At 40.1% G+C, this 72089-nt stretch overlaps 1 protein-coding gene across 1 annotated transcript; it reads right to left on the reverse strand.

The window, feature by feature from the left end:
* Nucleotides 1-21775: 21775 nt before the first annotated feature.
* Nucleotides 21776-33914, reverse strand: ZDBF2 (zinc finger DBF-type containing 2). Its single transcript, XM_088842117.1, is given in 4 exon segments — nucleotides 21776-26588; nucleotides 26706-28853; nucleotides 32634-32761; nucleotides 33855-33914. Coding segments are annotated over 4 exon segments (7149 nt in total).
* Nucleotides 33915-72089: the final 38175 nt, after the last annotated feature.

Below are 72089 nucleotides of genomic sequence, written 5' to 3' on the forward strand. Positions count from 1 at the left end.
CCTAACACCACCAGAAACAGAACACTTAATATGCCCAAAAGATTATAATTGTGTCAACTGTAAAATAGATACAGAAACTATCTTATTTAATTCTGAATCATAGTCTAGCCACTTTCTATCTCTTCTAAAACAGAGGAAATAACATTCCAACTCCAATTAGCTTAGCAATGAAGATAGTGAATTAAACCAGAACAGTGAACAAGACAGAAAAGACAGATTCAGGAACCTCTCATTTAAATTGAAAATGAGATGTTCAGCTGAAGACAAGGAAGGAAAATTCATGCAAAGACAACATTGGAGTTATGATAGGTCTAATGTGCTACCATAATGACAAATTTTAACCCATGATTAATTTAACTATTCACATGAGTCAACCTGCCAGTTATGTCAAAATAAGTTGCCCAAACAATAAATTCTGAAAACAGTTCCAGCAGATGTGAGAACAAGTGAGAAATGGGGTGGAGAGAATGGGAAGGGTGGGGAGATTAGTCAAGAGAAAATGGGGCTTGAATGTAAACTGCTTTACATTCTACTCACCTGCCAATTCACTGCTTTGCTTCAGCCCAATGAACTCTTCAATTCAAATTACCTCATAAAGAAATAAGTAGTCTAACTTCCTGGAAGACATTGGTTGTTCAGATTTGGGAAATTATTCATGAAATCAAAACTAGCAATCACCTACCTAGATAGAGTGATTTGAGGGACAAGTCCATTTGCCTCTAAATTTTTACACTTTTAGCTTGACATAGGACCTGAAATTCTCACTATTACAACCTTCCATTAAATGAGATCATTCTCTGGAAGGTCCCTGGGAAAATGCAAGTATTTGTACTTAATGTCTGGTGCATGCTTAGTTGCTCATCTCTGACTCTGAGCTGTAGCCCCCCAGGCCAGGCTCCTATGTCCATGGGATTTTTCAGGCAAGAATCTTGGACTGGGTTTCCATTTCCTTCTCCAGGAAATCTTCCTGATCCAGGGATCGAATTAACATCTCCTGTGTCTCCTGAATTGGAGGCAGATTTTTTGCCTGTTGAGTCATTCTTTACAGGAAACCCTTGTGTCTGGTACCTACAGCCAAGCCATCTTGTTACCTTCCCGCCTAGATAACTTTTATCGATCATGACTGGAGTTTTCCAAAATTGCCTGGGCTAATTCTGTGACTAGGCCTGTGGATTCTAAACCAAGAGAATGTGTGTATTGTTATATATATGGCCCTTTAAGAGATACTGACATATACTGTAAATACTGCATATACTAATATTCAACTTACCATCAGGACTTAACCTCATTGTAAGTCAAGGAGGATCTCTACTTGAAATTTGCTGAGAATAAACTTCCAGTGTTCTCACCAAAATGCACACAAACAATGAGAACTATGAGAAATGATGCATATGTCAATTAGCTTGATTATGGTAATCATTTCACAATGTATACATGTTTTAAAACATTGTGCTATATGTACCTTTTTATATGTCAATTATATTTCAGTAAATCTAGGGGATTTACTGAAATATAAACTGATTGGAATAGACATTTCTCCAAAGAGAAACGACTAATAAGCACTTAAAAAATGCTCTACATCACAAATCATACAGAAATCATGTAGGGAAAAGTAAATCAAACTGAGATACCACTATACACCCATTAGGATGGCTATTTTAAAAAAAGAAGAAAAATAAAATAACAGGTGTTAGTGATAATAAGGAAAAATTGGCCCTTTTCTGGCTAAAATGATGAGATTGCTGAGGAAAATGTTATGGGAATCCCCTAAAAATTAAAATTAGAGCTCTCATATGATCCAGCAGTTCCACCTCTGGGTATATACCCAAAAGAACTGAAAGCAAGTACTCAAACAGATATTTGTACATCCATTTTCAAGCAGCATAATTAACAATAGCAAAAGGTGGAAGCAACCCAAGTATCCATCTACGATGCTGTATATACATTCAATAGAATATTACTTAGCCTTTAAAAAAAGGGAAATTCTGACACATGCTACAAGATGGATGAACCTTGAAGACACTATGGTGAGTGAAATAAGCCAGTCACAAAAGGATACTGTATGACTCCAGTGGTATGAGGTTCCTAGAACAGTGAAATCCACAGAGACAGAAAATAGAACTGTGGTTGCTAGCGGACTGGGGATAGAAGAGAACTGGAAGTTATTGTTTAATGGGTATCACATTTCAGTTGAGGAAGTTGAATATTTTCTGCAGATGGATTGTGGTGGTACCTGCACAACCATGTGAATTTACTTAATGCTCCTGAACTGTACACTTAAAATTGGTTCAAGTGGTAAATTTTATGTTATATGTGTTTTACCACACACACACACACAAAAGTCAGCTACAACAAAACACAACCCACAACTGAAGCTGTACTCTCACTCAGAACTTCCCCAGAGTAAAGCAGGGCACTGGCCTAGTGCCCAGTTAACTGTAAATTTTGAATTACTTTCAGAGCTTGGCCAAAATACAAGCTATATATAAGGCCATATCAAGATTCTAATGCATCATGTCTGGGGTAGAGTCTGAGCATTTTTTAATATTCCCCTGGTGGTTCTAATATGTAGCTGTGTTTAAAGGCTGCCATTCGACAATTTCACCATAGAAGATTTAGAGGTAAGAAAACAGTTATCTATCTTTTGTTCGTAATTGACTCAACTCTAAATGGACTGGTTTTATATAATGAAACATGGTGACCTTTCTTTTACAATATACTATATTGACATATAGCAAGAAATTGAATAAAGTCTGAAAACTTGACTTAGAGACTTATTACTTAAAAAAAGAATAGATGGAATATTTTAAAATTAAGTTTTTAGGGACTTCACTGGAGGTCCAGTGGTTAAGACTTTGCCTTCCAGTGTAAGGGCATGGATTCCATCCTTGGCCAGGGAGCTAAGATCGCACATGCCTTGCAACCAAAAAATAAGTCCAAAACATAAAACAGAAGCAATATTGTGACAAATTCAATAAAGACTTTAAAAATTGTTCACATCAAAAAAAATATTTTAAAAATAATTAAGTTTTTAGACACATTCCCCAATTTCTTCTGTTAACTTTCGGTTGAAATTTCTTAGATGTCCACAGAATACTTTCTAAGCTGGTAGGAAAATGTCACCTCACATGTTGTTTTGGTAGATGCTGGAATTGTAAAAAAAATATGTATCTGATTATTTGCTCACGGGTATATCACAGTTTATATTTTAAAAGTCAGCTTCCACCTGAAATAATCACTGTCTTTTCAGTGAAAGCACAGCACAGTAATTGTATCCCATTTGCATCTACAGATTCATTCATTATTAACAACTGTATGATTTTATATATGTCAATCAGCATTTTTCTGAAGACAGGAAATTTTTTTTATTACATACTATGTCAACAGTCGAAAGAAACAGGCGATTCTTGATTAAGTACTGACACATGGTATCATGAAAGCATTGAACAGAAACTCAAAGACCTGATATCTAGAACATGTGCCACTCAGATCTAGTGTTTAGAACCAAGTACTCACTGCCCCAGCTGAATGAAAGAAAGTACTCTCAGTCAAAAGGTTATGCTTCTTCCCAGGGTCAATCTACATACAATGACCCATGGACCCAGACCTCTTGCCTCAAGCCACATATCTCTGAAGGCCCATCCCCAGTTTAGAGTTTCCTGGCTAAATACATCACAATTCAACCTATCTTGCCCCAGTCCTGCTTTCCTTACTACCAAGAGCAAGCTCTAATAAATCATTGGCAACAGAATCATCTCAGAGTCTGTTTCCATGGAAATCAGACTTGCATCACCTATTCTCTCAACTAGCTCTGTAACCATAGTAAAATCACTTAATCACACTTCCCTCTGTAACTGAAGAATGCTTATTGAGCTTGGAACCACTGGAAATTTCCAGTGTCACACTAAACAATGTTCTGCACTGGCAGAGGAGACCTGCTCTCGGGACTCACCTGCTGTGACCAAGCTTATACATTTTCCAGTCTAACCCTTTGCATCCCACCCACCCCCCTTTAAATGGCAAGAAGGGGAAATTCTGTGTCACTATCAGGCACTGCCTTTAAGGTCCATCAATTTCAAAGGAGCCTCTGACCTTCCACTTGATAGAAAATGTCCTAGGATAGGAGTAGCTTGGGATGATCATGGTTTACCTGGGTTTACACTAACAGACTCATGTGCCAGAAATGTCAAGTCCCAGGCAAATCTGGTCACCATAACATGGCTCCATATACCCCTCGGTCCTTGGATTTGCACAATTGATCATCATCCTGGTGACTCTGGCTGCCTGACTGTACACAAGACAGAGGGTAAATAAGTCCCAAATCACATGTCTAGGTCAGTTCTCTTGCTTATCACAACTGTGCTTGTTAGTTATCCAACTGTGTGTCTAATTTTGTCTCCTCAAATAAGACTGCAAGTGCCACATGGGCCCATGTGCCTTGTTCATGGCTGCACCCTTAGTGCTTAGCAGAGCGCCTGGCACACAAGCAGTGACTAATAAATATTTGTTGGATAAATGAGTGAAGTGGGATGGAAGGAGATGTGGAACGCCTGGGATCCACTCAGAGGGTGGAGACTGAGACTAAAAGAGTATAAGTGCAAGTTACTCAGAGTGAAAGTAGATAAATAGGGAGTGGAAGACTAAGTGGGCATTTGAGCTTGTAGCATGCTTCCACTTTCCTGTATCATATCACTATATTACTGAAGGACTGTCAAACTTATGACTTACTCCAACACACAGATTTGACACACATTCATAATTTTCTATCAGATCAAATACATTGTGCCTGGAACATAGTCAGCCCTCCATTTAAAAAAACATAATAAATAAGTGTTGTCTGAATGAATGAGCTGTATCACTATTTTTAGGGTTACTATTTCAAACAAGTTCCCTGACAAGGAACACTTTATCTAGAAGAAATCCTAGCAGATATTTGGTCAAACCTTCTGATTTCTCTCTCAAGGCAACTGCATATCACATCTTAGTTCCCTTAAAGTATCATTATCTATAGATTTCTAGTTTTTTCTTAATGGCTACTACTAAAAGACAGCAAGCCCTTTTGTAGCACTTGAAGACACCCTGAAATTCTCCTTTTCTATATCTTCATGACCATAATAAAAATGTTTGTAGTATAACTCCTGCCCACATAACTGCTTTTTGATCTTGTTGATGCTTTACCCTGAAACAGACCTGAGTCGAAACATATGCTAAAAAAATACAGAAACTTCCTTATTCTGTGAAATTACTAACCAGGAAATGGTATCCATTTTGAACAACTCACAGAAACAGAATTCATATTGAAAATGACATCTTTTAGATTCTGGTGTAACGATAATTTTGGAACACGAAAATGGATTTTGCCCACATGTGATACCAGAATCGATTTCTGTCCCTATTCTTTGCTCTTATAAGTGACTTTTATCTTTGGATGACTTAGAGCTCTACAGAAACTGAACAGCTTCATTTGTCAAGCTGAAAGGTTATTTTTATCTCATCAACCTATTTAATACCATATATTTATAATTACATTGATGAGTTCACTGCTGTAGCTTATAATAAAAACCATATGAACCAAGTGATATAAATAAATAAGCAAACAAGCCAGACAATAAACAGTTGTTAGATTAAACAAGTCAAAGCTTCTTTGTTTCATGCCTATCTTCACTGCTAAATTATGAAGTTTGCAGCTCCCTACCTCCACTATCAAGGCTTCTTAGCTGAGATAATGGGGTACTTAAAGTTCCTAGCAGCATTGCGCTCAGAACACAAGATGATCTAAGGCAGCTGTTCTCACAGCATGATCCATGGACCACTGGGGATCAGGGATACTCTTCCAGGAAAGTGAAAGTCGCTCAGTCATGTCCAACTCTTTGCAATCCTATGGACTGTAGCCTGCCAGGCTCCTCTGTCCATGGAATTCTCCAGGCCAGAATACTGAGGTAGCCGTTCCCTTCTCCAGGGAATCTTTCCAAATCAAGGACTGAACCCAGGTCTCCCACATTGCAGGCGGATTCTTTACCATCTGAGCCACCAGGGAAGCCCACCCTTTCAGGGGGTCATAAGATAAAAATTTAATTTTATGATATTACTAAGATATCAATTGAGGGGCTTGCCTCACCAAGTTAACATTTCTATTGATAGCACAAAACAATAGTGATTGAAAATGCTGGAACATAAGTACATAATAAAATAGTGGTGTTGTGCCAATGGTTATTATAGTCTTTACCAAAACGTGCTTTTTGAGGGGAAAAACAGGTTCATTTAAGAATGCCCTTGATGAATCAGTAAAAATTATTAGTTATAGTCTATCTGGGTGGTTAGGTACATGTGTTTTAAATATTCCATAAAATGAAATGGTAAGTACACAAAAATCTCCTGAGTATTACATCTGAAACTTATGTAATATTGTAAACCAACTATAACTCAATAAAAAATAAATTAAATAAAATTAAAAAGAACTATTGTGCACTAAACTAAAATAGTCTCCAGGAAGAGAATTTGCACAGCTGATTTGTGAACTAGACTTTTTCCTGTAACCTCATTTTTCTTGAAAAAACAAAAAAGAGGAAGGTATGCTTATTCAGATTTGTATATTTGGCAGACACTTTATTGAAAATAAACAAAATGAACCTTTAACTTCAAGGAAAACAACTGACAGTATTGTTACCAATGATAAAATGCAAGCTTTTACACTTGAAAATTAGAATTTTAGAAAACCGTATCAAACACTGTGAACTTAACAGTTTGCCAATACTTTAAGAACTTTTGGATACAATTAGCAGTAATATAAATAATTTTTTGATATTGTATAATATGTGTAAACATTTGGAAGATCTGCATATCTCAGTGAAATGGCATTTTCCCAAGTGATCAATGCATAGTAAGTTACAAAATCATGCAAGGGTTAAAGATTCATTCAAAATGCAAAACAGACCAATGGACCTTAAAGTAACAAAGCATAAAATGATCACTGGTATGATTTTAGATTTCACATTGCAACTATCCTTTCAGAAACTACCACTTGTCAAGTTTCAATGTAATTTCAAAGACAATGTCCACAATTACCTGATAAGACTTTTAAAATACTTCTTGCTTATTCCACTTGACATCTATTTAAGGCCATTTTTTTTTTCATAGTTCAACCAAAGCCACAGATTGAGTGCAGAAGGAGATATGTTATTTGACCATAGAAAGGAATGAAGTACTGATGATTGCTTCAAAAAGGATGAACCTTGAAAACATTATGCCAAACAAAAGAAGCCAGATCAGAGGCCACACATTGCAAGATTCCATTTATATGAAAGGTTCAGAACAAGCAAATCTATTAGATGCATAATAGATGAGTGACTGCTAAGGAAGGGGATAAAGGAAATTGGGGGGTTGCTGCTAACAAGTATGGGTTTCTTTTGGGGATGGTGAAAATGTTCTGAAATTAGAGAGTGGTAAAGGTTGTACAACTTTGTGATTATACTAAAAAATCGCTCAATTATATATTTCTAAAAGGGAAATTTTATGGCATGTGAATTAAATCTCAACTAAAAATTACATTAAAAAAGAAATTATGAACCTGGTGCATTAGTTTCCTAGGGCTTCTGTAACAACCACAGAATTGTAACTTAAAGCATCAGAAATTTATTCTCACAATTCTAGGGGCCCAAAGTCTGAAATTAAGGTGTCAGTAGGGCTGTGGTCCCTCTGGGATCTCTGGGGAGAATTCACCTTTGTCTCTTCTAGCCTTGATGGCTGCTGGTATGCCTTGGTCGTATAACTCCAAACTCTGCCTCTGTCTTCATATCACTTTTCCGTGTGGAGGGGGGGTGATCTTCCTCTTTCCTAATAAGGACACTTGTGAGTTATTGTCAATCTACCACACCTGGGTTTATATATAAATAACTGGTGTACTATGGCAGCTGTAGATGTGTGCCACATTGATTTGTCTGTCAGCTCAAGCTCAGCTCAGGTTAGCTGACAGCCTCCAACTACAACAGCTTCAGGGTTTGCCACACTCTACCTGGCAACCCCAAGCCAATGACCACGCATGGCAGGTGTGCAAAGGACTGGTCATCTCCCAACATGGGACCCCTCTATCCACAGTCCTTATGCCAGAGCCCTCCATTGAGCTAAGTGAGGATTAGCTCTTTCCTACTTAATTCATCTCCCTTCTCCCTCTTCTGCCTGTTCCTATTTCTGTTTATATCTCACAGAGTCACTCCCTTCACTTGCACTACCAACTTGGACTTGACATCTTCTTCCCAGAGGTGTCAAACTTAGTCAGTTAATCCTGACAGTGGTCCAAAACAGTGAATAGCAAAAGGGACTTTCAGGATTAGGTTACTCACTGCCCAGCTGCAAACGAGGACCCTATGCCCCAGTGGCATGGATAGTTCCCAGCAAAAGGTGGTGCCTATTCACTAAACTTTTACCAGTGGTGACCCAGGAGAGTGTTCTGATGCAGGAGACTTCTCTGGCCAGTGCATTAATTCAGGCATTTGCGGGTGAACCATACACGCAAGGACGACAGAACTGCCTGGTTATTATTGTAGGTTATAAAGGGCCAATGAGGAACTGAAGCCACGTATTTTAAAACTAAGCATGTGAGACAAGAGACAGCTTCCAAAGAGAAGTTTCTCCCACAGTTAGAGAACAGACACAGCTGTGGAGCCAATTTAGGATAGCCAATCTTCAAAGACATTGAATACTCAGCCAAGGCAAGTCTGTTTTACTAAGAACAGGGCTCTGGCTAGAAAATACAGGACTTTAAAATATGGAATAAGAATTAATTCTCCCATAAGACTTTGGCTTTGTAGACTAAGCCCTCACAGACTACCTATCCCTCCCTATAAAGACTTAGCATTTCCTCCATGAGGCTCCCTTCTGAGTGAGCACTTCCCCTATGAGAAAGACACTACAGAGATGTCTCCCTCTGCATGTCAACCAACACGCCATCTCAGAAGCTGTTTCCACCTCCTCAGAGTGTGCTTGATCAATTCCCGTACAAGCAAGAGTTTACTGACTTAAGAGACACTGTCTCAGAACACGAGATTTAGCACCCAAGCAAGGACCCAAAGAGATGATAGAAACTCACTGGTAGGGTGACCTTAAACACCTGGAGAAAGCAATGATCCATGCTGAGTAAATTTAAATGCATGAGTTGCCCTGGAAAGCAGTGGAAAAAGTAATTTAAAGCCTCAGGGAAGTGAACATGCTGGAATTCATATATATGTTGGACCAGAAGACAACCAGAGAATAATATTCCACAGGAGAACTGGGAGGACACACTCTTCACAAAGGCCATCAGAAATCCAGTAGGGAGCACTTAGAACTCATTTACTCACTTAATCTTCACAAAGACCTGCAAAGGTGTGCTATTATCTCTACTTAATATGAGAAATATGAGCCTGAGAAAGATTTAATTACTTGCCCCTACCTAACCCTAACCCTATGTAGATGGGAGAAGGCAATGGCACCCCACTCCAGTGTTCTTGCCTGGAGAATCCCAGGGACGGGGGAGCCTGGTAGGCTGCCGTCTATGGGGTCGCACAGAGTCGGACACGACTGAAGCGACTTAGCAGCAGCAGCAGCTATGTAGGTATTCCTGAGCCAGGATTTTAAGTAAACCTTCTGACCCTACACAGGCGCCCCCTGACCTATTTCTGCTCTCTGAGTGCTGGGGCGCTTACAGAGGTAACAGTGCTCCCGGACTTATAGTCAAGTGCTTGCTTGCCTTTGGATTCTGACCTTTCCTAGATTCCTCTGACCCTCTGTTTCTCTTCAATATTGTGACTTAGCTTTTTCTGTCTTGAATCTGAGCCCCGTGTCTGTGATTCACTGTTAGACATCTCTTGGTGGGGTGCATAAAGGTAGAGTTTTTAATGTATGTAAAAAAAATGATTTGGTTTGGACTTGCATAATAATGTAGAAATTAAGCCATAAGACCTAAGAAAAAGAAATACAAAAACAGGAAATGCAGTAGGAAGAGGAAATGCAACAGTGTCACTAAGAAGCTCAGTGCGGTCCATCTCTGCAGGTTAGGACTAACCATAGGAGAGCCAGTCAGAGCAGCTCAGAGATAGCAGTGGTGATAATGGGTCCCTGAAGTGGTAAAGACCAGGCAGATAACTGCCCATCAAGAGCAGAAGATTGAAAAGATAAGCCTGAGATCAAGCTTATGCAAGACAAGAAAGCATGTGTGAGCTGCATGGGGAAGTAGTCCAGACTCCGATTTGCCTTTCTTGGTTGCACCAATGTTCCTCCTTTAGCTTACACCTCATGGTGATATGGAGGGTCCCACATGAACAGCTGAACAAGAGGAGAAAACCTGAGCTAGGTTCACAGATGGATTGGCTCTGAATATTGGTGAAAGCTGAACATAAATGGAAGCCGCATTCCATCCCATCCAGGGGTGAATTTGAAAGACAGTGGAGAGAAAAAAATTCTTTACAATGACAGGAGCCTCACCTGGCACACCTGATCACTCACTTGTGTGGAAGAAGAAATGGTCCAAGGTGAGAATATATACAAAATCATAAGCAGTAAAGAATGGCCTGACAGGGACTTCCCTGGTAGTCCAATGGCTAAGACTCTAAGCTCCCAGTGCAGAGGGCTTAGGTTCCATCCTAGTCAGGGAAATAGATTTCACATGCCAAAACTAAGAGTTTGTATGTCACAATGAAAGTCTGGCACAGCCAAATAAATAATTTTAAAAAAAGAATGGCCTGATAGGCTGGTCAAGGAGTTAAGAGGAAAATTCTGAGTGACTGGAGAAAAGAGTTCTGGAGAAGAGGCAAGTGGATGGACAGATGGTGATGGGTACAAGTGTAAAAAAATTTATATCAAATGTTAACATCCACCAGAAAGCATGGAGGCAATAAACAACAGCGTAGATAAAATGGTGACATTAGATAGCTTTCATCATTAATCACTTGTGAACTGGAAAGATAGACATACAAATAGAGTAACCACCATGTCAGGGATAGAGGCTGCACATGGTCCCAAGAGCAAGAACTTTTACTTACCAAGGCCAAATTGAGGTACTGCTATCTCTGAATGTCTAAACTGGAATTCTCCAGGCCAGAATACTGGAGTAGGTAGCCTTTCCCTTCTCCAGGGGATCTTCCCAACCCAGGGATCGAACCCACGTCTCCCACATTGCAGGCAGATTCTTTACCAGCTGAGCCACAAGGGAAGCCCAAGAATACTGGCATGGGTAGCCTATCCTTTCGCCAGTGGATCTTCTCAATCCAGGAATTAAACCGAGGTCTCCAGCATTGCAGGCAGATTCTTTACCAACTGAGCTATCAGGGAAGCCCAAAAAGTCCAGAGTTTTTAATTTATTTTTTCAACAATTATTTATTGAATGCCTACTCTGTGTTAGATATAGGCACTGAAAATACAGTACTAAAGAAACCAGAAAAAAATCCTTCTCTCCATGAAACTTACACTCTTATGGGGTTAGAGAGACAGTATAATAGTATAATAGACAAACTGCCAGAAATAAGCCTATCTGTACTATATTGCTCTTTTTTCCTCAATAGAATTGCCTTTCACAATATGATAGCACAAAAGTTAGCCTCAGCTTTTTATTATGGAACAATTTAAGAAAAAGCCATATGTTAAATCTCTGCTGCACTTTTTGTTAGAGCAACTAATTATAAAACAAGTTTGTCTACATTAGGAAAAGCACTTATTAAAAATACATGTAGGCTGTGTTCCAACAGTTTTATTTCTAGGAATTTATCTCAAGAAAATAATCATGAATATTCAAAAGCTTTATCCACAGGAATAGTAGTTGTAGAGTTTTTACATACTTGCAAAAAATAAACTGAAAACTATCTAATATATCTAGAATTATTTAAATAAACATGTGACCATGCATGCAATGGAGTATAGCAAGACCATTGAAAAGAATGTTGTTCAGGGACTTCCCTGGTGGTCTAGTGGTTAAGACTCCTTGCTTCTAATGCAAGGGCACAGGTTCAATCCCTGTCAGGGGACTAAGATCCTGCATGCTGCCCAGCGAGGCCTTAAAAAAAAAAAAAAGTACCTTACTAAAAAATGTGGCAAGAAAAGATGATTACAATGTATTTAGTGGTGAGAAAACTAGTCACAAAACAATCCTCCATACACTATATACAGGATCATCTCATTAAAATGTATCTGGAAAAATATACACCAAAATACCAAAACTGTTATTTCTGGATGATTTTAACTTTGTCCATAGCTTCAAGTTTTTCTACAACAAACAAGGAAATTTATTTTTCTCTTATCTTAAATTTCTAAAAGTTTTGCTTTCACTTTTGTTTTTTGTAAAGAAAATTACTCAACATCTCTGACTTGAACATCAATAAATAAATCTGACAAATGACTTCTAGATAGGTGATATTCTAGAGATAAGTATTTTGATAGCCACAGCTCTTTCCCTCATAGCATTGTAGCTGTAAGGGGTGAAAGTGTCCTGTGGCGCCAAATAACTAGCCTAAAGGAAAACTTGTACTGCAAGGAGATCCAACCAGTCCATTCTAAAGGAGATCAATCCTGGGTGTTCATTGGAAGGACTGATGCTAAAGCTGAAACTGCAATACTTTGGCCACCTCATGCAACGAGTTGACTCACTGGAAAAGACTCTGATGCTGGGAAAGGTTGGGGGCGGGAGGAGAAGGGGACGACAGAGAATGAGATGGCTGGATGGCATCACCGACTCTGTGGACATGAGTTTGAGTGAACTCCGGGAGTTGGTGATGGACAGGGAGGCCTGGCGTGCTGTAATTCATGGGGTCGCGGAGAGTCGGACACGACTGAGCGACTGAACTGAACTGAACTGAAAGGAAAACTACTACCCAAACACCATTGTCCCCAGAAGCTTCTGCTCAGAATGCAGAACAGGCACTTAGCTACTGAGAAATACAATGCTCCTTCAACACTTATTGATTATTGATTATAATAGATCTAACCTATGTCACAATCTTCTCCCATATAAGAGGTTTGCCCTCTCTCCTAACCACTCCTAATTAAGAAAAAACACACATATGAACACACACACATGCATGCATGCACACACACTCATAGTATCCTTCAATGCCAAGTTATTAGAGAGGACTTTGTAACAAAACTCAAGGAAAAAAAAGAACCTCTTATTCATAATAACAAGTCAAAAACTGCTAGGAAAGTGACAAGAGATTAACACTTCCAGAATCCCAATGCTATGTGTTTGAATTTTTAAATGTAATTTATATATTGTTATAAATGTATTTTTTTTTCAAACAAACTGTAAAGAAAAAAAAAGGACGCTGCCACTTCAAGTGTATACCCTTCAGTGAATTCACCCCTCTTCATCCTCAGGATCTTCTACTTAAATTTCAAAATTGAAAAAGAAAAAAGATTCATGCACCATACCAAAGTTTTGAAAATTAAAAGGTAGCTGGGAGAAATAAACAAGATCGAGATTTCAAAGTGTATGGGCTGAGTCCTGCAGAGGAGGCACGGGATGGCCAGGTGAGGGAGAAATATGCCACCCGCCTGGGTTGAGAAGAGTTCCACCAAACAAACAACTTAACCTTAAACCGAAAAGAACTAGGGAAAAAAAGGACAAATAAAACCCAAAGTTAGTAGAAGGAAAGAAATCATAAATATCGGAGGAGAAATAAACAGAGCCTGAAACAACAAATACTATATGATATCATATATGTGGAATATAAAGAATAATACAAATATATGTATCAAAAGAGAAACAGACTCACAGATTTTTTTTAAAAAAGCTTATGGTTACCAAAGTGGAGAGGAAAATGGGGAGGGATAAATTAGGTGTATGGGAATAACAAATACAAACTTCTATATAATAAAATATATAGGCTGCAGGGATATACCATGTAGCACAGGGAATTATACTCATTATCTTTAATAACCTATAATGAAATATAATCTGCAGAAACACTGAATCAATATGCTATACATTAGCATAATATTTTAATTTTAATTTCATGGCTGCAATCACCATCTGCAGTGATTTTGGAGCCCAGAAAAATAGTCAGCCACTGTTTCCACTGTTTCCCCATCTATTTGCCATGAAATTAAAAGACTCCTACTCCTTGGAAGGAAAGTTATGACCAACCTAGACAGCATATTAAAAAACAGAGACATCACTTTGCCAACAAAGGTCCGTCTAGTCAAGGCTATGGTTTTTCTAGTGATCATGTATGGATGTGAGAGTTGGACTGTGAAGAAAGCTGATCGCCGAAGAATTGATGCTTTTGAACTGTGGTGTTGGAGAAGACTCTTGAGAGTCCCTTGGACTGTAAGGACATCCAACCAGTCCATCCTAAAGGAGATCAGTCCTGGGTGTTCATTGGAAGGACTGATGTTGAAGCTGAAACTCCAATACCTGATGCAAAGAGTTGACTCATTTGAAAAGACCCTGATGCTGGGAAAGATTGAGGCAGGAGGAGAAGGGGACAACAGAGGATGAGACGGATGGATGGCATCACCGATTCAATGGACATGGGTTTGGGTGGACTCCGGGAGTTGGTGATGAACAGGGAGGCCTGGCGTGCTGCAGTTCATGGGGTCGCAAAGAGCGGGACACGACTGAGCGACTGAACTGAACTGAACTAACATAATATTGTAAATCATCTTATACTTTAATTAGAATCTTTTCAAATAAACATCTGATGAAAATACAAACTTTTCCTTTGGAAGTCATTTTTGTGCTGTGATAAGATGGGTAACTAAGTGAATCTATATAAATAACACTTCATCCTGGGGCATCAAACCAACACAGGAGAGACTATTCATAACAATGCAAACATAGAAAAACAGTCATTCCAAGATAATCATGAGAAATGCTTTGCAATGGGCTTCAGTGTAGAAAGATGGGGAATTCTTTAATGCCAAAGAGCACTATCTTGACCTAACACAAGGTTTTTTAATGATCCTTTGAAAGCCTAAAAATTATGTTGCAATTCCACAGACTTACCACTACAGAAATTGCGTTTCATTCATATCAGTAATGAAAGTGATCAACTAGAATTCTGTTTAATTGATGTTTGGATCTGTTTAATTGATATTTGGATCCTGGGCACCCACCATAGGGCTAGGCACATAGTAGGGGTCTAAGCAATATTTGTTAAATATATGAATAAGTAACTGCCTTATCTATGATCAGTTAGATGATAAATGTAACAGATAAAATATTCACAGTCACAGTTCCCTCTAAGCTGAGCTGTGAAAAAAATGTAACTATTTGTTGATAATATACTCTATATGAGAGCCCCATTTCAGATTATTAAACGCTTTTACTCTAAAATAAGAACAAAAATTCGATATCTTCAATCATCACATTTATTCAAATTGACATCACATGACTTTTGTTATGATACACTTGAGAAGTCCACAGAATTTCTGCCCCACCCCACCACCCACAGAAAAAGCATTATAAAGAAACACCGCACAAACTCAAACTAAGGGACATTCCACAAAGAAACTTGTTTGTACACTTCAAAATGTCAAGTTATAAAATACAAAGAAAGGCTGAGGAAATGTTCCATATTGAAGGAAACTAGAATCATGACAATGTGTGATCCTGAATTAAATCCTGGACCTATAGAGGATGCGTTGGAGCAGTCTGTGAAATCCAAGTTAGCTCAGTGGAGTAGAGAGTAATAATCATATCAACATTGGTTTCCTGATTTTGATGAGGTACACTGTGGTTATGTAGGAGAGTAATTTTTTTTTTTTTGGCTGCACCAAGCGACTTGCAGAATCTTAGTTCCCTGACTAGGGAATCAAACCCAGACCCCCCTCTAGTGGAAGCATGAAGTCTTAACCATCGGACCGGCAGGGAAGTCCCTGCAGGATAGTCATTTTAAACAAGAACTTTCACTATGACCAGTACCATCATCAACACTTTCTGGCTTTATCATACATGTAAGATTAGAAAAATGGGCAACTTGGATATGATTCTCAGTTTAGTTACTTGCAAGCAATTCATAATGAAAGTAATGTGTTGACACTGAAAATGAGAATTCACAAAGCACAATGAAAAGAACGCCAAAAAGGGAAGTAAAGAAAATAAGAGTCAAAAACAGAGGAAGTATAAAGCATTCAAGTATGGAATAAGAGCATTCACAAAGGCAGATATCCAGTTGGTTGTGGATTTGGGGTAGTAATCAAGGATAACAGGTATACAAGGCATAAAGGAACATCTAACCTCACACCTAATAGATTTTATCATATTTGTTATCAGAAGACCAGTGTTCTATTACCAGATTTATCAAAAATTAATTATAAATACTACTCAGCAATTTAACAAAGAACAAATACTGTTACATGCTATATGAATAACCTTCAAAAAACATTACAGGAAATGAAATAGAGTCAGACACAAAACACAACATATTATATGATGCCATTTATATGAAAAGTCCAGAAAAAGCTAAACTATAAAGACAGACAATAGATTAGGGGTGGGCTGAAATTGGGGATGAGGAAGGGAATGGGGATTATCTGTAATCCTCATTTGATTATAGAAAACAACACATCTTTAATCCCCAAACTGAAGCTCAATGCCTTAATTTTCTCATGGGCTACTTAGTCACAACTGCAGTTCCTAATTCAAAAGGGCCCTTTGAAGATCAAATGAGACAACACAGGTCAAAATTCTAGAACAATGTCTGGTAGTTAGGGTTCAACATGTACATACACATGTCCAGCTTAAAAATTCAGAAAATAAAATGCATGTAAAAAAATATGCATGTAATAAATGGTAAACATAGAGAAAAGTACAAGTTCATACTTTAAGGATTCAGCATTAAAGTTCATCCTAATCAAGGTAATTTAAAACACTGATCTCCTGATGACAAATAATCAACTCCTTAATCAAGGTAAATAATTTAAAAGACTTTAGGAGAACTTTTTAAATATGTACAATCAAGAAACTTATTAAATATACTGTTATTTCCCTAATACTTGTGGTCTCAATGAAGTATAAGCAAATGTTGAGACTCTTCCTCAGCCTTTCATCTTCTTGACATTTTGATGGGTAATTTCCTGATTTTTTTTAATTACATGATTTTTCACAGTTTTCCACATTTTTTCTATACATAAAAGTCCTTTATTGAAAATTGGCTTCCAACTAACATTTTTACTTTATTAACATTTTTATATAAGGAGAAGTCTCTTATATAAGAGACATATATAAGACTTACATAAGAGTGACTTCTCCTTATATAATCCAATATAATCCTGGACCAAAACTCTAGAAGCCGATACTGGTGAGGCCAAAGGCACTGACACAGATACGTACACTCTTCCATGTTTTCTCATTCCTTAAAACATGCGCTATGGTATTGGAGGCACCAAGTTCTCTTCCAGTAGGTGTGAAATAATGATACAGGTACTGCCTCCTGAACTCAATCTGTTCACTGATTCTTTCCATACAGGTATACAAAGTGAAAAACTGCTCACCCACCACCCCACCAGACAAAGAAAAAGTTGTTTAATTTTAATCCTTTGAAATAACTACTTCATCGAATATAGCCTACGTATCTTTGGTTAAACTATTTTCTCACCGGCATCAACATATATATTCCCCTATATTATCTGCATGATGATTTATAAAATGAACTTCTGTTTTCCTTGTTCTATCATTCCTTAGGTATTCCCAGATAAAATTCCTTACGTGAAGAGAAAATAGAGGCAAATTTCAATATTTGATAAATTTTATCATGATAACTTTGAAAACAAATTTACTCTTTAAATTACATTATAAAAAATACATTACTCTTCACATTCATTTTACATGGAAATATATAATCATTTGAGTATTTAAATATAGTTTCTCTTTAGCAAAATCATGTCACTCAGAGCCTGAGTTACACAAAATTTTAAACACACAAGTCCAAAACACACTTTATACAATGTCTAAATACTACAAAATTTGGAATAATTATAATAAACATTTATGCAAGATACTAAGCAAGGACAGGATTAATAAAACACTCACTATGGCTATCATTTGATTTTTTTACTATTAAAAGAATTTAATGCATACTTGAATACACACACAGAAAAATCCAATTTTTACCTAATATGTAAATTAAACCCAAATAAATTTTGACAAAGAGGCACTCTTGTATCCTACCAAACTCTGAAAGTTATTCATTACTTATTTAATTTAAATTATAACATTTACAGTTTCAAGTTTTCAAGCCTGTCTAAAATAACAATGACTACAGGAACTTAGTAAACATTTCAAAATGCTTTTTAAAATCATCAGGACTATTTTATACTTTTTTTTTTTTATATTTATTTATTTGGCTGTGCCGGGTCTTAGTTGCAGCATGTGGGATCTAGTTCCCTGACCAGGGATTGAACCCTGGCCCCCTGCATTGGAAGCATGGAATCTTAGCCACTGGACTGTCAGGGAAGCCCTATTTTATACTTTAAACTTTAGATATAAACCTTTTCTTCTTAAGGAAAAAAAAGAAGGTACTTAGAAGAGTTTCCAATGTGAAAATGGTAGTAAATTTTCTTCGAGTTTTTGATCAGTTGAATCATAAGAACTTTCCTCTCTTGATGATGCAATCACAGTAGATATGATACATCACAATTACATGGTACATTTTTTTCCATATGATCTCTTGCTTTTAATCTGACACTAAAAGCTTGCAGAATGCCTATTAACAGTACTCAAGAGAATTACATGTCTACTTCATAGGGAAAAAAGACACTAATACCCACAAGTAGAATATTTTTATGAATTAATTGCTTATTTACTTCCTAATCAGTAGGACAGTTTTCTCTCTGAATTAAAATTGCAGGATTATTCCAAATTAGCAGCTGACAGTGATATTTTAAGAAAAGAAATTAAAATATTTGAATATAGAGTAAGTTGCTCTGCAACTGAAAATATAAACATTTGTCCATTTTTAAACCTAATTACTGCTTTAAATTTAGAAGTAATGCAATTATTTGGAAAACTCACCAGTGGCCACAGGACTGGAAAAGGTCAGTTTTCATTCCAATCTCTAAGAAAGTCAATGCCAAAATGTACAACTACTGCACAATTGCACTCATCTCACACGCTAGCAAAGTAATGCTCAAACTTCTCCAAGCCATGCTTCAACAACACATGAATCGTGAACTTCCAGATGTTCAAGCTGGATTTAGAAAAGGCAGAGGAACCAGAAATCAAATTGCCAACATTCCTGGATCACAGAGTAAGCAAGAGAGTTCCAGAAAAACATCTACATTGACTACACCAAAACCTTTGACTGTATGGATCACAACAACTGTGGAAAATTCTCAAAGAGATGGGAATACCAGACTACCTGACCTGCCTCCTGAGAAATCTGTAGGCAGGTCAGGAAGCAACAGTTAGAACTGGACATGGAACAGATGGGTTCCAAATCAGGGTAAGAATATGTTAAGGCTGTATATTGTCACCCTGCTTATTTAACTAATATGCAGATTACATTATGCGAAATGCCAGGCTGGATGGAGCACAAGCTGGAATCAAGAATCCTGGGAGAAATATCAACAACCTCAGATATGCAGATGACGTCACCTTTCTGGCAGAAAGCAAAGAACTAAAGAGCCTCTTGATGAAAGTTGAAAGAGGAGAGTGAAAAAGTTGGCTTAAAACTCAACACCCAGAAAACTAAGATCATCGCATATGGTCCCATCACTTCATGGCAAATAGATGGGAAAACAGTGAAAGACTATTTTGGGGGCTCCAAAATCACTGCAGATGGTGATTGCAGCCATGAAATTAAAAGATGGTTGCTCCTTGGAAGAAAAGCTATGACCAACCTAGACAGCATATTAAAAAGCAGAGACATTACTCTGCCGACAAAGGTCCGTCTAGTCAAAGGTATGGTTTTTCCAGTAGTCATGTATGGATGTGAGAGTTGGATTATAAAGAAAGCTGATCACTGAAGAATTGATGCTTTTGAACTGTGGGGCTGGAGAAGACTCTCGTGAGTCCCTTGGATTGCAAGGAGATCCAACCTGTCCATCCTAAAGGAAATCAGTCCTGAATATTCATTGGAAGGACCGATGCTGAAGCTGAAACTCCAATACTTTGACCACCTGATGCAAAGAGCTGACTCATTGGAAAAGACCCTGATGCTGGGAAAGACTGAAGGCAGGAGGAAAAGAGGATGACAGAGGATGACATTGTTGAATGGCATCATCAACTCGATGCACATGAGTTTGAGGAAGCTCCAGGTGCTGCTGATGGACAAGCAAGCCTGGCGTGCTGGGGTCGCAAAGAGTCAGACACAACTGAGCAACTGAACAGAACTAAAAGAAATTATTAATACAACGTAACACCATAACATACCCACAGGCTAAATAATGGCCCCTGAAATAAACTACATTTAGAAACCAACTGTTACACTGTACTTAATTCTGAAGTAACACATTTTTATTTCTGAAATCATGGTACACTGATCAAGTTTCAATTAAATATGGTTTATACAATATAGAAGCTGAAATTCATGTTTCCCTTTTAGCATCAATGACAGAAAAGGATCCAGTTTCCTTGACTTAGTAGGATAATTGAATGAATCTGTACCAGCACAACCAGTGTCACTGAATAAAAGATCTAAAGACTTTTTAAATACGTCAGACCTAAACTGCATATCTTGACATCTTTCATTTGAACTATTAAAATCAGTTAGCAAGTTGAAGGAAGGCCAAACCAATGTACAAATACAGATTTTCATTAGCAGAATGGGGCTCCACTTAGGTTATCAATTTTATTGGTGGTGGTGGTTTAACTGCCAAGTTGTGTTCAACTCTTGTGATCCCATGGACTGCAGCCCTACAGGCTTCTCTGTCCATGGAATTCTCCAGGAAAGAATACTGGAGTGAATTGCCATTTCCTTCTCCAGGGAATCTTCCCCACCCTGGGATCGAGCCTGGATCTCCTGCATTGCAGGCAGATTCTTTACCGCCTGAGCCACCATGGAAGCTGGTAGAAAAGCATAATCACACTGGCAAGATCATTTTCCCCTTAAGATCTAGTAATGCTAAAGAAAAACCTACAGATATTGTATATATACAGTATGGATGTGTCTCAGTGAAGAAAGTTGAAGGCTTGCAAATACAGTTTAAATGAAACAGGAGGAGTCCGATATGTATTTAAATCACCAGGCAGTTTTTTTAAAACTGGATTAAAGTTAATGACATCTCATTCTCTGTAATGCTTTTGAAAGAAAGAAAAATTGTATTTTGTGTGTGATTATTTAGGTTAATCCCACTCAAAAGCTGAGATAATCTATTAGGACTTCTTTTTAACTACCCAGTTAGAATGTGATATTGACAACACTACTTTGAAACACACAGAAAATAACTACATGTTCATCTGTTCCAATTTTAAAACGTAAAAAAATAAGATAGCATTTTATGTTTGCATATTCATTCTTGCAATATTTTAAGCTGCTGACATGAGACACAATCATAAAAAATAAATGGGACATGATTGAAGATAGGAAGTGATATATATATTGTGCTAAATTATGTAATATAAATTAAGATGAAGCTCTTCCACAACAAAGGGACAAAGGGCATTTTTAAAATTAAAAAAAAAAAAAAAGACCCTAACACTAACTTTCAATGAACATTAAAGTCCTGAAAAATAAGGCTATAGCAAAATAGTTAAAGGTTCATTTTTTTCAGCAAAGTTAGGAAAGCTATGTACACTAAGAAGTACACTAGATACCAAATATATTTTCAACTGAAGCACTGACTCTTCAACTAGCCCTCAACAGAAACACCTCTAGTTTACTTCATTACCTCATAATTTGTTAGAGAATCGAGTCTTCATTCTATCTGAATACCGTACACCAGAAAACAAACTTCTCAAATTATATGTCCTAATAGGTCTATAAGGCTTTCTCTGTTGTCTTCTAGGTTGTTTTTTACCATTCTTCTTACTTCGTGCAACGCTGGAAGATGTCTGCACATGTTGCTTAGGAGAAGAGCTTGCTATAGCTCGTGACTGCTCTTCAGTTCCTGCTAACAGAACTGAGGAGTTTGACAGCGTATGAGCTGGTTTCTTCGCCTTCTTTAACCTACTAACATTAGGGGTTTTTTTCTTAATATGCATCCTAACAAAAGTGCTCCTGGACTGATATTTGTGACGCAAAAAAACAGAGTATTTTGGAATATACTTTTTAATTATATCACTCAGTTTGCTCTGAATCCAAATCAACCGTTTTTCTGAAGCAATTCTGGTATTTTGCTGGGGAATAACTGATCTACAACCATTTTTGGGGAAATCTGGCTTATTATTAGTTGATACCTTTCTTCTCTGATTTTTGCTTTTACTTTTCAAAAACTTTTTTCTAAATGATTTCAGTGAAGTTTTGGCAACATCACAACTTGAAAAAGTTGACTGGAAATTACTTTCTTTCGAAATTTCATTAGAACTAAAAATCTTGGATTTTTCTGGAAACACAGAAGATTCACTGGCCTCCTGACGTGACTTTAGTTCATGTCCTACTGACATTGTCATAAAAGGTACTGAAGCAGAGCTTTGTACATAAGGATCATTATCTTCTGCATTAGAATTTAAGTGGCTAACATGCATTTCAACACAATTATTCCTGTCAGACCCTGGTACTTCTATGTTCAGAGGAGGATCAATTACAATTTTCTTATTCAATGGGTCATAACAATTAAAGGAACTCTGGTTAAATTTGTACTGTATGTTAATATCCCAATTATTTCTATTACAGTGCCTCCTTTTAGAGAAGCTGTTGGACTCACCTTTCTTCAACTTAATATTTGAAGAAAGAATATAAATTAAGGTATTTGCTTGCAAAGGCTTCAAAACACTAATACATGATTCAGGAAATTCGTTTTTTTTTACTTTCTCTCTTGTTTTCCCGTTGCTTTGTAAAAGTAAACACTTCCTTACTGGAGAGTCTTTCTCTTGTCCACTAATTCTTCTTTTTGTCCCTGGTTGACTTGTGAGATTGGTTTGAGTTCCATGGCTAACTTTTATAGCCTGGCCTTGAGAGGCCACTTGCCATGTTTGTTCATGATTCCTCTCTGTTGAAGGATAATGATTGGGTTTATCCAAAGCCACTGAAAAGTCATCAATATCTGAAATACCACCCACATTATCATCACAATCTGAGAGAACTTGAATTGATGTGGTGTCCTGATTGAGGTCAGTCCACGTCATCTTTTTTTCTTCATTCAAAATATTTTTTTTAATTTTTCTCATCTCACAGTCGCTAACAAAGTAACAGTAGACACGATCTTTCTTAAATTCCTTCCCAAGACCACTCATTTGCACATCATCTTCTTTCATTATCTGAGACCGCATTTTCCCCGCAAATGAAGGAGGGACGGGAGGCAAGTCTTCAGGAAGTAGTTCATGAAGATCATCTTCTATGACCTCCTTTGCTTTTTCCAAGTTCCTTATAGAATCAACCATGGGAACAGAGTCTGAATGGGAATTATTATGGTTTGTTTCTCTCTGGTCAAAAGACATCTTCTTAAATAGGTTGATCTTATTAACAGCTTCTTGAGGCCAGTCCTTGCCAGACTGGAGAGAAGGATCACGTTGAAAATTCACCCCAGAACCACAAGGTTCACAGCTCATACTTTCTAGATCAGTATGTTTTACCGTCAAAAGATTTTCTTGATCAGTCATTTGATGGATCACCAATCCAGGAGATGCATTACAATCCATTGCAGAAACACCAGATTCACAGCTTTTATCTTTTAGGCCAATATTTTCTACATCTTTCCAAAGGCTGACTCCTTTGTCAACCTTCTGCTGTTGCTGAGTTACTGGCTGAGAAGTCTCCTCCCATTCAAAGTTTCTTTTAGGACCACTAGATTGACAGCTCTTATCTTTGGGGTCACTATATTTTGCCTTTTTTTTTTCAGATTCTTGCGACTGGTAGGTCATGGACTGATGAGAGGAATCAATTTGAAAACTCAGTTCAGAAACATAAGGCTCACAGCTTGTCTCTTCCAGAATAATATAGTCTTGCTTCTGCTTTACTACTTTGAAGACCTTTTTGGAATGGTTTGCCACCGATTGAGAAGAGGCTTCACAAACATATCTTCGTTCAGAATCACACGAGTCACAGTTCTCATCTAGGTCAAAACTTTCGGCATTTATATAGTTGATTTCTTTGACAGTCCTTTGAGGTGAATCAATCACTGGCTGAAAAGGGACATCAGAATCTGAAACCATTTCACAGTCGTTATCACTTGCTGTCAGGTCCACAAACAGCATCTTATCTGTTTCTCTGTCTGACTCTTCAAGTTCGTTTATCACTATTTGAAGAGGAACATCAGAATCACACATTATCTCAGAATCCCTAGGTTCGCTAACCTCTTCTTCCATGCCAAGATACTTTTCCATCTGAAGATTTATTTCTTTGCAAACCACTTGAGGTTGGTCAACTCCTAACTGAAGATGAATACCAGAATCACATTTTATTTCAGAAACACGAAGTTCACAGTTCTTATTTTCTAGGTCATTCTGATCCTCCTCTTGCAAGTTTATTTCTTTGACTGCCATAGCAGAATGACCAGCTACAAAGTCAACATCAGAATCATAACTTACTTCAAAATCACCTAGTTTGTATCTCTTATCTTCCAGGTAAATATGGTCTCCCTCCCAAAGACCTATTTCTTTAACAGCTTTTCTTTGAAGCTGGCCAGTCACTGACTGAAGAGGATATTCGGACACAAAATTTATCTTAGGATCACAAGGATCATTGCTTTTATCTTCCAAATCGGCTTGCCGCTCTTCCAAATCACGGTGTGGTTCAACCAATGATTGGAGAAGTGGAGTTGAAACAAAAATGATTTCAGAATCACTCTGTTCACAGCTCTTGGCACTCAGACAAACAGGTCCCTCCCTCAGAAGGTTCATTTCTGTAACAGCTTCCTGAACTTCATCAGCCACAGATTGAAGCGGTTCATCAGCAACAAAATTTATTTTTGAATCACTAGGTTTGACAACCTTATCTTCCAAGTCAACAGGCTCCTTCAGAAGTTTTACCTCCTTAACAACTTCAGTTTGGCCAGCCACTGACTGAAAACAGACATCAGAGTCAGATACAATTTCAAAATGCTTAGGTTCATCTCTCTTATCTTCCATGTCAACCTCATCCCTCCAAGGGCTTATTTCTTTAACAGTTTGTATAAGCTGGCTGGCCACTGATTGAAGGGGGTCATCAGAATTAAAATTGATTTCAGAACCACAGGATTGATTGTGCTTACCTTCTAGTTCAGTATGCTTTTGCTCCAAAATAGTTATCTGAGGATGATCAACTACTGACTGATCCGTGAGATCAGAATTCAAACTCATTGCAAAACTCATTGCATCTTGCCTGTTCTTATCTTTCAAGTACACATGATTCTCATTCTTGAGGTTTATTCGTTTAACAGCCACTTTAGGTTGACTGGACACAGATGGACGAGAAACATCAGAATTATGTATTAATTTAGAATCATTAGGTTCATCAACCTTATTCTTCAGGCTCATATCCTCTTCTTTCTGCACGTTTGTTTCTTCAACCACTTCCTGAAGTTGTTCGGTCAACGGGTGAAGAGGGTCAGCAGAATCAAAATCTATTTTACCATCACTAGATTCATTGTTTGTATCTTCCAAATAAACATGTTTTTCTTTCAAAAGGGCTAGCTGAGGTTGGTCAATGACTAAATGAAGAAGGTTATTAGTATTCAATTTCTTTTCAAAGCCTCTGGGTCCAGTACTTTCATCTTCTGGGTCAACATGGTCCTCCTTCAAAACAGTTGTTTGAGGTTTATAATTCATTGACTGAAGAGGGACATCAGAGTCCAAAATTACTTCAGAACTACTATCTTTATCACTCTTGTTCTCTAGAACAACATGTTCTTCTTTCTGAACACTTATTTCTTTAACAGTTATTTGAGGTTCAGTCATTGAAAAGTCAGAATCTAAACTTGTTTCAGAGCCCCTGTATTCAGCACTTTGACCTTCTAACTTAGCATGCTTTTCTTTTTGAAGCCCTAGCTCTTTCACAACCAGCTCCGGTTTGTGAGTCACTGACTGAAGAGGGATATCAGTATCCAAGCTTGTTTCAGAAACTGTTAACTCATTACTCTTATCTGTTAAATTTACATTTTCTTCTTTTCGATTCATTTCTTTAATAGCTATGGAAAGATGACCAGTCACTAAATGAAAAGTATTACCAGATTTCAAACTGCTTTCAGAAACAACAGGTACGTTATCCTTATTTTCTAAGTGTGTATTCTCCCCTTTCTGAAGGTTTCTTTCTTTAATAGGATCTTCAGAATGTCCAGTCATTGAACGAAAAATATCATAATCAAAAATTTCAGAATCACTAGATTCATTTTCCCTATTTTTTAAGTGTACGCACTCTTCTTTTTGAGGATTTAGGTATTTAACAGCTTCTTTTGGCTGCTTAATCACTGAATGAAAAGTGAAAAGTGTATCATCTTTCTCTCCTAAGTGTGTACACACTTCTTTCTGAATGAATGTTTCTTTAACCACTACTTCAGGTTGATAAGTCCCTGAATGAAGAGGCACATCAGAATCAAAAGTTATTTCAGAAACACAAGATTCACTAGTCTTATTTTCCAGATCAATAGGATCCTCCTCATAAACGGTTACTTGAGATTGGTCAACTACTGAGTGAAGAGGACTATCAGAATAAAAAGTTATTTCAGAACTAATTGATTCAAAGCGCTCATCTTCCAGGTTAACATGCTTCTTACTTATTTCTTCAGCATCCAGCTCAGGATTCTCAGAAACTGACATAAAAGAAGAATCTGAGTCAAAAGTGGACTCAAAACTGGAACATCCATAGCTCTTAACTTCCATGTCAACATTTAATGCTTTCAGATTTACTTCACCACAAGCGCCTATAGGGTGAGAATCAAAACTGAGATCAGAAATGCTAGACTTAATACTCTTATTCTCCAGGTCAATAGCTACTTCCTGAGCGTTTACCTCTTTAACTGCTACTTGGGATTGGGCAGGCACTAACTGAGGATTTGTTTTCATCAGATGAAACTTTATCTCAGGACCATGAAATTCACAGTTCATATCCACAAGGCCATACTTTTCTTTCCGAAGACTGATATTTTCAACATCCTTCTGAGGTCCATCAGACACGGTCTCAAGAGAGATATCACAATCAAGATATGCTTTAGCACTATTGGGTTTATAATTCCTGTCTTTTAGAGGGACAAGCCTATCCTTCAGGTTTCTTTCACTGACAGCCATGTGAGGATGGTCGAAGACTGACTGAAGAGAAACGTCACAATCAAAACTTGTTTCAGAACAACTCGATCCATAGTTCTTATCAACCAAGCTAATGTGAACCTTCTTCTGAAGCTTTGTTTCTGCGACAGTCACTGGGAATTGGCCAGGCATTGACTGGAGAGAGAAAACAGAATCAGCACTCATTTCAGAGCTACTAGATCCATAGTTCCTATCAACCAAGCCAACAAGCGCCCCCTTAGGAAGGTTTACTTCTTTCTCAGGCTGTTGGGGGCAGTCATCAGTTGACTGAAGTGGGGCATCACAATCAAAATTCATCTCAGAATCACTGGATTCATAGCTTTCATCAACCAGCCTAATATGCATTGCCTTCTGAACACTTCCATCTTTCACTTGAGTTCTGCTGGTAGTCAACTGAAGGGAGTCATCACAATCAGAGCTTATTTCAGAAATATAAGATGTATTATTCTTATATTGCAAATCAGTATGTACTTCCTTTGACAGGTTTATTTCTTCAACAGTCACTTTGGATTGGTCCATCAGAGAATAAAAAGAGGAACTGCCATCAAAACTTACTTGAGAATCTCTTGATTCACATTTCTTATCTTCTTGGTCAGTTTGCTCCCCTTTCCAAAGGTCTGGCTCAGCCTCTTCACAGTGATCAGATGCTGACTGAAGACAGCCACCAGCAAACTTCATTTCAGAACTCACTACAATCTTCTGTTCCAAAAAGGCTGACTTGTTAAAAACCAAATGCTTTCCTTCCTGGTTATGATCCATATTAGGAACAAATTTCTCATGGTCCTCTGGAATGTCATCTTCAAAGATTGCTTTATTAGAAGGCCTGTCAGTTTTACTCAGGTTGACTACTGGATTTACTGCAAATTTAGAAAGAGATTGCAATTTTAAAGAGTTTTCAGTACCCAAAAATTCATGGACTTTAAAGCCAGTTGACAAAGCTTTAGTCTGAGAATTAACATCTTCCTGTAAGTTCAACTTATCTGAATTTATACATAAAGATTTTCTGTTTAACTCTTTAGGTTTCTGAAATGGAACTGAAGAAGTTTCTGGATGAGATGGTAGCATAGGGTTTCTAGAGACCTTGTTTGGCTGTTTAAGGTATTTGTCAGCTTTGTTTGGGTCACATTCATTAACTGAATCCAAATGGACTCCAGGTGATAAACCAGTAGTAGTGTCAGTTGTAACTGGTCTTTCATGAGAACTTTCAGGTAAACAACTAACAGCAGCATTAGAAATCACTGATGAACATATTACACTTTGTCTATTATTTGTACTGTGACCAATACCAACTGGATTAAACTCTTTCATACTGCTTCCAATTTTATGAATGAACTCCAAGGGATGCTGCTCTCCTTTCTCCAGTTTTTGAATAACTGATGGTCGATTTGAAACACTATGTATGTATCCCCGAGGCCTAGAATACAACTTTTCAATGGGTTCAGATGCTTCGGTAGATATCTCTTCTCTGACTCTAGCAGCATCCTCAGTCTTTATTTCAGGACTAAAATCATCATTAGGAACCACTTCTGAAGGTGACACAGTAGTCATATGAAGTCTCTCATTTTGCATTGATCTAAAAAATAAGAGGAAAAGATTCCGTTAAAATATTTTAACACCTGTTTAAGATTTTTCAATGCATAGTAAATGCTATGTTCTTTCTACCCTGGGCCAGATTCCTAGAACAAAGAGTTTCAAAATAAATTAATTTTGTAACATTTGGCTAAAGACAGAAAGGAAGGTAGAATCATAAAATCAAACAAGTTGGAAATCCCAAAGGATCCTATGAAACCAGCATCACCCTGATACTATACCAAACAAAGATATCACACACAAAAAAAAAAATTACAGGTAAGTATCACTTATGTATTGATACATAGACACAAAAATGCTCAACAAAATATTAGCAAATCAAATCCAACAATTGATTAAATGGATCATACACCATGATCAAGTGGGATTTACCCCAAGGATGTAAGGATTTTTCAATATCTGCAGAATCAATCACTGTGGTACACCACATTAACAAACTGAAGAATAAAAACCATATGATCATCTCAATAGATGCAGAAAAAGCTTTTGACAAAATTCAACATCTATTTATGATTTCAAAAAAACTCTCCAGCAAGTGGGCATAAAGGGAACATATCTCAACAAAATAGGCTATATATGACAAATCCACAGGTAACATCATACTCAACAGTGAAAAGTCTACAGCATTTCCTCTAAGACAAGACAAGGATGAACAAGACTAGGATGCCCACTCTCACCATTTTTACTGAACAGTTTTAGAAGTCTTAGTCACAGAAACTAGAGAAGAAAAAGGAACAAAAGGAATCCAAAATGGAAAGGAAGAAGTAAAACTGTCATTGCTTGCAGATGACATGATACTATACATAGAAAATCTTAAAGATACCACCAAAAAAAATTAGCACTCATTAATGAATTGATAAAGTTGCAGGATACAAAATTAATATACAGAAATCTACTGCATACACTAACAACAAACTATCAGATAAATTAAAGCAACAATCCCATCTACCACCACATCAAAAAAGAATGAAATACCTAGGAATACACTTACCTAAGAAAACAAGAGATCTGTGCTCAGAAAACTGTAAGACACTGATGAAAGAAATTGACAGAGGTACAAACAGATGGAAAGATACACTGTGTTCCTCGAAGAATCAATGCTCTTAAAATGAACATACTACCCAATGCAATCTACAGAGTCACTGCAATCCCTATCTAAACACCAAAGATTTTCTTCACAGAACTAGAACAAAAAATTTTTAACGTTGTACGGAAACACAAAAGACCCTCAACAGCCAAAACAATATTGAGAAAGAAGAACAGAGGTAGAGGAATCATGCTTCCTGACTTCAGGCTACAGTGATCTAAACAGTATGGTACTAGCACAAAAATAGATCAATGAAACAGAACAGTGTTCAGAAATAAACCTACACACTTAGGCTCAATCTATGACAAGTAGAAGTCACTCAGTTGTGTCTGCCTCTTTGGGACCCCATCGACTGTTGTCTGCCAGGTTCCTCTGTCCATGGAATTCTCCAGGGAAGAATACTAGAGTGGGTTGCCATTCCCTTCTCCAGAGGATCTTCCCAACACAGGGATCGAACCTGCACTGCAGGCAGATTCTTTACCATCTGAGCTACCAGGGAAGCCCAAATCTATGACAAAAGAGGCAAGATTATACAATGGAGAAAAGACAGTCTCTTTAATAAGTGATGCTTGGAAAACTGAATAGCTAGCTACATGAAAAAGAACGCAATTAAAACTTTCTCTTAACACCATATACAAAAATATACTCAAAATGGATTAAAACCCTAAATGTAAGACCAGATACTATAAAACTCCTAGAAGAAAACATAGGCAAAACACTAACATAAATCACAGCAATATTTTTTTTGGATCTATCTCATAGAACAATGGAAATAAAAGCAAAAATTAACAACCAGGACCTAATTAAACTTTAAAGCTTTTGCACAACAAAGGATATCATCAACAAAATAAAAAGACATCAAGCATACCCAAATTTAGAAAACATCCTACAAAATAACTGGCCAGTACTCTTCTAAAAAGTGTCAAGGTCTTAAAAGCAGAGACAGACTAAGGAGAAACTCAAGATTACGGGAAAGTACAGAAATGTGACAATTCAATGCACTGAGTGGTCCTGGATGGAATGTTGGTCCCAAAAAAAGGACATTAGTAAACACAACTGACAAAATCTGAATCAGTTCTATAAATAGTATGGTATCACGGTGATTTCATGGATTTGATCACTGTACTGTGGTTATTTTATTTTTATTCTTTATTTTTGGCTGCACTGGGTCTTCCTGGCTAGTGTGCAGCCTTTCTCTAGTTTCGGGGAACAGGGCTACTCCTCCTTGAGGGGCACGGGCTTCTCATTGTGCTGGCTTCTCTTGTGGTAGAGCACAGATTCTAGACCCGCGGGCTTCAGTAGTTGCAGCTCATGGGCTCTAGAGGGCGGGCTCAGCAGTTGTGGCACCCAGGATTAGTTGCTCCATGGCATGCGGAATCTTCCAGGACCAAGGATCAAACCCGTGACCCTTGCACTGGCAGGCAGATTCCTATCCACTGTATCACTAGGGAAGTCCACTGTGGTAATTTTAGATTTAACATTTGGGGAAGCTAGGTGAACGTTACACAAGAATTCCTTGTACCAGTTTTGCAATTAAATTTTTTAAGTCTGAAATTATTCTAAAATGCAAAGTTAAAAAATAAAAAATATTTTAATGTCCATAAACTTCAGCCCAAAACTTCACAGTCCAGAAGTCTACTCCACAGATAGAATTGCATGTACAAATATGTTTGTTGAAGCATTGTTTATACACACTATAAACTGGTAATTTATACTGACCTCAAGGTAGGTTAATTTCATCTTTCCAGCAGCTAAGAAAACAAATATTTTTTCCTAACTTTTCCCCATCATAACTTTTTCATCATTTGCTAAGTTTTAGGTAGGTGACTTGCAAAGTCTGAAAGAAGTTTATCCTTTATTCTGCTGCTAGGACTAAAGTCAACTAATACTGTACAGGTGTGCTAATGATATGTGTTGCTTTATCTTATACAGCTGTAGCAGCAAACTCATCAGAGTACATAATCTGATTTTCTACCAAAGTTCTTCTTCAACATAGGACATTAACTTTTTAAAATGTTACCAAAACATTTCTTTTTATTAAAACAATCAAAATATATTAATAAAAGAGTAAGCTATCAAGATACTGACAAATTATAAAAATAATCAATTCTATTTTACAGAGTAGCATAGAGTTAGCAAATAGTTTCATTAATGTGGAATTAATTTTTACCTTGACTATCCTTACTTGGCTACTATTACCAACTTGTGGTTACTAATCTTGTTAAAGTTATGTTTGTTCCCACCTTTTTACCCTACTTAGTCCTGTGACATCCTTGATGATACATAATTATTTACTGGCCTGACTTTTCCTTAGAAAAAGCATAGTGTAGTCCATATCTTTTAGAGTGAGATTTTTTTTTACTTAACCTAGGAAAAATTTTTAAACAACTGCAAAGATAAGTTACTAGATAAAGGTTCACTTTATATTTCCTGATTCAAAGATTCACTTTAGGAAATATTAGGATGTTAACACAAACATCTACTGTAATATGTAACTAGGTACTAATATTCCCTAGAGAAGGGCATGGCAACCCTCTCCAGTATTCTTGCCTGGAGAATCCCACGGACAGAGGAGGCTGGTGGGGCCACAGTTCACAGGGTCACACAGAGTGGGACACAAGTGAGGCAACTTAGCACACATGAATATACTAATATTATTTCACTAAATTACTCTACCTGCTTTCTTGATAATGACATGGGCGGTGCTGCACTACATCCTGCAAGAAACGTTCCATCAAACCAGCAGCACCCATCCATTGTCTTTTCTGTGTAATCAAGGATCTGTGATGGTCACTGGATAGATGCTAGGAAGTAAAAAGAAAATGAATATTTCTAAATATTCTAATGGGTAAACATACTGATGGGTAATACTCATTAGTAGTGAGAGCATCACAATATAGATTCATCATACTCCTGGTAAAAGTACAAATTGATATACCCTTTGTATAAAGCAATTCTAAAATACGCATCTGAAAACCATTTAAGGGGAGCGCAAATCAATGCAGAATATTAGAAGACATGGAGCTCACTTCTCCCCATGAACATATCAAAAACACATCTACATGTGAAACAATTCTCACTGAAAACTAACTGGAAATGAGTAAAAGGACTCCTGCACAACCATGGCTGTAAGAAAGATACACAGGAAGGGCAGGAAGGGTACGAAGAGAAGAAAAACAAGCAAGTGGTGTGTACCTGTGCTCAGGGGAGGGGATTCAAAGGCAAAGGGAGACCAGTCTCTCTAACGGAAGGGTAAATGACCCACACAACCATTCTGCTTTTCACTTTTAGTACAGCATTCAATAAATTACATGTTACCCAATCATTATAAAATAGGCTTTGCATTAAATGATTTTGCCCAACTGTAGGCTGATGTAAGTATTCCAAGTAATTTTAGGGTAGGCTAGGTAAGCTGTGATGTTCAGTAGGTTAGGTGTATTAATGCATTATCAACATAAGAGACTTTCAAATTATGATCAGGATGTAATCTCACCCTTCTGCTATTCCTGTCCCTCTAACCTAGAAATTCTGCCCCCCAAGATATAAGCCTGATCCCCACATTTCATTCAAATCTCAGCTCAAATGTCACTTCTGTAACCTCACCTGGCCACTCTACCTAAAATCGCACCTTCTTCCCTATTTTATTTTCCTCATATCATTTATCACAATCTGACACACTGTGTACTAAATTTATGTGACTACTTATTTTCTGTCTTGGTGCATCAAACTGTAAGTTTCATGAATAAAAGAAACTGATTTTGTTCATAGCCCCATCCCTACAAGCCACATCTCCTCATTAGTAAATTCTCAATATGGTCTGTTAAATGAATTTGACTGTGTAAAAGAAGTTATGAGTAGGTCCCTTGTGGTATAACCATAGTAATAGGATCTTCTCACCTGTTCCAGGTTATTGTAGAATACACAACAAAAACTGCAATATCCTGATCTGTTCTGCATGTTGAAAAACCAGTCAGATGGCTATTGTCCTTGAATACTCAAACTGGAAGAAAAGAAAAATGACAAAAACACAATAATTCCTTACTACCATGAGGAAGATAGCTGTGATAACACCATAGAACAGAAATTCATTCTTGAGTCCTACTCACTAGTATTTCTAATAATTATGAGAATAGAAAAGGCTACCATATGCTACTGAACCAATCAGTGAGCCTGCAATTAACTGAGACCTTTCTATCTTCTTTCTTTTAAATTGAGGAATATTTGATGCACAATATAAGTTTCAGGTGTAACAACATAGCACAATTCACAATTTTTAAAGGCTATATTCCATTCATAGTTATTATAAAATATTGGCTATATTCTGTGTGTTGTACTACATATCCACGTAGCTTTTTTATATTATGTATCTATTTTAACATAATTCTTCTACCTCTTCATTCTCTGGATTTATCTTGCCGCTCTTTTCTTCCCTTTCCACCCTGGTAACCACTAGTCTCTTCTCTGTATCTGCTAGTCTGTTTCTTTTCTGCTATATTCACTAGTTCATTTTTTAGATTCCTCATACATGTGGATATATATGATATCATACAGTATTTGTCTTTCACTGAGACCTATGCAGCTTCTAAAAGAATAGTGTGTTGCCAATATTTGAAGCCTAGATGACTACATTTTTACTGATCTCCTGGTAAGTTGTTAAGAATTATCGGCAAGTGGTCCAGTATTGAGCACAGTACTCAATTAATAAAGACAAATTACTATTCCTAAATTGTTACTATAGTATACTTACTATACTCTAATGAAGCTCATTAATTTTTCCATCATGTTTCTACACAAAATCCCAGATCATGTGAACACTCAGTGTCATATATAACATCTTATTCTCTATCATGAGAGTAAAGATACCACATTTATTTTCTGCTTAATCCACAAAGAGGAAGATTTTAAAGTAATTTATCCAACGAAGTTGCTAAAACACAAAACAGCAACCAATATAGCCTCTGAAGCAAAAGATATTTCTCTTCTGACAATTACATAAACCAAACATGAAGATTTTTTTCCAACTAGTGGAAATCCAGCAAAAATTTCTCTTAATGAGAAACAATAAGAGACAAAGGAATAATTTATTTGTTAAACAGGAACAGTTTATTTATTAAACAAATAAAGAACAGTTTCCAAGTTTCAACCCTCAAGCCCAAAACTATAATCCTTCAACACTTCATAATATAGTGATTTCCAAGCCAGGCTGAATATAAAAATCATCCTCCAAAATTCTAATTTAGTAAATCTGAGAATAGAGTCTAGAATTTAGAATTTTTAAAATTACCTTACATACTCACTTATACAAAATGTGACAAATTTAAGTAATAAATCCAATACAATGTAGCTTTTTGCAGTTTTGTGAAAGTGAAAATAGGATTTTTAACAAATAATTTCATTAAGATTTTAATTCTAATTATTTTAAACACTCTTAACTGTCAAAAAATATGAAGAGAATGATCCTGTAATATTGAGTATTTCTGATAAGATTGTCTGCAACAGAAAAAGTTTATTCACTAAAATCAGTGTTCAAACATTGAAATCACAACCTCAAAACCAATGAGAATAACAAAGCTTCATTAAATCAAAATTCTATCATAACATTCACTTACCCATTACTTTTTATTATGAGAAACTTTGATAGTGTCTGACTTCTCACTTATAAGGAAAATAAATCGATTAAATCAGCCTCTGAAATAAAGAATATTAAAGAAATTATTTACTTAAAATTTGATCTTTTTTCCTTTAATTTACTTATTAACCTGAAGCAACAAAATGAAAGAAATTTTAAGTTGCATTCACAGATATGCAATTTTCAGGCTGAGATGACTCTAGTTTAAACCTAAACTCTGAAAATAGTTAAATAAACTTTTTAGTGCTTTATTTAAAATATAATCAAAACATTCATTGAACAAAAGGCAAAATGAAAGTATGAGTCTACCATCTCATACACATGCGCGCAAAATTTAATTTTTTTTAATCTTTAACCTTATGGTAACTCCCAAGGCATTATTACCTGCCATTTCCATCATCTCTAGTGCCATGTATATGCCACAATGAAACAGACCTACAATAAACCAAAAGCACCCACTGGCATTTTTAAAAATTCACATGCTAGGACCCCAAAAACATGGAACCAAAATCCCCTGGTAGGAAGCAGGCACATGCATATTACACAAATTTAAAACGTTCCAAATGATTCTGATACAGGTTGAACCAATAACATGTCATTTTTCATGTAGTAACAAAATCCTTAAAGGTATCATTTCCTTGGGGCCTGGGATAACATTAAATGACCAAATGGCTCTTTTTATACAAACTCTGAATTCTATTGGTACCTGGTTTTTTTATAAAGTAACAAATCATTTACCTTGAGCAGAAAAGATCAGATATTTCATCAGCTATATTTAGTCCTGGCAAACATCTATAAATCAAAATAAAACCGTTTAACAAAAAAAAAAAGATAAGCCCTCTAAGTGTCTACCGTTAACCAAATAAACACCCTCAAGTCACAATTTAAATTTGAAAAGTGACACAATTATGTTTCCAATAACCGAAGAAAAAGAATTAACTTTTGAACACAAAGCACTTTACATACTATGACTCACTGAATCCCACATGACCTCTTAAGATGTTCTGGAACAGAGCAACTCTGATGGTTCACTGAACCCACCGTCAAATACTTCAGATCTCTGGGTTCTGGGAACTGTAGCTGTGAGAACGCAAGGCACACCTGTGCCTCTGGTAGGGTTAAGAACAAAGAGGCCATCAAACCCAAAATGAACTTCATGAGAAATTTCTCGAAGAAATATTTATGTGAATTTTAAGTTTGGGTCTTGTACTAACCACGCCAACACTTAGCTCTTGTGTTAGTTTTAGTTTTAAAAATATACTGTCAATTCACTATCAGCTATCTATATCAATTGACAATTCAGCCAAATTATCGATTTTTATTCCTCCACATTGTCATGAGCTAAGTGTTGACTCCCCCCGGCCCCTTATCCAGATTCACTGGTTAGCAAAAAATTCCAACACTTGGACTCAACACCTGACACCACTGTCTGATCAAGAAATAAGCATTTAGCTCCTACCCTGGGCAAAGGTCCATGCTAGGAGCATGAAGGGATAGAAAGAAATATAAGACAAGCTTTCTTGCTCTCAATAAGTTTAAATGGAACTGGGAAATAAACATAAAAATATGAGGTGGTATTTGAGAAATGTATAGGTACAAATAATACGTGCAAATGGGTTTAGTTGCAAAATTCAGCTTTAGCTGTAGGAACCAGGATGTCACAGTGGATATGGTTTTATAACTGGACATTGGGAACCACAAAGAATTTGCTGACACAATTTGTCAGGAAAAGATATTCCAAGTATCACAGAGGTAAAAGTACAAAAGCAAGAAAGCACGAGGTGCCTTTGGAGATGGTAAGTTGACAAGTTCAGGGGAGCTACATTGTCACTTAAGAATTTAAGTGGCATTAGAGCAAGAAAAGTAGACTGAAGTTTGACATAATAGGATTTAAAAGCAGACCAAAGATTTAGACCAGGGATCCCCAAACTCTGGGATCTAATGCCTGATGATTTGAGGTGGAGTTGATGCAATAAAAAAAGAAAGAAATCAGTGCACAATAAATGCAGTGTGCTTGAATCATCCCCAAACCATCTCCCTCACCCCCTTCTTTGTCTGTGGAAAAACTGTCTTCCACGAAACCTGTCCCGGGTGCCAAAAAGTTTGGGGACCCCTGATTTAGACCATATCTTTAGTCAGCGTATAAATTTTTTGAAAAGCAGTGTATTCAGAGAGTGCTTTAAGAAAATTCTAGAACAGTTCTTCCCTACTCAAAGATGTTTTTCACATGATTAGGAATATAGCTTTAAACTATTCAGCACCATTTCCTAGAATACTGAAGAATTAGTTAATACCCAAAACATTTAAGTTCAAAGAGTCAGTATCCCTTAGAGATAAGACTTAGTCCCATTTATGCTTATAAATTAGGAAAACACACATTAACTTTTTTAAGAAATGACTTTTATTAATTTTATTACGAAATTTATTGACTTACTTTATTATGAAAGTAAAACAAAATTATAGCACAATTATAAAAATTAAGAAATAAAGAGCATAGGAATCAGCCATAATCCCACTACCCACCATTCACATTTGCCATATATTCTTGTTCTAAACATGTTTTTACAAAAATGGAATGATATTACCCATTCTATTTTATAGTTTCCTCTCTCTTAACCATATATGATGAATACCTCTATATGATATATATATAATTCCAAAACAGAATATTTAAAGACTACATATTTCATTTTATCAGTGTAAGATAAAAGTCCACTTGCCTAACAAGAAAAGACCCAGCAGTTGGTGAGTTAACTTTTAAAAATTAGTCAATAAGATGATTTGTAAAATGCATACACATATAACCTTAATATTTTATCCAACTTAAAACATACAAATTAATGCATGTTTGATTTAAGGTCAAGATGGGCTTTTTTGCTTCATTGAGGTCTTTTTGTGGACAAGTCATCTTGAGTTCCGAGTCTTATTTTTTTTCATATTTTCATAAACAATCTGATTTACCCTCAAGGAGTTTCCAAAACCAAGTCCCCCTAAAACAGAGTTCCTCAGATGACTTTTATAATTAACCTCTCTATCCAAAACTTTATTCCCTTTCTTATCCCACCCCTGCTCCCTTTAGGATTGAGGAGTATCAAAGAAAAGAGGGGTACTGACACCAAGCAGGACCCTGAGGGGCCCTCCCAGGTGCAAAAGCCCCTCCATGTCTCCGATTTCTTGTTTGTAGAAAAAGGCTTTAGTCTCCTAGACCTTCCCTGAGTTCCAAAAAACAGAGGGAAGTGAGAATGCAGAAACAAAGGAAAAGCAGTTAGTCAAGAAAAGTAAGTATAGCTTAAACACTATTTCAGTGATAAAACAATCATAGGGTATATGTATATATATATAACAATCTGAAGCATAACTTCCAGCATTTTTTTTTTTTTTTGCAGAAACTAAGACCCCTCCCACACCGAGGCCAGGGATAGGTGTAGCTGACTACATGCTGAAAGTAGGTAGACCCGACTGGCTGGAACCAGAACGTTAATGATTAAGAGTTCTGAGCCATCACCCAAATATCTCACCACGAACCAATCAGAAAAAAGTCCATCAACCCTCATCCCAAACATTGTCCTTAAAAGACACTTCCTGAAAGTTATCTGGGAGTTCGGTTCTTTTGAACACGAATTGCCTTTTTTCCTTGCTTGGCACCCTGCAAATAAATGCTGTACTTTCCTTTACAACCTGGTGTCAGTAGACTGGCTTTGCTGTGCAGCAGGCGAGCAGACCCAAGTTCGGTTCGGTAACATTTCCATTTTGGTTCCTCTAAAACAGAATAAGAACTTAAAGACATTTTCAAAACCGAAAGCAGTATTACGATTAATGCCTAAGATTTTCCCAAACCTTTTACAGTTGTGATACCCAATTAAGTACTTTTGCAACAGCCTTTTTTGAGGCCAAAGCATTTATTTTTCATTAAAATAACAATGCTATAAAAAAAATGACAGTGCTTACACTCTTTTTTCATTGGTTTATGTAACATTTAAAATTGCAAAAACCAATCTGGGGCAGCAAACAGAGATCTCTGAAGTGCTTGAGAGAACTTCAGCAGAATTGACTCAAAATAGAAATAAAGTTGTGCTTTTTTTTTTCCCCAGAACTATTTCTTGCATATCTGAGATCTGTACCTACTGCAGAGGTAGATAAATACATTGCTGAAATGGCTTGAGTTAGAAGCATATGAGTTTCTCAAGCTGTGACACTGAGTAAGAACTAAACCCAGAATCCCTGTGAGAAATATTTTTCAATTGCCTGACAACAGAGACATCAGCTCAGTAGCAAACAAGGAAAGACTGGGACTTTTTCTGATGGTCCAGTGGTTAAGACTCTGCGTTCTCAATGCAGGAGGCACAGGTTTGATCCCTGGTAACGAAAGTAAGATCCTACATGCCCTACAGAGGGACCAAAATAAATAAATTAAAAAGTGAAAGTGAATGTCTCACCGACTCTTTTCGACCGCGTGGACCATAGAGTCCATGGAATTCTCCAGGCCAGAATACTGGAGTGGGTAACCTTTCCCTTCTCCAGAGGATCTTCCCAACCCAGGGATCAAACCCAGGTCTCCAGCAAGGCATTTGGATTCTTTACCAGCTGAGCCACAAGGGAAGTCCAAGAATACTGGAGTGGGTAGCCTATCCCTTCTCCAGGGAATTTTCCAGATCCAAGAATTGAACCGGGGTCTCCTGCATCGTGGGTGGATTCTTTACCAACTAAGGTATTAAGGGCATTTGGTCTACTGAATAAGAAAATCTAAAATATTTTTCTAGCAATAGGAAAACAATAGGGAAGCAATCACAAAATAATAACCAAATGATATTAAAAGGCCATCTTAATTCAGGATACCCTTCTTTATAACATTATTAATTAATTTTCAATTTCCCACTTTTTTGCATTATCTACCTTATAGAGTATTACCTCTGATGACAAGAATTATCCTGGATACCTTCACTCAGTCTTAATAAATAACTTTCAGTGAACACTTAATCAAATATGTTCCAGGCACTAAATCAACAGTTTCACATGCATTATTGCATCTGAATATCAAACACCCTTAACAGGTTGGTGTTCCAATAACTCCCATATTACAAATCAGGAAGTTCAGAGAGAAGCACTATCTTATTCCAGTCACTCACCAATAACCAGTGTAGCTCCGAATTGGGTCTTGGTCAATCTGAGCAGTTTATGCTCTTAATCTGTGAACTTCTTTCAAAGGCTTTCTCTCTGTATTTTCAGGAATGCTAACTGATTGTTTTAATATTACGTGAAAATGTGTAATTAAGAATCCAATGTGCTACAAAAAACAAGGTCATATAGACCAAAGAAAAGAGTAAAACTATTGTTAACCTTAATTGCATCATTGTGCCCATTCTTTTTTCTTTTTTCATTTTTTTTCCCTTCCCATTCAGAAATGAGTGCTGACAGTACCTTGGATTAGTGATTTCCAAATTTAATTAGCATGGCACACGAGAAGCAATACATTTTATATCATAACCCAGTATATGTAAACACACATGTACACACCACACACACGTTAGAACAGCTTCACAAAACAATACCTTCATTACATATAATGAGCTCTGGTATTTCTATGTTATCTTATTTTGGCTTATGAAATTAATTTAGTAGTTATGATCCACTAAATTAATTTCCCAATTCACTAAAGCTGCCATTTTAAAAATCATTGTCTCAAGTGATTAACCAAAGCAAACAATATTTTATAGAAAATGACTGGTACTCTGAATTCAGTTTATTTCCATCCAACATCTTGGCCACTGCAGTGACATTAAGCTTTTTAATAGTTTCTCTGCTAAGGTTAGTCACTGGTCAAGATCAAAGAAGAAAATTTTTGCTGTTCAGGCTTTGGGTCCAAATCAGAGCAATTTGGGAAGGCAGTAAAAAGATGTTTACACATTAATATAGGAAAAGTCTTTCTTGTATTAAAAAACAGATAATATTAGCAACCCATTTATGTAGCATGAATACATGTTTTGTGTCTCAAACAGTTAATAGTTACTCTCTCCTGAGGATAAGGGTTTTATAGCTTTTTTCAACGTTTTTCCCTCCCTGATAGTACATAATTCCTGAAAAAAAAAAAGGAGACAAAATGTCCATTTGAGGGGGCAAAAAAAAAGTGTTTTAGTTCCGTGAGAGCCGGTATCTCTTCCACGCGCTGCCAGAATCACGTTAAAATGACGGCGTGATCTGATCAGATTTACACAACTGTTGCACGATAACAGTAAAACGTTCATTAACACAGAAATCTAACGTTTTCAAAACAAATTCTGATCGCCAGAGGCCGCTGAAGGCCTAGATTTGGGGACAGTGGGACACAACGCAGGACACTGAGGGAGAGCGGACACTGGGATCTGTGGACAGGTGGCTCCGGGTCTCGGCTCCACAGGTGCCTCTGCACGTCCCCGCGGGGACAGAGCCCTAAACCCGAACTCCGCAGGTAGCCTCCTCCCCAGCCCCACCTCTGGCCTCGTCCGGGAGCCCCTCTGATCCAGGGCCCCCCCACAGAAGCGCAAGGCAGCCAGTCCGCCACCTCCACCCGCGCCCCAGGCCCCCGGGATCCCGGCCCGGAGACGCCGGCCCGGCTCCCGCAGGAGGAGCAGAAGGGGACGCGGGGCGAGGGGAAGCCGAGGGCCGTGCGCGGTAGGCGCGGAGATCGGCGAGCCGTCTGCGCGTCCGTCGGGAAGAGGAAGGCGCCCGGCCCCGCCCGGCCCGCGCCCGCTCCGCCCCCACTCCGCCCCGCCGCCGTCCTCACCTCGGTGAAGGGTTCCCCACTTCCTTCCCGGCCTGGGCTGAAGGCTGAGGACCTGGGGACTGCGCTCCCTTCTACTTCGGTCCCAGCGCGGCGTCCGGACCCCGAGGTCGGCCAGACAGCAGCCGCTGCACGCCGCGCGCGCAGCCACAAATCGGAGCCGCCGCCTCTGCCGCCCGCGCGGGAGAATGAGCGGAGCGGGAGCGTCACTCGCAGGCCCCCCGTCCCGCGTCACGGCTCAGCCCACGTAGACAGCCCCGGGAGTGCAGCGTTGCGGCTCTCACCAACGTTTGACGTCAAGCAAGGTGCGAGAACGGGGACCCCGCTGACGCGGGAGCCGCGGACCGCCCCCTGCCCACCCCTCGCCCCTGGCGCTGCAGTGCCCCTTCCTGCCGCCCCAGTGGCCCCTGCCCCCATCTTCCGAAGGAACGCTTCCTGCAGGGTCTGTGCCCCAGTCCGGAGCTTGTGAGATCAAACCTGCTCTACACCGAGCGACTAGACTCCCAGCGCGGGATGGACCTCAAGGTTTTAGCTTTGGAGGACCCGCCTGGAAATTGCTTGCCTATTCAAAGCCGCGGAGAAACTGTAGCTGTTCAAGGTTTATTTGTATATTCTTGCAATGTATACACAAGGCACCCCTTATAGGATCTTAGGACGAATCCTATTAATACCTCCTTTGACAAATGAGAAGGAAATGGCAACCCACTCCAGTATTACTGCCTAGAGAATCCCATGGACAGAGGAGCGTGGGCTGGTGCCCACGGGACCGCAAAGAGTCCGACAGGACTGAGCAACTTTCTGTTGACAAATAAGAAAAGTGAGATTTAAAGAAGTTAGGTATTTGGAGACCTGCACTGCACATGAAAAGGTTATGAAAATTAACCAGAATCCATTTAGTCATACCGTATTGCTACTCACGACGAATATAGTGGAGTGGAAAAAACACTACAGTTTTGTGTATAAGAGATACAAGCCTAAATCAATCACAGTACTGAGTATATCATAATAACTTGTGAGAAGGAAAATCATCATACCAAAAATGGAGAGGGCCTCCAATTGGAGAGCGTGTCTTATATAAAAATACCCTTAGCATGAGCTACTCTTCTCGTTCAGTTCAGTTCAGTCGCTCAGTCATGTCCGACTCTTTGCGACCCCATGAATCACAGCACGCCAGGCCTCCCTGTCCATCACCAACTCCCGGAGTACACTCAAATTCACCTCCATCGAGTCGGTGATGCCATCCAGCCATCTCATTCTCTGTCGTCCCCTTCTCCTCCCGCCCCCAATCCCTCCCAGCATCAGAGACTTTTCCAGTGAGTCAACTCGTCGCATGAGGTGGCCAAAGTACTGGAGTTTCAGCTTTAGCATCAGTCCTTCCAATGAACACCCAGGACTGATCCCCTTTAGGATGGACTGGTTGGATCTCTTTACAGTCCAAGGGGCTCTCAAGAGTCTTCTCCAACACCACAGTTCAAAAGCATCAATTCTTCAGCGCTCAGCTTTCTTTATAATCCAACTCTCACATCCATACATGACTACTGGAAAAACCATAGCCTTGACTAGATGGACCTTGGTTGGCAAAGTTGCTGCTATAACTATCATTACACTTTTTTGGTTAACTTGTGACATTCCACACACACACCCTTTTTTTTCAAGTATCCACTGAAGAGTCATCCATAGTTTCTTTTTGTATTTCTCAGCTCTTGCCTCCCCCACTACATCTTTCTCCCGCTTTAAACTTGGGATTATTGCATTTGTTTGTTTAAAATCCGTTTAGATTCTTTTGACACACGAAAAAGTGCTCCTTTGAGGCAAACCTTTTCCAAATCCTAACCTTGGAAATGATGAAAGAAAACCCTTTACACATTAACCCTGCCACCATAACATGACAGATTTTGCAGATGCTAAGACACGCATTTTCCACTGTTTAACATCTCTGAAATTGGGGTGCATTTTACAAACTGGCCTCAATATTATTGGCCAGCTGGTTATAGTAACCAAGTTGTCATTCCCTCGGTACATAGAAACTTGAGTGTAGCTGTTCACATTGTCCTCACTTCAAATGAGTTAAGTGCATTGTTTAATAAAACTCACAACCCTAAGAGAAACGATGTATACCACCAATGCTTTTACACACACACACAAAGTACTGTGTGGAAAATCGCAGCCGTCAATAACTGATTCAAAACGTGATTTAGAAAAGTTGGCATGTAAAGAAAATTGAGGAACACTATAACCAATTTTGGGAGAAGGCAATGGCAACCCACTCCAGTACTCTTGCCTGGAAAATCCCATGGGTGGAGGAGCCTGGTAGGCTGTAGTCCATGGGGTCGCAAAGAGTCGGATATGACTGGATACGACTGAGCGACTTCACTTTCACTTTTCACTTTCATGCACTGGAGAAGGAAATGGCAGCCCACTCCAGTGTTCTTGCCTGGAGAATCCCAGAGACGGCGGAGCCTGGTGGGCAACCATCTATGGGGTCGCACAGAGTCGGACACGACTGAAGTGACTTAGCAGCAGCAGCAGCAGCAGCAGCATAACCAATTTTACTTACTAGCAGTCCTTCCAGACCAGATTCGGTCTACTGGCAGTGGGTGCATTTTCAATAGAACTTAATTATTTTTAAGATTAAGCTCAGAAGTAATAATTTCCTCCCAATCTTTTATTAACCCACTATAGATATAAACCCATACATTCAGCAAATACTTGTTCAAAAGATGCTAAGAATCAAGGTTGCAATTGTATATATTTCATTCCCTACTCAGGGAGAAAATGACCCTGTATATACATATATATATATATACATATGTATATACATAATTTCATTATCTCCTTTCATCAAATACCTGTACTTTGTAAGTTGTGTAAGCTAACATTAGGCTAGTGTCTTAAGGGAGATGGCTACAGGGAAAACCTAGATCTCATTCCTAAGTCATGAAAGAATTTAGATTCCATCCATCTAGAGTTTGAATTACGTTTCCCCCAAGTTCTGTTGTTGTGCCTACCTACCTATTTACAGTTCGTTCAGATCATTATGAAGCTTTTAATCATTAGCTTGGCATTTTACATCTTTAAAGGGTATAATGTCATCTTTAAGGGAAAAGAATTCACTCACATGCCTCATCCAAATGACTATTTAAGAATTAATGAGAATGGTCAAAAAATACCTCTATTTCATCTCGTTCTTGATCCCCTCTTATATTTCCCATCTTTGACAAAAGTTTCATCCAAAAGAAGAAGGAGGGATAAGGAAAGAAGAATAGTGCTGACGTCTTCATCTTTCTGATTGTTGGAAAAAGAAAGAACAAAGAGATTTGAGAAAAGAAATGAAAGTTAAAATATATAGCTTCAAGTTGCAGAGGTATATGGTGGACCTAGGAAAATCGCAGTATAAACCCTGGGGAGGAGAGCTCAGAGGGAGATCGTGCAGATGAGTTAAATCTTCATTTATCAAGTAAGAATTTAATATACAATTGACCCTCGAACAACACAGATTTGAACTGCTAGAGGAGAGGAGTCAGTACCTCTAACCCCTGTATAATGTTAAGTTGGCATATCACCAAATAGCAATATAAACCTATTTCTAAGTAGACTTACAGATCATCCTTTAGAACTGAGGACCAAAAACATTTTTTACTGGTTGCTTCTGCTCGTCAGGAGTGGATGTAGGCAAAGGCATGACAGCAGGGCAAATGACTACACTTTTGACATCGTAGCGTTTTCCTCCAAAGCAATTTAAAATTATGTACAGTGAGGTTTAACTTCTCTGTTATAGCCTTCCCATCCTATTTTCTTCCATCAGTCTAATCAGATCAGCTCTATTCCACTTTTACATCCTGCGGAAACACCTGTAGTATGCCTTCATACCAAGAAAAGGTTGGGACATATTTGGCATAGTTCGCAATTATTCTTGACTAATTTTTCCATATTCTACTCCTTTCTCTTTTTTCCTTTCTCTTCTTCCCCTCTTTTGCTTCTGCCTGCCCATTTTTCTTTTCCTTCCTTTTTTCTTGCACAGAAACAGGTTGTACTCCTCAAAAACAGTGCTTTCGACTTCAGGCACTGATTAGGACTGAAAATGTCATTACTTAACACTTGTCCCTTCCTTTAACTCAAATGTCATTGCAAAGCTCATGTTCTCTGGTGTTTTAACTTAAACAATAAAAAACTATATTCTTGAGGTTTTTCCTCTATTTAAACTCCCAGGTGTTTTAACTGATTGACTTGCAACAATATGGGAGTATTTCATTGGAATACAGTGGCTATAAGAAAGAATTTAGAGTCTAATGTGAATTCCATAAGCCCTATTTTTAAAAACTTTCTTGGTGACATTTGACTATTATTTGAAAAAGAGCTCCAGAATATTATAAGAGAAAAAAGCAACGTATAATAAGTCTAAATTAGAAACGAAGAACTAGGAATATAAAGTTATACAGTAATTGTATTTTCGCAAAGACACTCAAATGAAACTCAGGATATGAATAGAATCCTCTATGGCAGAGTTGAAGTTATTTTAAACAGGAAAAATGAATGTTTAGAGAGTGAAGTGTTTGGCTGGTGCTTGTTGCATTCTGGTTTATGAGTCATCTGAATTTTTTTCTGTTTAAAATATTAGCTACGGGTTTCTGCAGTGGCACAGTGGTAAAGAATCTGCCCGCCAGTGCGGGAGATGCAGGAGGTGGAGTTTAATCCCTTGGTGGGGAAGGTCTCTCATAAGAGGAGATGGCAACCTGCTTCAGTATTCTTGCCTGGAGAATCCCAAGGACAGAGAAGTTTGGCGGGTTACAGACCAAGGAGTCACAAAGAGTTAAGACACTTAGTGTCAGAGCACTCACACACAGAACTCTGGGCAACTAAGCCTTCGTACCACAAGCTACAGAGCCTGCGCACCAGCCCTAGTGCTGCAGGAAGATCCCAAATGCTGAAACTTAGACTTGATGCAGCCAAAAGTAAAGAAAGAAAAATTTAAAATAAATATTAAAATAAAATATCAGCTAAATTTAAACTTGTTGCCGCGCAGTGCGGCAAAAATAAAAATAAACATTGAAGAAATAAAGGGTTTTTTAAATTATTATTTCTGTTTCAAGATGATTCTTTACCAGCTGAACTACGTACGAGTCAGTCAGTTCAGTCGCTCATTCGTGTCCAACTCTTTGCCACCCCACGAACTGCAGCACCAGGCTTCCCTGTCCATCACCAATTCCCAGAGCTTATTCAAACTCATGTCCATCAAGTCGGTAATGCCATCCAACCATCTCATCCTCTGTCATCCCCTTTTCTTCCTGCCTTCAATCTTTCCCAGAAACAGGGGTCTTTTCAAAGGAGTCAGTTCTTCACATCAGGTGGCCAAAGTATTAGAGTTTCAGCTTCAGCATCAGTCCTCCCAATAAATATTCAGGATTGATTTCCTTTAGGATGGACTGGTTGGATCTCCTTGCTGTCCAAGGGACTCTCAAGAGTCTTCTCCAACACCACAGTTCAAAAGCATCAATTCTTTGGTGCTCCGCTTTCTTTATAGTCCAACTCTCGCATCCATACATGACTACTGCAAAAACCATAGCTTTGACTAGATGACCTTTGTTGACAAAGTAACGTCTATGCTTTTTAATATGCTGTCTAGGTTGGTCATAACTTTTCTTCCAAGGAGCAAGTATCTTTTAATTTTATGGCTGCAGTCACCATCTGCAGTGATTTTGGAGCCCAAGAAAATAACACTGTTTCCACTGTTTCCCCATGTATTTGCCATGAAGTTATGGGACCAGATGCCATGATCATCCTTTTTATGAATGTTGAGTTGTAAGCCAGCTTTTTCACTCTCCTCTTTCACTTTCATCAAGAGGCTCTATAGTTCTTCTTCGCTTTCTGCCAGAAGGGTGCTGTCATCTGCATTTGTGAGATTATTGATATTTCTCCCAGGAATCTTGATTCCAGCTTGTGCTTCATCCAGCCCGGCATTTCGCATAATACTCTCTGCATAGTAGTAGTAGTAGTTAAGTCGCTAAGTCGTGTCCGACTCTTGCGGCCCCATGTGTAGCCTGCCAGGCTTCTCTATCCATGGGATTCTCCAGGCAAGAATACTGGAGTAGGTTGCCATTTCCTTCTCCAGGGGATCTTCCCGATCTAGGAATCGAACCCAGGTCTCCTGCCTTGCAGGCAGATTCTTTACCGACTGAGGTATAAGGGAAGCTCACTCTCTGCATAGAAGTTAAATAAGCAGGGTGACAATATACAGCCTTGATGTACTCCTTTCCCAATTTGGAACCAGTGTGTTGCTCCATGCCCAGTTCTAACTGTTACCTCTTGACCTGCATACATATTTCTCAGGGGGCAGGTCAGGTAGTCTGGTATTCCCATCTGTTTAGAAATTTCCATAGTTTGTGGTGATCCACACAGCCCAAGGCTTTGGCATAGTCAATAAATCAGAAGTAGATGTTTTTCTGGAACTCTCTTGCTTTTTCTAGAGAGATGTTGGCAATTTGATCTCTGGTTCCTCTGCCTTTTCTAAATCCAACTTGAACATCTGGAAGTTCATGATTCACGTGCTGTTGAAGCCTGGCTTGGAGAATTTTGAGCATTACTTTGCTAGTGTGTGAGATGAGTGCAATTGGGCGGTAGTTTGAACTAGCAGGGAAGCCCCTTAACCAGTATACAATACTACATTTTTATTTGTAGGCACAGTGTTGCCCAGCAGGTCTCTAAAACTTGTTCAAAAAAAACTTTTTTGTATCCTTACCACCAAAACTCTAAGAAAAAGAAATGCTTGAGTGCAACAGAGTCAATTATATTAACTGTACTATCTTATTTAATGTACTCCTGATCCATTTGTAGACAGTGGGAACCCACTCTCCAGGGTTAACTAAATCGGAGACAAAAAACTTAGTTGTTCAGTCGCTAAGTCGTGTCGACTCTGTGACCCCATGACTGCAGCTCGCTAGACTCATTTGTCCTCCACTATCTTCCAGAGTTTGCTCAAACTCAAGTCCTTTGAATCAGTGTTGCTAACAACATGCCTGCCAGCAAAACTTTGATATGCAAGCAAACCAATTCAGTGTCCACGCATACCCCCTACCCAGGTAGATTCTTTTATCAGACCTCTACATCTAGGACTCTATCCCCTGCCCTAATCGCTGCGGGACTGGGTGTGAGACTCCTGGCATTTGTGTGTGAGGAGGTTCTACACACAAAAGCTAGTGGAGGTGATGGAATTCCAGTTGAGCTATTTTAAATCCTGAAAGATGATGCAGTTAAAGTGCTGCACCCAATACACCAGCAAATTTGGAAAACTCAGCAGTGGCCACAGGACTGGAAAAGGTCAGTTTTCATTCCAATCCCAAAGAAAGGCAATGCCAAAAAATGTTCAGACTATTGTATAATTGCTCTTATACCACATGCCAGTAAGGTTATGCTCAAAATTCTTCAAGCTAGACTTCAACAGTATGTGAACTGATAACTTCCTGATGTACAAGCTTGTTTAGAAAAGGCAGATAAACCAGAGATTAAATTGCCAACATTTATTGGATCATAGAAAAAACAGGAGAATTTCAGAAAAACATCTACTTCAGCTTCATTGACTACACTAAAGCCTTTGACTGTGCATCACGACAAACTGTGGGAAACTCTTAAAGAGATGGGAATAACAAACCACCTTACCTGCCCCCTGAGAAATCTGTATGCAGGTCAAGAAGCAACCATTAGAACTGTACTTGGAACAACTGACTGGTTCAAAATTAGGAAAGGAGTACAGCAAGGGTGTATATTGTCACTCTGTTTATTTAATGTCCATGCAGAGTACATCATGCTAAATGCTGGACTGGATGAAGCATAAGCTGGAATCAACATTGTTGGGAGAAATATCAACGACCTCAGATATGCATGTAATATCAATCTAATGGCAGAAATCGAAGAGGAACCAAAGAGCTTCTTAATGAGGGTGATAGAGGAGATTGAAAAAGCTGACTTAAAACTCAACATTCAAAAAACTAAGATCATGGCATGTGGTCCCATCACTCCATGGCAAATAGATGGGGCAAAACTGAGTGCAGTGACAGATTTTATTTTCTTGGGCTCCAAAATCACTGCAGATCGTGACTAAAATTACGAGCCTTTACTCCTTGGAAGTAAAATTATGGCAACCCTAGATAGCATATTAAGAAGCAAAGACATCACTTTGCCGACAAAGGTACATATACTCAAAGCTATGGTTTTACCAGTAGTTATGGATGGATGTGAGAGTTGGGCCAGAAAGAAGAATGAGTGCCAAAGAATCGATACTTTCAAACTGTGGTCCTGGAGAAGACTCTTAAGAGTCCTTGGACAGTAAGGAGACCAAACCAGTCAATCCCAAAGGAAATCAACCCTGAATATGCATTAGAAGTCCTGATGCTGAAGCTGAAGCGCTAATACTTTGGCCACCTGATGCGAAGAGCCGACTCACTGGAAAAGACCCTGATGCTGGGAAAGATTGAATAAAAAAGGATAAGATGGCGGCAGAGGACGAGATGGTTGGATGGCATCACTGACTCAATGGACATGAGTTTGAACAAACTGCAGGAGACAGTGAAGGATAGGGAAGCCTGGCATGCTGCAGTTCATGGGGTCACAAAGCATCAGACACAACCTAAGCGACTAAACAACAATATTAGAGTATTACATGGTACCTGACAGGTACCAATAATCCGTATGAAAAATACTTCTTCACTATAGGAGAAATTCCTCTCTGGGCTTCTAGCTTTAGGGGGTATTGTTTTTCACAAGGATATTGTCATCAAGCACTTAGCCTGATAACTACTGCTGTATGTCTTTGGCTAAGCCCGAACCTCAATGTTCAAACTTCAGGGTTGCTAGGGCTTCTGTCTCAACTGAAGATTCAGTCTGTTCCTTTTGGCCCTTGAGAAACAGAGTGCCCCTAACTTTGTTAATAAATCTCTTCCCATTAAAGGGATAGGGTAATCAGGCATAAAGAAAAAGGAATGTAAAACTAGTTGGCCATTAATGTTACGCATAAGGAGTTCCAGGAAAGTGTGCCCCTGTCTTTTTCCTGATATGCTCATTACATAGTCTTTATGACTGCTAAGATTTCCATTTCTTTGGGTTAAGACAGAGAAGGTGGCACCAGTGTCTATAAGGGGCTGTCCTTCAGGGGAGGAGGGATCCACATTTGTATATTTTGTAAAAAGTTTCCACTAATCTCCTTCAGAAAACTTCAGGATTTTCACCTTGTCCCTGTTGGAATTTTTTTATTTTCTTGTAATTTACAAGCTTGACTATCAGCTTCTGCATGCCTTCTGAGTGTAGGCTCCTCTCTCCATGGAATTTTCAAGGCAAGAATACTGGAGCGGGTTGCCATTTACTCTTCCAAGGGATCTTCCCGATCCAGGGGTCGGTCGAACCAAGTATCTTGCCTCTCCTGCATTGGCAGGCAGATTCTTTACCACCAGGGCTACTTGGAAAGCCCTCTATCAGTTAATCATATGGTCCTATCTGTCCCTGTCAGTAATTCTGGTAATTCCACTGTGAAACAGCCTCAGGGATGGTGTCATTCCCCACTCAGAAAGACTGCATGTCCCTGTTAGGCTCCATTTGCCATTTGGTCAGGTAGGCTCTGGCTGCTAGTATTATACATTGTTTTTCCTCTAGCGTGTAGTAATGGGATAGTAAAAATCTGCAAGTCTCCCCAGGTTTGGCTGCAACATAAGTTAGAGAGCCAAGAAAAGTGGCCACTGAATGGGTCTCTAAGTTATAATACTGTACTGCAATTGGATTTATACCGTAGAAGGGAATCAAAATGGAGTGAAATATCCTATGTTCAAGTCTCCCTAAAATCAAAAGATCTTATTTTTTTAATTTTTATTTAATAAATGGTACAAAGCACAATGCCAAAAACATTAACAGTTAAAATTTCACCAAATGAAAAAAATACTATAGAATACACAGTTGTAAAAAGCTACATTAAGTTATTTTACAACTGCCTCAAGCTGCAAAAAGAAAAAAAAAACCCAATACCATACCTAAGTTATCCTTCTCTCAAAGTAATGCCATTTATGTTATAAACCATGAGCACCCCATCAAAAGACGGGAACTGCTTTTGTTAATTCATATATGTATTTATATGTATGTATATATATATATATATATATATATATATATATGACTGTATCACTTTGCTATACACCTGAAACAAACACAACACTGTAAATAAAATATAGTACAATATAAAATAAAAATAAGTAACAGACCTTTGGGGCTTTACACCGAGTTAGAGTTCCTATCAGACGGATAACAGATCTTATTTAACGTGGTAAATTCCTTAGTGTTTAGGGTCCTCAGAAAAACTTCCCAATGTCTCCTCTGCCAGACTTAGACAGTGGAAAGGGCGCATGAACTCTTACTGTTCTTGATTCTCATCAAAACTCCCCTCAGAAACTGAAGTGTACAAGTAGTTGGCTGATGCCACTACGGGTGCTAGCTGGGCTGAGATTGGGGTCCCTTGTGTAATTCAGAAGTTCCAGAATATGGTGGTGACCTCTCCTCAACCTTGGGTACACTTTCCCCTGGGATTTTGGCCTCAACTGGAGCAGCAGCTCTTGCAGAAGCAAAGAGCCTCTGCTGGCGCAGTATCTCCTCCAGGAGGGTGGGGAACAGCTCCCACTGGGCAGGCAGCTTTGGTAGGAGCAGCAGCTTCTTCCTGTCGGGGATCTGGTCTTCGCACAGCCCATACATTGGGTCAGCTAAAATGTCCTCTGATTCCTTCCTTAAATTAGTCATCTGGGTTACACATATACTAGATTCCCCTCCAGTTATATTTTACAGAAACAAGGTCATAAAAACTCGAACATAGGATATTTCACTCCATTTTGATTCCCTTCTACGGTATAAATCCAATTGCAGTACAGTATTATAACTTAGAGACCCATTCAGTGGCCACTTTTCTTGGCTCTCTAACTTATGTTGCAGCCAAACCTGGTTATGTAAACTAATATGCTTTTTTTTTTTTTCCCCCTTCAGATCGTGTTGTTCAGGGTTTTTCCAATCCTGGAATATGCATCCCAGAGGGGTATCAACTGAGTAATTGAGTTTGACCCATCACCTGAGGAAACGTCTCTGATTCTGAGTCTCCACAAGTTTTGTTCTCAAGCAATATGATCAAGATTTGCACTTACAAGTATGTAAGTGGTAGATGGTATCGCTTCCAAAGTAGTCTCCCAACCAGGTGTTAGTGGCCAAGAAATTGCCACAAAGGCGTAGTACAGAAGAGGTCCCCAGTGGTCCTCAGACGACAGCCTGCAACCAGTCTAGCGGCAAATCAGGAATAAAAGGGTTAACATTTTCATGAGCCAGAGGGAGGAAAAGACTGACATCAGGACCTGGTAGGTCCTCCATTGGGGATTCCTAGTATTTAAGGAAAAGGAAAAGGTTGGCTTGAAGCTCAACATTCAGAAAACAAAGATCATGGCATCTGGTCCCATCACTTCATGGCAAATAGATGGGGAAACAGTGGAAACAGTGTCAGACTTTATTTTTTTGGGCTCCAAAATCACTTCGGATGCTGATTGCAGCCATGAAATTAAAAGACGCTTGTTCCTTGGAAGGAAAGTTATGACCAGCCTAGATAGCATATTAAAAAGCAGAGACATTACTTTGCCAACAAAGGTCTGTCTAGTCAAGGCTATGGTTTTTCCCGTGGTCATGTATGGATGTGAGAGTTGGACTGTGAAGAAAGCTGATCGCCGAAGAATTGATGCTTTTGAACTGTGGTGCTGGAGAAGACTCTTGAGAGTCCCTTGGACTGCAAGGAAATCCAACCAGTCCATTCTAAAAGAGATCAATCCTGGGTGTTCATTGGAAGGACTTATGCTAAAGCTGAAACGCCAATACTTTGGCCACCTCATGCGATGAGTTGACTCACTGGAAAAGAGTCTGATGCTAGGAGGGATTGGGGGTAGGAGTAGACGGGGACGGCAGAGAATGAGATGGCTGGATGGCATCACCGACTCGATGGACATGAGTTCGAGTGAACTCCGGGAGTTGGTGATGGACAGGGAGGCCTGGCGTGCTGTGGTTCATGGGGTCGCAAAGAGTAGGACACGACTGAGCGACTGAACTGAACTGAACTCTAAGTAAGCTAGTTCGTAAACTGACAGAGAAGGATGAATTACTATATCTCAGTGATCATACAGGTCTTTTGGAGTTAAAAGAAAAGAAATGGAACAGAAACAGCTATAAAGCATAGAAGGAAAACCTCAGTAAAAGAGAAGAGTATAGATTGCTAAATCCTGTAACATCATGTAGCATCTGACTTTATTCCAGAGTTGGTGGTTGGATATGCACAGCATCATTTTGCAAAATCGTTTTATGTTTCTGTGCTGCCAGGACTTGAACCTGGCCAAAGCAACCCGGGAAGTGAAACTCCTTCCTTTTCATATACCTTCTCCCGCGTCTCCTGAACCAGCGATAAGATCCCTTCCACATCTCCACACCACCATTCTATGGCAACCCATGCTGACTGCCACCATTCTTCCAATTTCCTGTCTTAAATATCCATATCCGTATCATCATTCCCCTGGCCTGTCTGTACCAATCAGAGCCCCAAAGCATTTGAGGCTGAAAACTGCAGTCGGCTATGGCAGAGCATCTTCCTTGATATTCCTGGCGTGTGGTGACCCACGACCCTTCTAGGACCTGACTCCAACCTTTTTATCTTACCACGGTCCTGCTGTGGTCGCCACCTGAAACCATTTGGTGTAGTTTTCATGGCACCACAGTCCTTTATATCTCAACGCAGAAAGGAATTCAGCAAGAGGCAAAGTGATAGATAAGAAGTGATTTATTAGAATAGCACCTCTGTAGGGTTCACAAGGATGCAAGCAAGCTTTGAGCTTCCCAAGTTCTCAGTGGGTTACGTTTTTATAATCAAAGGAAGAGAGGGGAGGGAGAGAAGAACCTTTTTGTATTTCTCGAGTAGACATCACATTTCCTCATCAGCTCCTCCCCCAGGTAAGGCAGGAAAGTTTACTTGTCCCTATACGGTCAGGTCACGACTGTCATAAATAGCACTTTGGAAAAATATTTTCAGGTCTCTGTACAATGAGGGTCTTTCATTTTGAAAAGTCACCTTTCCATAAATGATTGTTCTTTTGTGTGCGCAGAGCATGTTTTTGGGTTCTTTAACTTGGTGACACCACTGGACAGGATGTAGGTATCATGCCACCATCTTTTTATTGTTTGGGGGCATTTTTCCTACTCTGTTGCATAGTTTGGTAGTGTGAAATGAAAAAATTAGTGGTAAAGAACCTGCCTGCCAATGCAGGAGACACAAGAGACACAGGTTCACTCCCTGGGTCAGGAAGATCCCCTGGAGGAGGGCATGGAAACCCACTCCAGTATTCTTGCCTAGAGAATCCCATGGACAGAGGAGCCTGGAGGGCTACAGTCTATGGGGTCAAAAAGAGTCAGACATGACTGAGGCGACTTAGCACACACCTGCCATATTAATAAACAAGAAATGTCACAGCCATCGGTGATTTCCGGCTTCCAAGAGTGAATGAGGGCTCCCAAAACTGCAGTCCAGTGCATGCTGCCACTCCCCACAGTGACTGCCGAGGAGCTGAGGGAAAGCGAGAAACAAGGTGAATAAGGAAATAGGATTTGCCCCCGACCAGGTAGCTGAGGTGCATATGAAAGGAATGAATTCAGTGAGCCCAGAGGCTTGAATCTTCCCATACATAGGATGCTAAATTCCTTAATACCTGACCTTTGATGTTTTGACTACCTGCTCCCTATGTTGCATACAGCCTGACTTCCCCTCCTATCTCCCTGGAGCAGTTTTCTCAGAGCTACTGAGATATTGTCTCCTGCGCTTGAGTCCTAAACAGTACCACCAAATAAAATAACTCTCTGCTTTCAGGTTGTGACTATTTTTAGTCGACAGTTTCTAAGCAAGTTAGCTTGATTAATTAAGCAAGCCAATCGGGCTTTGATGCTCAGCAATTTGTTCTGCTTTATGAGTCAAGCAAGCCTACATTGTTTCAGAATTTTCCCATTACTCCTTTGAGTGATCATTAGTCTTATTGTGGTCGCCCAAAGCCTGCTTCCCTAATGGGGTTTCTAAGCTAACTATTTGATCATCCTACTCAATCTCCATCACTTTTGGTCCCAAAGACACAGAGAGTCGTCACACACCACTTTAAGCATCAGGGATCTGAACAAATGCTATGAAACTTGTTGTCTGCCTTGTTGCTATTGTGATTGCCCCCCAACTCAGTGAGATTTAGGGATTGCATCGTTGGAGACTTAGGTTAATGAAAAGAAGGGCAAGGAGTAACTGGTTCAAGTTAGCCACAAAATTCCCCAAGAGGTGGACCAATTTATGAAAGATTACATGGAAGAAAGGAGTATATCTGTAAAAATACTGAATCACTATTAGAAACATCTGAAACAAACATGATATTGTATTGCTAATGTGGAGGACATGCTGGCACAGGACACTTGAGGGAAACCCGCTGATCCCTCTTTGGACTCCAGGCCACCATGGAGGACCGGGTGGTACTGGGCAGGTAAAGGGGAGAAGACCTCTGAGCCCCTCTGTGGATTTCTGGCCAATGTGGAAGACCTTGGGGAACTGGGCAAGTTGTGATAAGGGGTTAAGACCACTGAGCCACTGTGGGGCCTCTGCCGTGAGAGATCCGGTAGAATTGGGCAGGTGGTAGGGTAATCCCCTGAGCCCTTTTTCTGGGGCTCAGCCCCACTTTGGGCTCCTGGCTGTAATGAAGTACCTTGGGGAAGTGCACAGGTGAAGGGGAAGCCTGCCAGTGTCCTCTTCAGGCTTTTGGCCACCGTGGAAAACCAGGCCTAAGGCTGTGGAAAACCCAGCAACACTGGGAATGTGTGCGGTAGCTTCTTTGCCTTTCTTTGGGATTGGAATGAAAACTGATCTTTTCCAGTCCTGTGGCCACTGCTGAGTTTTCCAAATTTGCTGGCATATTGAGTGAAGCACGTTCACAGCATCATCTTTTAGGATTTGAAATAGCTCAGTTGGAATTCCATCACCTCCACTAGCTTTGTTCATAGTGATGCTTCCTAAGACCCACCTGACTTCAGACTCCAGGATGTCTGGCTCTAGATGAGTGATCACACCATCGTGGATATCTGGGTCGTGAAGATCTTTTTTGTACAGTTGTTCTGTGTATTCTTGCTACCTCTTCTTAATATCTTCTGCTTCTGTTAGGTCCATACAATTTCTGTCCTTTATTGTGCCCATCTTTGCATGAAATGTTCCCTTGGTATCTCTCATTTTCTTGAAGAGATCTCCAGTCTTTCCCATTCTATTGTTTGCCTCTGTTTCTTTTCACTGATCACTGAGGAAGTCTTTCTTATCTCTCCATGCTATTCTTTGGAACTCTGTATTCAAATGGGTTTATCTTTCCTTTCCTCCTTTACCTTTCGCTTCTCTTCTTTTCAGTTTTTTGTAAGGCCTCCGCAGACAGCCATTTATGCTTTTTCTTGGGGGTGGTCTTGGTCCCTGTCTCCTGTATAATGTCACGAACCTCCGTCCGTAGTTCATCAGACACTCAATCTATCAGATCTAGTCCCTTAAACTTATTTCTCACTTCCACTGTATAATCATAAGGGATTTGATTTAGGTCATACCTGAATGGTCTAGTGGTTTTCCCTACTTTCTTCAATTTAAGTCTGAATTTGGCAATAAGGAGTTCCTAATCTGTGACACAGTCCGCTGCCGGTCTTGTTTTTGTTGACTGTGTAGAGCTTCTCCATCTTTGGTTGCAAAGAATATAATCAATCTGATTTCGGTATTGACGATCTGGTGATGTCCACGTGTAGAGTCTTCTCCTGTGTTGTTGGAAGAGAGTGTTTGCTATGACCAGTGCCGCGGCTTCGCTGGTGCAGCTGCGCGGCGGCAAGGAGCGGCAGCTGCGCTTCACTGTAGCAGCCGTGAGGAATATCCTGCGGCAATTAGCAGGTGTTGGCAGAGCCCTTCGAACCCCCATGCCGGCTCCTGGCTACTGTGGAAAACCCAGGGGAACTGGACAGATGTAGGGGAGCCCACTGAACCCTTCCACACACACCTGAACGCTGTGGAAAACACTGTGTCACTGGAAAGGTATAGAGGGAGCCGGCTGAACGCCCGTGTGCGTGCATCCCTGGCCGCTGTGGGGAACCCTCTGGCACTGGGCAGGGGTGGGAGGAACCTGCTGAAGTCTTCTGCTCCACCTTGGCCACTGTGGGAGATTCTGCAGCAGTTGGCAGCTGTGGGGGGCGGGGAGGGGAGGTGCCCCTTGACGCCCTCTGGGCACTCCTGGCCACTGTAGAAAACCTGTGTCATTGGTCAGGTTGATGGCAGCTCTTGAACCCCTGTGTGTACCCATGAATGCTGTGGAAAATGCTGGTGCACTGGCAGGTTTTGGGGGGAGCTCTTGAACTTCCCTGCATGCCCCTAAACACTGTGGAAAATGCTCCTGCGCTGGGCCGGTGTAGTGGGAGCCCTCTGAACCGCTGTTTGCCCCTAGCCTTTGTGGAAAACCCTGTAGCATTCGGCAGGTGTGCTCCTGGCTGCTTTTGGAAAAACCTCCAGCGCTGGCCAGGTTTAGGGGGAGCCCATTGAGCCCCCTCTGCCTGCCCCTGGCCACTCTGTAAAGTCCTGCGACATTGGGCAGGTGTGGGCAGAACCCTTGAACCCCTCTGTACACTCCTGGCCACCGTGTAAAACGGTGGGACACTGGGCAGTCGTGGGTGGAGCCCTCTGAACCCCTTTGAAGCCCTTTGTGTGTTCCCTGTGGCTGTGGATAACCCCGGGGCACAGGCCATTTGGGAGTGGGACCTGGCTGAGCCCTTCTCCATATACTGGCCAGCGAAGGAGACCGTGGAATACTAGGCACGTGGCGTGGGCTCCTGGTGCCTGTGGAGGACAGTATGTAACTGGTCAGGTTTCCGTGGGGCCTGCGGAGCTGTTTGCAGACTAATGACTGCCATGGATGACCAGGCAGTGCTGGGAGGGAGCTCACTCAGGGAGGGAGCCCCCTGAGCCCCACTGCAGGCTTCTGGCCGTTGTGGAGGAACCTACCTCCCTGGCACTTTGAGGGGAGTCTGCAGAGCCCCTATTTGGCCCCCTGGCTGTTGGAGAGTAGCATGTGGCACTTACTACTTGGGGCACCCTAGAGGCCCCGTCTGTGGGTTTTTGGCTGCTGTGGAGGCATGTTTGGCACTTGGGGCGGGGGGAGCCTGCCCAGCCGCTCTGTGAACTCCTGGCTTCAGTGAAAGAAATTTCGGCACTTATTTTACCACGGACAGAGGAGCCTGGTGGGCTGCAGTCCATGGGGTTGCAAAGAGTCAGACACGACTAAAGCTGAGCACGCACGGGCCCGCACGCACACACACCCCATCAAAAAAGTACTTCCACTGTAGGTTTCTGCAAGAAATGCAGAGCTGGTGGCTGATGAACCCAAGAATCCAAAGAAAGAGCACAGACTAACGCTGCCAAAGGAGAGTTCAATAGGAAATCTCCCTTCCTAAAGAGGATGGCCAGCGGCCATGTAGGGAACGGTTCAAAGTGGCCTTTTGCTGGTCCACAGCCAGTTAGGAACCGAGCCTCACAGCAGAAGGTAAGCTGCCGGCAAACAAGGGAAACTTCAACTGCTGCTCCCTCCCTCGCATTACTCTCTGAACCGTCATCCCCACTCTGTCGTTCAAGGAAAAATTGTCTTCTATGAAACCGATCCATGGTGCCAAAAAGGTTAGGGATCTCTGGCATGAAATGTGTCAAAGCGTCACACTGTGTAGACCAGTTCTGAGCCACATGCGGGCACTGCCTACGGAAGTACCCAGAGGAGATTGCTTGTTGGTGCAATAGTTAAGAAGGCCTCCTTCCAGTACAGAAGGCACAGGTTCAGTTGGGAAATTAAGATTCCACGTGCTGAGGGACAACTAAGCCTGAGCCACAACTACTGAACCTGCACATTCAGTGTCCCGAACGAGGAGCCCGTGAGCTGCAACTTAAAGACACTGGGTGCAGCAACTAAGATCCAAGGTAGCCAAGAAATACATATTTTTTAAAAAAAGAATGCGGCAACGAAAGTTTCCCAGTGCCGCGGCTAAGACCCGATGCTGCCAAAAATAAATCAATACATAAATATTAAAACGAGAAATGCCCCGAACCCCTATCCTGGGGGATGGTAGAGCTGAAGTATTACTAGTCAAAGTGTTAGTCACGTCCAACTCTTAGCGACCCCATGGACTGTAGTCTGCCAGGTTCCTCTGTCCGTAGGATTCTCCAGGTAAGAATACTGGAGTGGATTGCCATTCCCTTCCCCAGGGTATCTTCCCAACCCAGGGATCAAATTCGGGTCTCCCGCACTACAGGCAGATTATTTTTCCCGTCTGAGCCATGCAATAATTTCACTCATGACGTTGACACCACAGGTGATTCATTGCTGGATTCAATTCTCTCTGCCATCTTGCTTCTGGATATCCTGGGCTTGTTATAAAGATACTGCACTACTACTATATCCTATGCATTACTGTACTGCACAAGTGCACAAAAGCAAACCCAGTTGTAGAGGGTGCACACCTCGACAGTGTACATGATTGAACCTACCGACGCACATTCGTATCCAAAGTTCACAACTTGAAGGGGACTGAACTGTATCAGTTGGGGAACCGCGGCCCACAGTTTCACCAGACTCCGAATTCCGAAACAGTCAATGTGCTGGACCCCAGTGCGGCACTGCAGACTGCCGCAAGGTGTCGCGGTATCCCTTATGGCTGCACCTCTTCATATTCAAGAAAAATTTAAGCAAAAGAATTCTTGAGAATGCTTGCTGGTCCAGTGGTTAGGACTCTGTGATCAAATCTGGAAGGCAGGAGGTTTCGGTGAAATTACCAAATTGGATTATAGAAAAAAGTTTGCAGATGGGCCTAGAAGAACATTCAACAACCTGACAAGTTATCAGGATCCTCTAATGAGTGTCCAGGTGCACTCCGCAGTACCAGGAGTGTCTCTGAGAATGCCTAATTTTCTCAGTTCCTTTTTTTCTCACCAGTGGAATCTTCCCCCAAACCACGACCCCCTAATGAGGGTAAAAACCAGGAAAAAATAAGATTCTGACTCATATACAGAAATACTCAAACACCCAAGATGAAAGCCAAACCAATTCCAAAAGGCTTACATTGATATAGGGCTTCTTTGGTGGCTCAGATGGTAAAAAAATCTGCCTGCAATGCGGGAGACCTGGGTTCAATCCCTGGACTGGGAAGATCCCCTGGAGGAGGACATGGCAACCCACTCCAGAATTCTTGCCTGGAGAATCCCATGGACAGAGGAGCCTGGTGGGCTACCGTCCATGGGGTCACAAAGAGTCAAACACGACTGAGCGACTACACTTTCACTTTGGTATAATAGCCTAAGAAGCCTATGCTTAAGGAATTTCATCCCATTTTCTTTCCCTTTTACAAGACATTTCTAGTTGAAAGATAGTATTATAAAGAGTAATTAAAGTATAAAGGGCTGTTGTTCTCCAGATCCCAAGGAGTACTGAAGCTAAGCAGTATTATGATCAATATAATTTTTTTTTTAATTTCATGGGAATATAGCTGAAGATCTCCCAGCTTTGCAAAATACATGCTAGGGGACTACAAGTATTGTTTCTAGGCATGGCCAAAATTACTAGAGACAGACTAGCAGATCCATGTCTGGTAACTTCTAAGGGTAGCAAGTTCCCTAGCACTAGGATGGAAATTTTCCTACCTGCCATTCCAGGCAAAAGTGCAAATAAGCGTCAATCTAACAGGGATTTTCCCAATTACCACTTAAGTGGTGCCAGATGGCCAAGGAACTCCTCAATCCAGAAGTAAAAAATCCAGTTTAAATGATGAAACCATGTTACTCAGATTGGGACTTGAACCCACAGTTTTTTAACTGTGATCACACACCTGGTCTCAGGATTTAATGAAGCTCAGGTTCTTGGTGTCTCCTTGCAGAAAGAATTCAGTGAGAGGCAAAGTGATAGGTAAAAAGTAGAATTATTTAGAGCGAAACACACTCCACAGTGTGTGGGCCATCTCAGAAGGTGAGAGCGGCCCCGAAATTTGACATGGTTAGTTTTTACTGGTTGGTAATTTCATAGACTAATTAGTGGGAGGATTATTCAAACTATTTTAAGAAAGGGGCAGGAATTTACAGAAATTGGGCCAGCACCCACTTTTTGATCTGTGATGGTTGTCCTCTCCTCCAACTACTGAGCCCAAGTACAACAGCTAGAGAAAGCCCACGCACTGCAACATAGACCCAGTGCAGCCAAAATGAAAAATAAATAAAATTTGTGCCCTGCCCCCTTCCTACCTGTTTCAGAAAGGGCACCCCCTTCCTGTGGGGCTTCCCAGGTGGTTCAGTAGTAAAGAATCTACCTGCCTATTGTCAACTACAAATTAGCACTTGCCAAGAGCATTTGTCAGCAACTGGAAAATGACAAAAAGGACATTTACCATCTGCAAAATCTGTGGAGGTTGAACCCTGGGCTGCTGCAGCTGCCACACCCCCTAAGGGGAATTCAGGGTGAAGAGTAAGGCACTCTGTGCTCCAGGGAGACTGGTGGAACAGGTCTTTAGATCGTTATTTTCAGGGACTGATTTAATGATCTCAGTCCTTGCATCTCCTCATCTCTAGAAAAACACTAAATCCTTTCAGGGTGACATTAGCTCCTCATGACTAGTAGAAAATCTTTTGTAAAGGAAGTACTTAATTGCATTGAACTCCCTCTTCTTTTTTTTTTTTTTTGCAAATATTTATAGCATTTTTATTCACAGTAGCCAAAAAGAGAAAAATCCAACTGTCTTATCAATGGATGGATTTAAAAAAACACTAAAAAATGAAATACTGATGAACAATGCAACGTGGATGAACATCAAAGACGTTATGCGAAGTGAAAAGAAGCCAGACACAAACTTACACAGAAAGTAGATCAGTGATTATGGGGCTGAGATGGGAATGAAGAGTTTTAGTTTTAGGTGTTTTAGTCACTAAGTTGTGTCTGACTCTTGAGACCCCATGGAGTATAGCCTTCCAGGCGCCTCTGTCCTTGGGATTTCCCAGGCAAGAATACTGGAGCAGGTTGCCATTTCCATCTCCTGAACTCCGTCTTCACCAAAATTTTATATACTGATCCTCACAGCCTCTTTGGAGCAGTTTCTCAGAGCTATCTGAGGTACTGTCTCTTGGGCTGCAGTCCTCATCTTTGCGTCAAACAAAATTTAAGTTACAACTCTCACGCTGTGCATCTTTTTAGTTGATACAGTGCAGGAGACATGGGTTGGATCCCTGAGTCTGGAAGATCCCCTGGAGGAGGAAATGGTAACTCACTCCAGTATTCTTGCCTGAAAAACTCCATGGACAGAGGAGCCTGGCAGCCAACAGTTCATGGAGTAAGAAAGAGTTGAACACAACTGAGCATGCACCCATGCCGCCTTCCTGTAATAGCAGCCCTCTGCTCAAAATCAGATGACCGGACTTTCCTGGTGGTAAACTGGATAGAAACCGCCTGCCAATGCAGGGGATGTGGGTTCAATCCCTGATCCAGGATGATTCAGAGCAACTAAGCCCATGACCCACAACTAATGAGTCCGAGCTCCATAACTACTGACACCCGCACACTTAGAACCTGGACTGCACAAGAGAATCCACGCAATGAGACGCCCACGCACCACACAAAGAGCATCCCCCACTTGCTGCAACTAGAGAAAAGAAGCCCATGCAGCAGTGAAGACCCAGAACAGCCAAAAAATTAATAATATATATATATTTAAATGTCTTTCTTCTTACAACCAACCCCCCAAAGAGGAAAATTCCAGTCAAGAAACCCCAGTAGCAAAACATACATTGATGTCGCCCCGCCTCTTACCAGAAGTGTCTTACACTGCACGATCTTTTGTTTCCTTCATCAGGGGATGTGGGAACGGAAAGCACATAGGCAGATGCGGGTTCGCGGCAAGTGCTCAGGACAGTCTGTGAGGCAAACATGTCCAGGCTTGGCTGGAAAGGATCCAAGTGACATAGCTAGGAAGGAGTCCATGTGCCAAGGGTAAGATACTCAGGTTTGCTCTCCCTCAGTAATCACCACAATTTTTGTGGAACTAAACTTGGATTCTCTCATGCCGCACAGCAAAGCGAACTTAACCGGCACTAGACTATGGTGAAGGAAAATATAGCATTGATTGCAAAGTCAAACAGGGAGAAGAGTAGCTGTTTCTCAAAAGACCCAAGTTCCTGAATAGCTTTGGGGGCAACATTTGGGGCAAGGGCTGCAGCTCGGGGACTTTCTTCTGATTGGTTGGTGGTAAGGCAATCATCAACCTTCAGGTTCCAGCCAGTCTGAGCTCTACACACTCTAGTCAGCAGTAGTCACCATCTCCAACTGAACAATCGAAAGATATGCATCTGATTGTTATGTAAATTTATTTAGGAGGAACCAGCACTCTGCTTTATCAATGAACATTGTTTAACCTATCATTACTTTTCCTATTTAACTGCTTTTCCTTTGCTTCTGCTTTCCCTCATTTCTCTAATTAGTAACTGCTTGAGTGCTTTTTGGAACCAGGGAAAGGCCTAAGGGACTAATGCCTTTTTTTACAAATAAGAAATGGGAATAATGGAAGGGTTTTTGTACCTTAGAAGGCCCCACAGCATTCAGCTTGGTTTCCATTCCCCCAATTCTTTGATACTTTTCAATGAAAGAACTAAGTGTTGCAGGAAAGGTGACCCCTTCCAGGGCCTGAGAGTGGGCTCATGTTTAATACTCAGAAATGAATTGCGCAAGGAGACTTGTGCTGACAAAGCCAAGTGACTTTATTAGGCAGGGCAAGAGACTTTATTAGGCAGGGACACCCAGGTGGAGAACAGCAAGGTAGGGGAACCCAGCAGGACTGCTCTGCTACGTAGTTCAAAGTCTTGGGTTTTATGGTGATGGGATTAGTTTCTGGGTTGTCAAAACCCTAGTGAGTGTCAAGTGATGGTGAGTTGTTTGATTATTTCATTATATATAACAATGTAATAATAATAGAAATAAAGTGGATAATAAATGTAATGCTCTTGAACCATTCTGAAACCTTACCCCCACCCCACCCTGGTCTGTGGAAAAATTGTCTTCCATGAAACTGGTCTCAGGTGCCAAAGAACTTGGGGAATGCTGCTGTATACACTTAACTAAAATTTGAAGTGTCTGGACTATAAAGAAAGCTGAGCAACGAAGAATTGATGCTTTTGAACTGTGGTGTTGGAGAAGACTCTTGAGAGTCCCTTGGACTGTAAGGAGATCCAACCAGTCCATCCTAATGGAAATCAGTCCTGAATATTCATTGGAAGGACTGATGTTGAAACTGAAACTCCAATACTTTGGCCACATGATGCCACATGATGCTAAGAGCTGACTCATTTAAAAAGACCCTGATGCTGGGAAGAATTGAGGGTAGGAGGAGAAGGGGACGACAGAGGATGAGATGGTTGTATGGCATCACCGACTCAATGGACATGGATTTGGGTGGACTCTGGGAGTTGGTGATGGACAGGGAGGCCTGGCATGCTGCAGTCCATGGTGTTGCAAAGAGTCAGACACAACTGAGTGACTGTGGGTGTAGGGGTTGGGCACAGTGCTGAATGGCAGAGATTAACACAGTCAGCTAAATATCAATTAAAAAAAAAAAGATGTGAAAGACATTTTCTTTCTTAAGGGAGGGTGAAAAATCCCGCCATGAACCTAGGTCCTTGAAATTGGACCTAGGAGTATATTCCAAAAGCTTGGAAACTATTTAAATTTGGGGAATGGTTGAGAAAGAGGCTACTAATTTAGCATATGTATCAGGAACAGCACTGTGAGGAGTTCTCTTAAAGACTTGGCAGGATTCTTGCTAAAATAAGATTTTGTAAAACGAATCCTTGTTGAAGAGAGGGTTCAGGTGAAATAGAATAAAGTGTGGTCAAGTGAGGCATCTTTGTCAATATATAGATACATACACACACATCAGATACATACATACACACATGCCGTATTTTACTGTATGGTCAGACCGTTCAAGATGGCTGTTCTTTGCTCTCTGTACATCCTCTGCCTGACCAGTGCCTGCTTCATCTATACCCTACTCACATGACTGACCTTCCTACATACTTGCCCCAGGCCCCAGTTAGAGATTGTTCTTATCAAAGGTTAGTGATAAGCAGGCACCTCTGCTGGTTTCCCTGGTAACTAAAGGAACTCAGTCCTGAATATTCATTGGAAGGACCAATGCGGAAGCTGAAACTCCAATACTTTGGCCACCTGATGTGAAGAACTGAATCCTTGGAAAAGACCCTGATGGTGGCAGAGATTGAAGGCAGGAGGAGAAGGGGACAATAGAGGATGAGATGGTTGGATGGCATTACTGACTCAATGAATTTGAGCAAGCTCTGGGAGTTGGTGATGGACAGGGAAGCCTAGCGTGCTGCAGTCTGTGGTGTCGCAAAGAGTCAGACACGATGGAGCAACTGAACTGAATGAGCCGACTGACATCAATTCCCCCCAAAACTGGCAATCTTTCCTTCCCCTGGGAATGAAGATGGCCATCATATCCTGCCCACCACCTGCAGCACACTGTTGGATGTTGCTCCAAGACCTTGCCTCAGATGTGTAAGTTCCACCATCCATTAGACCACTGATGTCTCTGTTGCTGACTCGGGGCTCTTTCTTTGGTCTTGAAGCTGAGGAAGTGCAGGCCTTGTAGGCCAGAATGATATAGCCCAACACTTACTCAAAAAGCAGTATACTGTAACACTGTTTTGGATGCATCAATTTCTTATTTTAATTTACTTTACTGAAGTTATCTTGCTGAATACGCCACATCAGTATATAGAGAAATTCTTTTCTTTTTTTCCCCTCTTTTCTTTTTAAATTTATTTTTTAATTGAAGGATAATTGCTTTACAGAATTTTGTTGTTTTCTGTCAAACCTCAACATTAATCAGCTATAGATATACATAGATCCCCTCCCATTTGAAACTCCCTCCCATCTCCCTCCCCATCTCACCCCTCCAGGTTGATACAGAGCCCCTGTTTGAGTTTCCTGAGCCACACAGCAAATTCCCATTGGCTGTCTATTTTACATATGATGATGTAAGTTTCCATGTTACTCTTTCCATACAGCTCACCCTCCCCTCCCCTTTCTCCATCTCCACACGTCTATTCTCTATGTCTGTTTCTCCATTGCTGCTCTGTAAATAAATAATTCAGTACCATTTTTCTAGATTCCATATATATGCGTTGCTGCTACTGCTGCTAAGTCGCTTCAGTCGTGTCCAACTCTGTGCGACCCCATAGACGGCAGCCCACCAGGCTCCCCCATCCCTGGGATTCTCCAGGCAAGAACACTGGAGTGGGTTGCCATTTCCTTCTCCAATATATGCGTTAGAATATGATATTTATCTTTCTCTTTCTGGCTTACTTCAGTCTGTATAATAGGTTGTAGGTTCATCCACCTTATTAGAACTGACTCAAAAATGTTCCTTTTTATGGGTGAATGGAGAAGGAAATGGCAACCCACTCCAGTATTCTTGCCTGGAGAATCCCAGGGACAGGGGAGCGTGATGGGCTGCTGTCTATGGGGTCGCACAGAGCTGGACACGACTTAGCAGCAGCAGCAGCAGCATAGAATGGGAAAGACTAGAGATCTCTTCAAGATAAACAGAGATACCAAGGGAAAACTTCATGCAAAGATGGGCTCAATAAAGGGCAGAAATGGTATGGACCTAACAGACGCAGAAGATACTAAGAAGAGGTGGCAAGATTGCACAGAAGAACTGTATGAAAAAAATCTTCTAGACCCAGATAATCATGATGGTATGATCACTCATCTAGAGCCAGACATCCTGGAATGCAAAGTCAGGTGGGCCTTAGGATGCATCACTACAAACAAAACTAGTGGAGGTGATGGAATTCCAGCTGAGCTATTTCAAATCCTGAAAGAGGAAGCTGTGAAAGTGCTGCACTCAATATGCCAGCAAATTTGGAAAACTCAGCAGTGGCCACAGGACTGGAAAAGGTCAGTTTTCATTCCAATCCCAAAGAAAGGCAATGCCAAAGAATGCTCAAACTACCGCACAATTGCACTCATCTCATACGCTAGTAGCTGCTGCTGCTGCTAGGTCGCTTCAGTCGTGCCTGACTCTGTGCAACCCCATAGACAGCAGTCCACCAGGCTCCACCGTACCTGGGATTCTCCAGGCAAGAACACTGGAGTGGGTTGCCATTTCCTTCTCCAATGCATACTAGTAGAGTAATGCTCAAAATTCTCCAAGCCAGACTTCAGCAATACATGAACCGTGAACTTCCAGATGTTCAAGCTGGTTTTAGAATAGGCAGAGGAACCAGAGATCAAATTGCCAACATCCTCTGCATCATCAAAAAAACAAGAGAGTTTCCTTAATTTCTGCTTTATCGACTACGCCAAAGCTTTTGACTGTATGAATCACAATAAACTGTGGAAAATTCTCAAAGAGATGGGAATACCAGACCACCTGACCTGCCCCCCTGAGAAATCTGTATGCAGGTCAGGAAGTAACAGTTAGAACTGGAAATGGAACAACAGACTGGTTCCAAATAGGAAAAGGAGTACGTCAAGGCTGTATATTGTCACCCTGCTTATTTAACTTATATGCAGAGTACATCATGAGAAATGCTGAGCTGGATGAAGCACAAGCTGGAATCAAGATTGCCGGGAGAAATATCAATAACCTCAGATATGCAGATGACACCACCCATATGGCAGAAAGTGAAGAGGAACTAAAGAGCCTCATGATGAAAGTGAAAGAGGAGAGTGAAAAAGTTGGCTTAAAGTTCAACATTCAGAAAACTAAGATCATGACATCTGGTCCCATCACCTCATGGGAAATAAATGGGGAAACAGTGGAAACAGTGGTAGACTTTATTTTGGGGGGGCTCCAAAATCACTGCAGATGGTGATTGCAGCTGAAATTAAAAGATGATTACTCCTTGGAAGGAAAGTTATGACCAACCTAGACAGCATATTAAAGAGCAGAGACATTACTTTTCCAACAAAGGTCCGTTTAATCAAGGCTATGGTTTTTCCAGTAGTCATGTATGGATGTGAGAGTTGGACTGTAAAGAAAACTGAGCACTGAAGAATTGATGCTTTTGAACTGTGGTGTTCAAGACCCTTGAGAGTGTGGAGAAGGCTCTTGAGAGTCCCTTGGACTCCATGGAGATCCAACCAGTCCATCCTAAAGGAAGTCAGTCCTGAGTGTTCATTGGAAGGACTGATGTTGAAGCTAAAACTCCAATACTTTGCCCACCTGATGCAAAGAACTGACTCATGTGAAAACACCCTGATTCTGGGAAGGATTGAAGTCAGGAGGAGAAGGGGACGACAGAGGATGAGATGGCTGGATGGCATCACTGAGACAATGGAAATGAGTTTAGGTAAACTCTAGGAGTTGGTGATGGACAGGGAGGTCTATCGTGCTGCAGTCCATGGTGCTGCAAAGAGTCAGACACGAATGAGCAACTAAACTGAACTGAACTGTATATTCCATCATGTATATATACCACAACTTCTTTATCCATTCATCTGTTGATGGACATCTAGGTTGCTTCCATGTTCTAGCTATTGTAAATAGTGCTGCAATGAAAAATGGGATACATGTGTCTTTTTCAATTTTGGTTTCCTCGGGGTATATGCCTAGGAGTGGGATTGCTGGGTCATATGTGGTTTTATTTCTAGTTTTTTAAGGAATCTTCATATCATCTTCCATAGTGACTGTATCGATTTATGTTCCCACCAATGGTGCAAGAGCGTTCCATTTCTCCATACCTTCTTCAGTATCTATTTTGTGTAAACTTTTTGATGATGGCTATTCTGACCGGTGTGAGGTGATATCTCATTGTAGTTTTGATTTGCTTTTCTCTAGTAATGAGCAATGTTGAGCATCTTTTCATGTGTTTGTTAGCCATCTGTATGTCTTCATTAGAGAAATGTCTGTTTAGGTCTTTTTCCCATTTGATTGGGTTGTTTGTTTTTCTGGTATTGAGTTGTATGAGCTGCTTGTATATTTTGGAAATTAATCCTTTATCAACTGTTTAATTTGCTACTATTTTCTCCCATTCTAAGGGTTGTCTTTTCACCTTGCTTAGTTTCCTTTGCTGTGCAAAAGCTTTTAAGTTTAATCAGGTCCCACTTGTTTACTTTTGTTTTTATTTCCATTACTCTAGGATATGAGTCATAGAGGATCTTGCTTTGATTTATGTCATTGAGTATTCTGACTCTATTTTCCTGTAAGAGTTTTATAGTGTCTGGTCTTACATTTAGGTCTTTAATCCATTTTGAGTTTATCTTTGTGTATGGTGTTAGGAAGTGTTACAGAGAAATTCTTCATTCCTTTCTCACCTGCAGAAGACTCCATTGTATGGAGGTAACATAATCTCTTTGATTTAGGTGTGATTCCTATCAGTTCAGTTCAGTTCAGTCGCTCAGTCGTGTCGCTCAGTTGTGTCCGACTCTTTGCGACCCCATGAATCACAGCACGCCAGGCCTTCCTGTCCATCACTAACTCCTGGAGTTCACTCAAACTCATGTCCATCGAGTCAGTGATGCCATCCAGCCATCTCATTCTCTGTCGTCCCCGTCTCCTCCCACCCCCAATCCCTCCCAGCATCAGACTCTTTTCCGGTGAGTCAACTTCTCACATGAGGTGGCCAAAGTATTGGAGTTTCAGCTTTAGCATCAGTCCTTCCAATGAACACCCAGAACTGATCTCCTTTAGAATGGACTGGTTGGATCGCCTTGCAGTCCAAGGGACTCTCAAGAGTCTTCTCCAGCACCACAGTTTAAAAGCATCAATTCTTCGGCGATCAGCTTTCTTCACAGTCCAACTCTCACATCCATACATGACCATGGGAAAAACCATAGCCTTGACTAGACGGACCTTGGTTGGCAAAGTAATGTCTCTGCTTTTTAATATGCTATCTAGGTGGTCATAATTTTCCTTCCAAGTAGTAAGCGTCTTTTAATTTCCTGGCTGCAATCAGCATCTGCAGTGATTTTGGATTCCTATATATACCAGTGATATATATATACCTATATATATATTGGTATACTTTTATATATATATATATATATATATACCTATATATACCAGTGATATATACCTATATGCAGTGATTTTTAATTCCTATATATACCACAGACTGGAGAAGGCAATAGCAAGCCACTCCAGTACTCTTGCCTTGAAAATCCCATGGATGGAGGAGCCTGGTAGGCTGCAGTCCGTGGGGTCGCTAAAGGTCGGACACGACTGAGCGACATCACTTTCACTTTCACACATTGGAGAAGGAAATGGCAACCCACTCCAGTGTTCTTGCCTGGAGAATCCCAGGGACGGGGGAGCCTGGTGGGCTTCCGACTATGGGGTCACACAGAGTCGTACACGACTGAAGTGATTTAGCAGCAGCAGCATATACCACAGAATTGAGTTAGCTTGTTTTTTAACATCATAAAACAATTTGTAACATCAGAATGTGGTTACCAATTCTTATACTATCTCTGTATGACCCTAACTATGAATGACTGCTATAGAAAATGTTTCCTTCCACTTAAATTAGGGCAGTGTTTGGATAAGCAGGACAAAATGCTGGGAAAGCAGTAGTCTTATCTTTTATGTATTTTGCACATCATTTTGGACACTATGGCTTCACATAAAA

Source organism: Moschus berezovskii, chromosome 2, assembly GCF_049115385.1.
Source record: "Moschus berezovskii isolate FMDL1 chromosome 2, NW_MosBer_1.0, whole genome shotgun sequence".
NCBI lineage: Eukaryota > Metazoa > Chordata > Mammalia > Artiodactyla > Moschidae > Moschus > Moschus berezovskii.